The 72,089-nt window shown below is 41.2% G+C and overlaps 1 protein-coding gene across 1 annotated transcript; it reads left to right on the top strand.

The window, feature by feature from the left end:
* Positions 1-24,708: 24,708 nt before the first annotated feature.
* On the top strand, positions 24,709-32,930 carry LOC101434951 (immunity-related GTPase family M protein 1-like). Its single transcript, XM_004468577.3, has 2 exons — positions 24,709-25,030; positions 29,556-32,930. Exon 2 carries the CDS (start codon positions 29,577-29,579, stop codon positions 30,783-30,785), a length of 1,209 nt encoding a protein of 402 aa, XP_004468634.1. The 5' UTR covers positions 24,709-25,030; positions 29,556-29,576; the 3' UTR covers positions 30,786-32,930.
* The last annotated feature ends 39,159 nt before the right edge of the window (positions 32,931-72,089 follow it).

The following is a 72,089-nucleotide window of genomic DNA, read 5'->3' on the forward strand; positions in this document are numbered from 1 at the left end:
CCATCCTATCCCTTCACTGCACAACTACTTACCCCCATTTTATCATAGATTTTGCCAGTGTGGGCGTTGACTCACAACCTCCCTCTCCCCCTATTTCCTGTAAGCCTTACTTCTAGTCTCTAGCTATCTGAAACAGCTTGATTTGCTTAATTCATATCACAGAGGTCATGTAGTATTTGTCCTTCAATGTCTGACTTGCTTTACTTGACATAAGGTCCTCAAGATTCATCCATGCTATACCATGTGTTAGTACTGTATTCCTGTATTCCTTCTTACAGCTGAGTAGTATTCCATTGTATGTATATACCACATTTTCTTATCCATTCATCTGTTGATGGGTATCTGGGTTGATTCCAGCTTTTGGCAATAGTGAATAGTGCTGCTATGAACATTGGTGTGCATATATCTATTTGTGTCCTTGTTTTCAGTTCTTGGTATATACCCAGCAGTGGAATTGCTGGGTCATATGGCAAATGTTTAGCTAGTTTTTTGAGGAACCACCAAACTGTCCTCCACAATGGCTGGACAATTCTACATTCCCACCAGCAGGGGATGAGGGTTCCCATTCCTCCACATCATCTCCAATACTCCAACAACAGAGGTACTCCATTGTTGTGTTTTTTTGATAACTACCAGTCTAATGGGTGTAAGATGGTATCTCATTATAGTTTTGATTTGCATTTCCCTAATAGCTAGTGATGTTGAGCATCTTTTCTTGTGCTTTTGAGTCATTTGTATTTCTTCTTTGGATAGCATCTGTTCAAATCTCTTATCCATTTTTCAAAAAAGATTTATTTATTTTTATTTATTTATTCCCCGCCTTGCATCTTGTTTTTTTTTTTTTTTGCTGTCTGTTCTCTGTGCCCATTTGCTGCATGTTTTTTCTGTACCTGCTTGTTTCCTTTTGTTGTGTCATCTTGCTCTGTCAGCTCTCTGCAGTGTACAGGCCATCAGCTCTCCACGGTGCATGGGCCATCAGCAATCTGTGGTGCAGTTTGTGAAACTTGCCTTTACAAGGAGGCCCTGGGACATGAACCCAGGGCCTCCCATACAGTAGACAGGATCCCAGTTGATTGAGCCACAGCTGCTTCCCCTCTTTTCCGTTTTTTAAATGGATTGTTTCTCTTCTTATTTTTGAGGTGTAGGGTTTCTTTATATATGCTGGATATTAGGCTCCTATCAGATATATGGTTACCAAATATTTTCTTCCATTGGGTAGGCTGTCTTTTCACTTTCTCGATTAAACTCCTTTGTGGTGCAAAAGGCTTTAATTCTGAGGAGGTCCCATTTATCTATTCTTTCTTTCACTGGTCATGCTTTGGGTGTGGAAATCATGAATCCATTTCCTATTATTAGTTCCTGTAGATGTTTCCCTACATTGTCCTCCAAAGTCTTTTTGGTCTTGACTCTTATATTTAGATCTTTTATATTTAGATCAAATTGATGGCTTAAAAGGTGTGAGATGGTGCTCCTCTCTCATTCTTTTGCATATGGATATCCATTTCTCCAATCGCCATTTGTTGAAGAAGGCGTTCTCTTCCAGTTGAGTGAGTTGGGGTCTTGTTGGTTATCAGATGAGTGTATATGCGAGGATCTATATCAGAACTCTCAATTCGGTTCCATTGGTCAGTATGTCTACCTTGTGCCAATACCATGCTTTTTTGACCACTATAGCTTTGTAGTAGGTTTTTTAAAATTTATTTTTGATTTTTATTTTTTAAAGATACATAGATCACACAAAATGTTACATTAAAAAATATAAGTGGTTCCCATATACCCCACTCCCTCCCCCCACTCCACACACATCAATAAACTCTTTCATCAGTGTGGCACATTTATTGCATTTCATGAACACATTTGGAACACTGCTACACTGCATGGATTGTATTCAGGTAATGCGATTCATCAGATTTCATTTTTCTTTTTCAATATGTCTTTGGCTATTCACAGCCTCTTTTTCTTCCAATTTAATTTCATATTTATTTTTTCCCATTCAGTAAAAAATGATATGTTGATTTTTTTAGGGATTACAATAAAACTGTAGATCAGTTTGGGTAGGCTAGACATCTTGATGACATTCAGCCTTCCTATCCATGAACAGAGAATTTTCTTCCATTTATTTAACTCTTCTTTGATTTCCTTTTACAGTGTTGTGTAGTTTTCTGTGTATAAGTCTTTTACATCTTTAATTAAATTTATTCCTAAGTACTTGATGTTTTTTAGTTACTATTGTAAATAGTATTTTTTTCTTGATTTCCTCCTCAGATTACTCATTACTGTTGTACAGAAGTGCTACTTATTTTTGTGCATTGATCTTATAACCTGCAACTTTACTGACCTCAATTATAAGTTCTAAAAGCTTTGTCATAGATTTCTCAGGGCTTTCTATGTACAGGATCATGTCATTGGCAAATAGTGAACTTTGACTTATTCCTTTTTAATTTGGATGCCTTTTATAACTGTTTCTTGCCTCAGTGCTTGAGCAAGTACTTCTAACACAATGTTAAATAGGAGTGGTGATAGTGGGCATCCTTGCCTTGTTCCTGATCTTACAGGGAAAGATGTAAGGATTTCATCATTGTAAATGAGGGTAACTGTGGGATTTTCATATACACCCTTTTTCATGTTGAGAAAGTTTCCTTCTATTCCTATCTTTTGCAGTGTTTTTATCAGGAAAGGGTGCTGTATTTTGCCAAATACTTTTTCTGCATCTATAGATATGACAATGTGATTTTCTCCTTTGATCTGTTTATAGTGTGTATTTCATTGATTAATTTTCTTATGTTGAACCATCCTTGCATACTATTGATAAAACCCTCTTGGCCATGGTATATAATTCATTTGATGTGTTGTTGAATATGATTAGCAAATATTTTGTTGAAGATACAGCATCTAGGTTCATTAGAGAGATTGGTCTGTAATTTTCCTTTCTTGTGGTATCTTTGTTTGGTTTTGGTATTAGTTTATTGTTGGCATGATATTTCGATTTTTTGGAAGAGTTTTAGTCCTTTTCAGAACATTTGATAGAATTCATCTTGTAGCTCTCTGGCCCAGTGCTCTTCTTAGTTGGGAGGTTTTTAATGACTGATTCTATCTCTTTACTTGTGGTTGATTTGTTGAGATCATCAATTTATTATTTCATCAATGTAGTCTGCTTATGTGTTTCTAGGAATTTGTACATTTCCTCTAAGTTGTCCTTCTTTTTGGCATATTGTTTTTGAAAGTATCCTCTTATGATAGTCTTTATTTCTGTGGGGTCATTGGTGATATCCACTTCCTCAGTCTTATTTTGTGTATTTGCCTATTTTTCTCTTTTTCTTCGTTGTCTAGCTAAAGGTTTGTCAATTTTATTGATCTTCTCAAAGAACCAGCTCTTTCTTTTGTTTATTTTTTTAATGCTTTCTTATTTTCTATTTCATTTAATTCTGCTCTGATCTTTGTTATTTTTTTCTTTCTTCTTCCTTTGTGGTTAGTTTGTTGTGTTTTTGATAATTCCTCCAAGTGTGCATTTAGGTCTTCAATTTTTGCTCTTTCTTTCTTTTTGATGTTTGAATTTATGGTTATGAATTTCCCTCTCAGTACAGCTTTTGCTGCATCCCTTAAGTTTTGTTATATTGTGTTGTCATTTTCATTAGTTTCAAAGTAGTTACTGATTTATTTTGAGATTTCTTCCTTAACCCACTGTTTGTCTAATAGTGTGCTTGTTAGCTTCTATATCTTTTTGCCAATCTGGTTCTCTGTCCCTTGCAGATTTCCAGTGTCATTCCACTATGGATGGAGAAATTATTTTGTTTGATTTCAATCTTTCTGAATTCATTGAGACTTTCTCTATGGCCTAGCATGTGGTTTATCTTGGAGAATCATCCATGAGCACTTGAGAAGAATGTATATCCTGCTGTATTTGGGGGTATTGTTCTGTATGTTTCTATTAGGTCCAGATCCTCTAGTATATTATTCAAAGTCTTTGTTTCTTAATTGATTCTCTGCTGAGATGTTCTGTCTAATGGAGATAATGGTGTATTAAAACCCCCCACTATAATTGTTGGGGAATCTATTCCTCTGCTTAGTTTTTCCAGTGTTTGCCTCATGCTTTTTTAGGCACCCTGATTAGTTTCATAAATGTTTATGATTGTTCTTTGTTATTGAAACATTTCCCCTTTTACTAATATATAGTGGCCACTTTTGTCTCTCACAAAGGTTTTGTATTTAAAGTCTATTTTGTCTGGTATTAATACAGCTACTCCTGTTCTTTTTCAGTTATTGTTTGCTTGTATGATAGTTTTACAGCCATTTAACTTTCAACCTCCTTGAATGCCTGGGTCCAGGATGGATTTCTTACAGAGAGCACATAGATGAGTTATATTTTCTTATCCATTCTGCCAGTCTGTGTCTCTTGACAGGTGAGTTTAATCCATTAACTTTTTGTTTTATTACTCTCAAGGAATTACTTACATTGGACATATTTTCCTTGGATTTGTTTATGTAATTTTTTTCTATATTTGTCTTTTTAGTTGTTCTTACACTTTTCTCCAACTCTGTCTCTCCTGTTTTTTCTTTCCCCCTGTAGAATTCCCTTTAGTATTTCTTGAAGGGCATGTTTTTTATTGGCATACTCTCCTAGTTTCTGTTTATCTGTGAATATTTTGAACTCTGTATCATTTTTGAATTTCAGCTTTGCTGGATAGAGAATTCTTGGGTGGAATTTTTTCTTTTAGTACTTTGACTATGTCATGCCACTGCCTTCTTGCATCCATGGTTTCAGATGAGCACTTAATCTTCTTGAGCTTCCCTTGTATGTGATGGTTCTCTTTTCTCTGGCTGCCTTCAGTGTTTTCTCTTTGTCTTGAGCACTACATAATTTGACAAGTATATGTCTTGGGGTAGGCCTGTAGGGATTTGTACTCTTTGAGGTATGTTGCTCTTCTGGGACATGTACATCCATCTCTTTCAACAGGTTTGGGAAATTTTCAGGCATTATTTCCTCCAAAACCTCTTCTCTCCCCTTTCCCTTCTCTTCTCCTTCTGGGATACCTATAATGTGTATGTGTGCATGTTTTGTGTTGTCATTCAAATCCCTATGTCCCTGTGGCATTTTTTCTATCTCTTATCAATTCTACTATCTCTTTGATTTCAGATGTGCTGTCTTCCACATCACTATTTCTTTCCTCTGCTTCTTCAAATCTGCTGTAATTTGCTGAGGGTGTATTTTTGATTTCTTGGTTTGTGCCATTCACCACCATCATATCCATTTTTGTTTATGTTTACTATTTCTTCAGTATGCTCTCCAAGTGTTTTCTTAATATCCATAATGTTTTCCTTCACTTCATTAAGTTGGTCCATGATATTTGTTTGGAGAGCTTTGATCAATTGTTTGACGTTCTGCTCTTCTTCCTGGTTCATAGTTTGTTCATTGGATTGGGCCATGTCTTCCTGATTATTGATATTGATATTATATCATATCAATTTCTCTTTGTGAATATTTTGAACTTTCCTTCTTTTTTGAATGTCAGTTTTGCTGGATACAGAAGAATACTTGACTGGCAGTTTTTTCTTTTTCTTTTTCTTTTTCTGTTTAGCACTCTATGTCATACCACTTCCTTCTTGCTGCCATGGTTTCAGACAACAAATCAGTCCTTAATCTTCTTGAGCTTTCCTTATATGTGATGGATCTCTTTTCTCTTGCTACTTTTGGTATCTTCTGTCTTGAGGTTTTGACAGTCTGATAAGTATGCATCTCAGATAGATCTGCTAGGATTTATTTTCCTTGGAGTATGCTGCACTTCCCAGACCTGTATATCCATGTCCCTCATAAGAGCTAGGAACTTTTTGGCCATTATTTCCTCAAACACTCCTACTGCCCCCTTTTCCTTCTCTTTTCCTTCTGGGATGCCCATAATGTGTATGTTTGTGCATTTCATGTTTTCATTCAATTCCCTGGCTCCTGGTTGAAATTTTTCATTTTATCTTTTGTCTATCTGTTATACTATCTATGTGATTTCCATGTCTTCTTCGATGTCACTAATTCTTTCCTCTGCCTGTTCAAATCTGCTATTATGTGCTTCTATTGTATTTTTAATTTTTTCATTATGCCTTTCATCACTGTAAGATCTGTTATTCTTTTATGGATGTTTACAATTTCTTCTGTATGTTCCTCCAGTGTCTTCCTGATATCCTTTATCTCTTACTTCATTTCATTGAGTTGACTAAGTACTTTTTTTTCACTTCCTTGATTAGTTGTTCTATGGTGAGCATCTCCTCCTGTTTCTTAGTCTGTTCATTGCGGTCACTCCTCGGGCTGAAGTGTGGTTTGCTGGCCTGGCCGGGGAGCAGCCGCGGCAGGCCAAGCCGCTGCCCCCATAATAGGGTGGATGGTCGAACTCACCGCCACCCCTGAAGGAAGCTCGGCATGGGCGCAGAGTGCCCTCGGGTCTCCCCTTCTCGGCAGCCATGCTTCCGCGGCCGCCCCTCCTCCCGGATGGTGCCACCTGATGCCTGTGAGGTGGCACCCTTCTTCTTCTTTCTCCCTGCGCAGGCGCAGGGCGGAAAAATCCAGTCTGCCCTTTTCCCCTCCCCCGACAGCAGCAACAGCCAGGCGTGGGCGGAAAAATTCAGTCTGCCCTTTTCCCTCCCCCCGACAGCAGCAACAGCCAGGCGTGGGCGGGAAACTCAAGTCTGCCCTCCACCCCAGCAACAGCAGCCACCAATCCCTAAACCCTGCCCCTTCCCCCAGCAACAGCAACAGCCAATCCCTAACCACCACCCCTCCCCCATCCAGTACCGCCCACTGACCTTTCACTGGCAACCAATCAGAACAGGGCATGGCTTCGACCAATCAGCCTTCTCCAGCCCCTATAAAACTGTTGCCTCTCCCTCAATAAAGTTGGACTTGCATGTTTACCTTGTCTCCGCGGTAGTTCTTCTGCCGTGCGCCCTCCAGTCCTGAGAGCCCCCGACAAGGGCCTGGCCTCCCTTGTCCCCAGTTCGTCGCCTGCTTCTCCGGGCGACCCCTTCGTCGCCTGCTTCTCTGGGTGACCCCTTCGTCGCCTGCTTCGCCGGGCGACCCCTTCGTCGCCGGCTTCGCTGGGCGACCCCGTCAGCTGAACCGCGCAACCCCTTGTGAGACTGATCCCTTGTCTGCTGCCAGACCGACCCCTCGTCCCAGGTGGGAACGACCCCTCGTCCCAAGCGGGACCGACCCCTCGTCCAGAGCTGGACCGACCCCTCGTCCGCAGCCAGACCCCACCTCTACCGACCGAGCAAGCCACCGCAGTTGGCACCCAACGTGGGGCTAAGCAACCCCACCACAGCACAACGTGGGGCAAGGCAACCCCACCACAGCCTCACTCCATAACCTGGTGGCCCCCCCCTCTTCTCACCTTGGGACTTCTCTCATGCAACATTGCTGCTACCTGAGCCTTGGCTACCTCATATGATCCACGGCGGTCTGGGAGAATCGCTGGATGGCTTTCTCCTTCCATGTCGGGGGCTTATACCGACCCGCTATGATTAAGAGGAGCCTTGGATTTCTCCGGAGCATGCGCTTGCACGTCTGAAGTAATCCTACCACAGCCCTACGCCCTCCTCTCTTCTCACCTTGGGACTTCTCTCATGCAACATTGCTGCTACCTGAGCCTTGGCTACCTCATATGATCCACGGCGGTCTGGGAGAATTGCTGGATGGCTTTCTCCTTCCATGTCGGGGGCTTATACCGACCCGCTATGATTAAGAGGAGCCTTGGATTTCTCGGGAGCGTATGCTTGCACGTCTGAAGTAACCCTACCACAGCCCTACGCTCTCCTCTTTTCTCACCCCTATCTTTTCGCTCTGCATTGCTGCTCCTGAACCTTGGTGACCTCATATGATCCACGGCGGTCTGGGAGAATCGCTGGATGGCTTTCTCCTTCCATGTCGGGGGCTTATACTGACCCGCTATGATTAAGAGGCGCCAATAAAACTCTCAGGAGCGCGTGCCTGAGCACCTCCACCCCTGCCTTCACCTCTGCCTCCTCCCCTCCGTGCTTGCTCCCCTTTGCCTTGCTTCACTGCTCATCGTTCCGCCCTCCCCTCATTGGGGCCTTCTTTTGGCCCGCGACCACCGTCGGAGTCCCATCAGCTCCGACCCCTCGTCTCACCGCGCACCGCAGCTCCCATCCCCGCTCTCTCAAGGTAAGGGCCCCTTTTCTTATCGGCTCCAAAAGGCCATTAGCAATGGGTAACATCCTATCTGCTAAGCAAGCCCCACAAGTTCGGGCCCTCGCTGGTCTCCTAGACACTCACCGGTGTAAGATCTCTTTCAAACAGCTTCAAGTATATTGGGACCTTCTTCTCTCCTTTAATCTGTGGCTTACCACGTGTGAGCTTTGGGACCCGGACACCTATACTCGCCTTATAGATAGGGTCACTTTTGCTGTGGAGCAGGAAGGTAAAAGATTCCCTCCTGGCTTATTACAGGCAACATGAAGTCCAGAAGAAATCTTGAAGGGTATAATCTATGATATGCTATATAAAAAAGGATTTAAAAGCAGCTATACCAAGAAAGTAAGAATTATGAGTCAACTGTAAATAAATTATATATTTCTGTTAATGTGTTGTAATTGTTCTGTGTTTGTCTGTCTGTTTGTTCAATGTCAACATATATTGTGATACCTCCGGATGGTAAATATAAATTACTAGAAATCTTTAAAAGAGCTCTATTCAAATGGCCAAAAATTAAATAAGCGCTTATATTAATACTTAAGTTTATTATATTAATACATAAGTTTAAATGTTAATAAGATATCTACAATTAAAAAAAATTGTAAGTCTTAATTAACAAAATTAACTGTACGTCTTCATAAAAAGTTGTTCTTGCCTAGATTAAAATGAATAACTTATTTTTCTTCACAGGATAATATAAAGAATGTAAAACTTATATGAATATTAAAAAGGTTAAAAGTTTGTAAAAATGCTAACGGAAATGTAATAAGTTTTGCAAAAAGACGTATTTTGTCCTAAAGTAAGATGGCTAATTTTTCATAAACTCTTAAAATTTAATTTGCATGCGACAAGTGTAAAAGGTATTGTGATAACTTTACGTAAGGGAATGTGTTCTGTAAAGATAAAATTTATCTTCAATAGTTTACATTAAGGTATTAAATGGCTAATTCCAAAAGGTCATTCTTAAATATATATATATAAAACTAAATTGATGATAATAATAATAAAAGGTAATTTTATAACAGGAAAGATTAACAGCAACCAAGCTCCCCTGCCAACTTGCTTTTAGGAAACGGTTTCTAATATGCATGCTACTAAGTATTTAAAGAAAAGTTATTCTTAAGGAAACAGAAGATGATTTTGTCTTTGCAGCCATTGTCTATTTAGCAACACCCCTCACTATCGGCCTAGCCACTGTTGTGCCGGACGATTGGAACCTTAAACAAAGACTCCTCCTCACTGTCATCTTCCTATCTATCGTTACTATATTTACTGCTCTCATTCTCCTTTGTTTATAAAGCAGTCTCCTACAAACCACAAAGCTTCTGTTTTAAACATACCATTCTCAACCCTATCCTCTAAATGATCATCTCACTTCCCCCACAGCCTTTAATACTTTATTTCTTCCTCATAACCTTTGCTTTCTTGATAATATTTTCTGCCATCTGTCTAGCCGCTACCACCCCAGAAGATTGGAACCTCGGCCAACAAATTCTACTCTCCATCGCCTTTCTGTTTATTATCCTCTTTTATGCTTTACTCCTTATCTTCCTCCCATAATGACTTCACCAAGCCTCCTCTTGTCCAAAACCATCACCCTTCTTTTCCTCACACTCCCCATTGCACTCACCAACCCCAGCCATCAGCCTTTTAATTGGACAGTAAGTCTCTGGCAGGAAAAAGTAATCCTCTCCTACAATGTCTTCGCTGCCAAGGAGAGATCAACTCCCTGCAACGCGCTGTCATCCTGGACTTTTAACAACAGATGGATCTTATAGCCGCCGAGATTAACAAAAATTGGACACTGGCCACCCTTGCTTGCAACGGCAAGATACCACCCCCTAAATTGTACATTTATATCCCCGTCATACTCACCTCCCTCTTCAGCCCTGCTTCCCTCATTGCTTACTGCCTCTTGGGCCTCAGCTACTTGTTGCTGCTGCCATCATGGTCCTTATTTGAAAAGAAGGGGGAAATGCGGTCACCAGTCGGGCTGAAGTGTGGTTTGCTGGCCTGGCGGGGGAGCAGCCGTGGCAGGCCAAGCCGCTGCCCCCATAATAGGGTGGCTGGTCGGACTCACCGCCACCCCTGAAGGAAGCTCGGCATGGGCGCAGAGTGCCCTCGGGTCTCCCCTTCTCGGCAGCCATGCTTCCGCGGCCGCCCCTCCTCCCGGATGGCGCCACCCGATGCCTGTGGGGCGGCACCCTTCTTCTTCTTTCTCCCTGCGCAGGCGCAGGGCGGAAAATTCCAGTCTGCCCTTTTCCCCTCCCCCGACAGCAGCAACAGCCAGGCGTGGGCGGAAAAATCCAGTCTGCCCTTTTCCCCTCCCCCGACAGCGGCAACAGCCAGGCATGGGCGGAAAAATCCAGTCTGCCCTTTTCCCTCCCCCCCAACAGCAGCAACAGCCAGGCGTGGGCGGGAAACTCAAGTCTGCCCTCCACCCCAGCAACAGCAGCCACCAATCCCTAAACCCTGCCCCTTCCCCCAGCAACAGCAACAGCCAATCCCTAACCACCACCCCTCCCCCATCCAGTACCACCCACTGACCTTTCACTGGCAACCAATCAGAACAGGGCATGGCTTCGACCAATCAGCCTTCCCCAGCCCCTATAAAACTGTTGCCTCTCCCTCAATAAAGTTGGACTTGCGTGTTTACCTTGTCTCCGCGGTAGTTCTTCTGCCGTGCGCCCTCCAGTCCTGAGAGCCCCCGACAAGGGCCTGGCCTCCCTTGTCCCCAGTTCATCGCCTGCTTCTCCGGGCGACCCCTTCGTCGCCTGCTTCTCCGGGCGACCCCGTCAGCTGAACCGCGCAACCCCTTGTGAGACCGATCCCTCGTCTGCTGCCGGACCAACCCCTCGTCCCAGGTGGGACCGACCCCTCGTCCCAAGCGGGACCGACCCCTCGTCCAGAGCTGGACCGACCCCTCGTCCGCAGCCAGACCCCACCTCTACTGACCGAGCAAGCCGCCGCAGTTCATTGTACTTGGCCATGACTTCCTGTTTCTTAGTGTGGCTTGTAATTTTTTGAAAAAATTGGGGGGATCAAAGAAGGAGGAGTAGGGAAGAGCAGGCTGCACTCTTCTTCTAGAAACTGGGAAAGGAATTCATGGAACTACGCTATACAAACAGTGAACCCTAAAAATATCATGGACTTTAGTTAATAGTACAATTATAAAAGCATGCTATCTTCAATTGTAACAAATGTTCCAATGCATTGCAAAGTGTTGGTGATTGAGTGGTATTTAAGAGTCCTGTGTTTTATGTATTTGTTTATTCTGTAAACCTACAACTTCTCTAATAAAGAAAAAAGAAACAAACATACAAAGCAGAGAAGAAACACTTTGTGAAGAAAGAATCATGATCAAATTCACATACATTAAATTGGATTCAGTACTCAAAGAAGAAAACTGATAAATTACCAAATAGAAGCAAATAGAAAAGCCAATATCTTCAGCTATGAGGGAGAAATTTAAGAATATCAAAGAGAAAGAAAACTCCAAGAGCTTCCAGAAGGAAGTGGCACAACACTTAAAAATAACACGGATCACATTGATATCAGATTCTCCACAGTAACACTAAATACAAGAAGAGAATGGAGTAATATTTTTAAAGTGTCAAAAGAAATGCAACTCACATCTATATTGTTATATTCAATGATACTGTACAACACAGTGAATCCTTTTGTAAATGATGGATTATAGTTAATAGTACAATTGTAAAAACATTTTTCATGAAATGTAACAAATGTACCACACTAATGCAAAGTGTTAACAGTAAGATGGTATATAAGGACTGTATATTCTATGCAAGACTTTTGTGCAAACCTACCATTTCTCTAATAAAATAAATAAATAAAAAAGAAAATTCTTACATTTGGCTAAATTATTATTTAAGTCTGAGGGCTAAGCAATAATATTTTCATGCATACTTTAGAAGCTTTTTTGAAAAATTATTTTATTTTTTAATATTTTAAAAAAGATACTTTAGATTACATAAATATTAAATAAAAAATATAGGGGGCTCCCATATGCCTTGTTCCCTAACCCTCCCACACTTTCCCACATTAACAACATCCTTCATTAATGTACATTTGTTACAGTTGGTGAACACGTTTTGAAGCATTTCCACTAACTGTGGGTTATAGTTTACATCCTGTCCCACACAGTTTTGTTAGTTATGACAAAATATATAATGGCCTGTATCTGTCATTGCAAAGTCAGGACAATTCCAATGCCCCCAAAATGCCCCCGTATTATGTCCAGTCTTCCTTCTCCCTCCCCTCAGAACCTCTGGTGGTCACTCTCTTTATATCAAGGATACAAGCTCTCCATTGCTAGAGTAATATGTCTACAATATAATAATAATATTATTATTTTAGCCCACTGTTCATTCCTCAGTCTTGAGGATTTTGGTTTGGTGATGCCCACTCTATTTCTTTTTTCTTTTTTTTTTTCTTTTTTTTTATTTTATTGACTTTGTAATAATATTACATCAAAAATATATATGTGAGGTCCCATTCAACCCCGCTCCCCCACCCCCCCTCTCCCCCCCCAACAACACTCGTTCCCATCATCATGACACATCCATTGGATTTGGTAAGTACATCTTTGGGCACCTCTGCACCTCATAGTCAATGGTCCACATCATGGCCCATACTCTCCCCCATTCCATCCAGTGGGCCCTGTGAGGATTTACAATGTCCGGTGATTGCCTCTGAAGCACCATCCAGGGCAGCTCCATGTCCCAAAGACACCTCCATCTCTCATCTCTTCCTGCCTTTCCCCATACCCATCGTCCACCATGTCCACTTTTCTCAATCCAATACCACCTCTTCTATGTGGACATTGGATTGGTTGTGTCCATTGCACCTCTATGTCAAGAGGAGGCTCAAATTCCACATGGATGCTGGATGCAATCCTCCCATTTTCAGTTGTAATCACTCTAGGCTCCATGGTGTGGTGATTGTCCTTCTTCAACTCCATCTTAGCTGAGTGCGGTAAGTCCAATAAATCAGATTGTAGGTGCTGGAGTCTGTTGAGGTTCAGGACCTGGCTATCACATTGTCAGTCCAGAGATTCAAATCCCCTAAATATATCTTAAATCCCAACGTTAACTGCACCTCCAGCACATTAGCATGAAAGTCTTATGAAGGGAGATCCCATCTGAGTCCAGATTCATCACACATAAACACCATTTCCAAAGAGGGGCCATCTGCCCTGGTAGTCAACCCCATCGGCCATGACCATAACTCCCATGGGTCTCTTTAGCCCTCAAAGGAACCAATATCTGGGGGTTGTATCTGCTTTATCTGTCTCTCTGACTCTGCTCAGTTGTGCATGAGGGCAATCCTTCTGCCAGCCTCCAGACTCTTTTTTAGAAACTCGTAGCCATATAAACTCATTTCTCCTTTCCATTTCCCCCTTACTTTAGGTCAAACAGCATTTTAAAGTCATGGTATTTTATGTAGACATGGATATTCTGCTGATCCGCATTGAACCTTCCGTATAAGGTCCTTTTCCAGTTGCATCATCAGTTGGTATTTGATAGTGGTCCCTCGTTGCTAGGGAGGCTCGTCCCCGGGTGTCATGTCCCACGCTGGAGGGAAGGCATTGCATTTACATGCTGAGTTTGGCTTCGAGACTGGCCACATTTGAGTAACATGAAGGCTGACAGGAGGAAATTCCCAGGCACAATGTTGCTCTAGGCCTTGTTCTTATTTTAGGTTTATCAGCTCACAAGCATAGTCATTAGCATCAGGGGCTCACTGTTCAACCCTCACTCCCTCCAGGTCCCCGCCGCTGTACCTGGGAGACTGTCGCTGCTCCCCTAGGGACCGCGGCAGAGCACCACTGGCCAGGAACCCAGTACCCCCCCTGCTGTGGTTTTTAATTGTTGCCATTATGAGTATATCCAATCATTACCATGCCCCCTGGACATATGTTCTGTACAGCTCCCTGTCAGCCATATATCACCTGTCATTGGTATCCCATACCAGTATCCCTCCATTGCCATTGTTGAAACACTCTGTGGTCCAGAACTCCCCGAAATTTGAAGCCCAATATAATGTCATGGTCCCTTACTAGGGAATGGTATATAGCGATGGGTTTGAAGGATGGATAAAGAACTTGGATAAAGTTAGATAAAGAACTTAGATAAAGAATGTTGACTTGAAAAAATTCCACATCCTATCCTTTCCCCCCCCCCCCTAATTATTCAGCATTTCTTCACAGGAGTCCTAGACCACAGCAATGCATATATATAATATACAGCACTCCCAATCATCCACCACAAAACCTTTTTCCTTCCACAGCTATACTCTTACACCCTTTTCACATCATTTTTACTTAAGGTGATGTACAGAGTCTGAGATATTAGCTTTCTAACAAGGTAATATCTGTGCTTACATTATGGTGCATACTTTAGGATACACAGTTCTTTACATTTTTAGTTATCCTATGTTTTACATTATGGTTTACATTATCAGTCTGTCATCTCCTATATGTTATGGTGTAATATTACATGTTTTATATCCATCCTTGTGTACTCTCAAAAAACTCCTCTCTTGCCCCCCTTTTACTTTGGTTCCACACATTTAACGTCCATTTCCCCTTCCACCTTGGTGCCCACAGTGACAGCCAACCTTCGTTTCCTGAGGAGCCACTTCCAGAAATAGATGGAATAGTGTTCAGGGCCTAACTTGCTCAACTGCCCCAATGCCCTGGGAGCCACCCTTTCTCTCGAGGGATACAGTTCCCTCTATTTGGTGGCATTAGTCCTCCCCAGGATGTGGGTCCACCCCCACTCTCACTACTTGGGATTTTACCCCATGGTGTCACCCACTCTGGCAGAATGAGCATTTAGGCATTCCCCAGGAGCCCGTCCTGCATCAGACCCTCCCCTCTGAGCATTCTAAACAGGTAACCCTCTTTATTATATTTTGATATGATTTTCTCGGCATTTTACTCTCCACCACCTCCTGACCCTCTCCTGTGTTCGTATGCTCCGCCTCTCTCCCCCCACTTTTGGGCAACGTTACCCAACCATCCCTCCCCAGCCACCCTCAAACCCGTAAAGCCCCAACCAAAGGCAACCCCTTGCCCCCATTTTATCTCTTCTTTGTGTTCATACTTACCACCATCTCGTCTTAAATTCCCCCCCTGCAGACATCGGCTCATATCCTTCCTCCACCCTCCGATTTCCTGTAAGCCTATCGTTCAGTCTCTTGCTATCTAGGGCAGCTTGTTTATTTCATATCATTGAGGTCATGTAGTATTTGTCCTTCAATGTCTGGGTTGCTTCACTCAACATAAGGTTCTCAAGATTCATCCATGTTATCACATGTGTTTGTAGTGTGTTTGTTCTTACAGCCGAGTAGTATTCCATTGTGTGTATATACCACATTTTATTGATCCACTCATCTGTTGATGGGCATTTGGGTTGATTCCAACTTTTGGCAATAGTGAACAATGCTGCTATGAACATTGGTGTACATATATCGGTTTGTGTCCTTGTTTTCAGTTCTGCTGGGTATATACCCAGCAGTGGTATTGCTGGGTCATATGGCAAATCTATGGCTAGTTTTTTGAGAAACCGCCATACTGTCCTCCAGAATGGTTGGATCCTTCCGCATTCCCACCAGCAGTGGATGAGTGTTCCCCTTCCTTCACATCCTCTCCAGCACTTGTATTCTTCTGTTTTTTTCATAGCTGCCAATCTTATGGGTGTAAGATGGTATCTCATTGTAGTTTTGATTTGCGTTTCCCTGATAGCTAGAGATTTGGAACATTTTTTCATGTGCTTTTTTGCCATTTGTATTTCTTCTTCGGAGAAGTGTCTGTTTAAGTCTTTTTCCCATTTTTTAAATGGGTTGTTTATCTTTTTATTTTCAAGATATAGGAGTTCTTTATATATGCAAGTTATAAGTTTCTTATCAGATATATGATTGCCAAATATTTTCTCCCACTGTGTGGGCTCCCTTTTTACTTTCTTGACAAACTCCTTTGAGGTGCAGAAGGCTTTAATTTTGAGGAAGCCCCATTTATCTATTAGTTCTTTTGCTGCTCGTGCTTTTGGTGAGATATTCATAAATCCATTTCCTATTACAAGGTCCTGTAGATGTTTCCCTACACTGCTTTCTAAGGTTTTAATGGTCTTGGCTCTTATATTTAGGTCTTTGATCCATCTTGAGTTGATCTTTGTATAAGGTGTGAGATGGTAATCTTCTTTCATTCTTCTACATATGGCTATCCAGTTCTCCAGACACCATTTGTTGAATAGGCCACTCTCTCCCAATTGAGAGGGTTTGGTGGCTTTATCGAATATTATGTGGCTGTATATGTGAGGTTCTATATCAGAGCTTTCAATTCGATTCCATTGGTCTATGTGTCTCTCCTTATGCCAATACCATGCTGTTTTCACCACCGTAGCTTTATAGTATGTTTTGAAGTCAGGTAGTGTGATTCCTCCAATTTCATTTTCCTTTTTCAGTATGTCTTTGGCTATTCGGGGTCTCTTTCCTTTCCAAATAAATTTCATAGTTAGTTTTTCTAGTTCCTTAAAGAAGGCTGCATTGATTTTTATTGGGATTGCATTGAATGTGTAGATCAGTTTTGGTAGGATAGACATCTTAATAATGTTCACTCTTCCTATCCATGAACAAGGAATAGTCTTCCATTTATTTAGGTCTTCTTTGATTTCCTTGAACAATCTTGTATAATTCTCGTTGTATAAGTTCTTTACCTCTTTAGTTAAATTTATTCCTAAGTATTTGATTTTTTTATTTACTATTGTGAATGGTATTTGTTTCTTGATTTCCTCCTGATCTTGCTCATTATTGGTGTACAGAAATGCTACTGATTTTTGCGCATTGATCTTATATCCTGCGACTTTACTAAACTCATTTATGAGTTCTAGAATCTTTGTTGTAGATCTCTCAGGGTTTTCTATGTATAGGATCATGTCATCTGCAAATAATGAAATTTTGACTTCTTCCTTTCCAATTTGAATGCCTTTTATTTCTGGTTCTTGCCTCAGTGCTCGTGCAAGTACTTCTAAGACAATATTAAATAGAAGCGGAGACAGTCGGCATCCTTGTCTTGTTCCTGAGTTTAGAGGGAAGGAGTCTAGGATTTCTCCATTGTAAACAATATTGGCTTTAGGTTTTTCATATATACTCTTTATCATGTTCAAAAAATTCCCTTGTATTCCAATCTTTTGGAGTGTTTTTATCAAGAAAGGGTGCTGTATTTTGTCAAATGCTTTTTCTGCATCAATAGATATAATCATGTGATTTTTTTCCTTCAATCTGTTTATATGGTGTATTACGTTGATTGATTTTCTTATGTTGAACCATCCTTGCATACCTGGGATGAATCCCACTTGGTCGTGGTGTATAATACGTTTAATGTGTTGTTGAATACGATTAGCAAGTATTTTGTTAAGTATTTTTGCGTCTAGGTTCATTAGAGAAATTGGTCTGTAATTTTCCTTTCTTGTGATGTCTTTGTTTGGCTTTGGTACTAGGGTAATGTTGGCATCATAGAAGGAATTGGGTAATGTTCTTTCCGTTTCAATGTTTTGGAATAGTTTCAGCAGGATTGGTGTCAGTTCTTTCCGGAATGTTTTGTAGAATTCACCTGTGAAGCCATCTGGCCCTGGGCTCTTCTTAGTTGGGAGATTTTTGATAACCTATTCTATCTCTCTGCTTGTGATTGGTTTGTTAAGATCATCAATTTCTTCTTTTGTCAATATGGGCTGCTTATGTGTTTCTAGGAATTTGTCCATTTCCTCTAGATTGTCATTTTTGTTGGAATATAGTTTTTCAAAATATCCTCTTATGATAGTCTTTATTTCTGTGGGGTCAGTGGTGATATCGCCTTTCTCATTTCTTATTTTGTGTATTTGCATCTTCTCTCTTTTTTTCTTTGTTAGTGTTGCTAAAGGTTTGTCAATTTTGTTGATCTTCTCAAAAAACCAGCTCTTGGTCTTGTTTATCTGTTCAAGTGCTTTCTTATTTTCTATTTCATTTAGTTCTGCTCTTATCTTTGTTATTTCCTTCCTTCTTCTTCCTGTTGGGCTACTTTGTTGTTGTTTTCCTAATTCCTTCAAATGTGCAGTTAGTTCTTCAATTTTTGCTCTTTCTTCTTTTTTGATATATGAATTTATGGCTATAAAGTTCCCTCTCAGTACTGCTTTTGCTGCATCCCATAAATTTTGGTATGTTGTGTTATCATTATCATTTGTTTCAAGGTAGTCATTGATTTCTTTTGAGATTTCCTCTTTGACCCACTGTTTTTCTAAGAGTGTGCTGTTTAATTTCCAAATCGTGGTGTGAAATCTGGGCTTCTGTCCCTTGCAAATCTCCAGCTTGACTCCACTGTGGTCAGAGATAATGTTTTGTATGATTTCAATCTTTCTGAATTCGTTCAGCCTTTCTTTTTGGCCTAGCATATGATCTATCTTGGAGAATGATCCATGTGCGCTTGAGAAAAATGTATATCCTGCTGTGTTTGGGTGTAGCAATCTATATATGTCTATTAGATCGAGCTCCTCTAATATACTATTCAGATGTTTTGTTTCTTTGGTGATTCTCTTTTGAGATGTTCTGTCCAGAGTTGATAGTGGTGTATTAAAATCCCCCACTATAAGTGTAGATGTATCTATTCTTTCACTTAGTTTTTCCAGCGTTTGCCTGACATATTTAGAGGCACCCTTGTTAGGGGCATAGATATTTATGATTGTTCGATCTTCTTGACAGATTTTCCCTTTCACTAAAATGTAGTATCCTTCTTTGTCTCTCACAATTGTTTCACATTTAAAGTCTATTTTGTCTGATATTAATATAGCTACTCCTGCCTTTTTTTGGTTATTGTTAGCTTGTATGATTGTTTTCCAGCCATTCACTTTCAATCTCCATGCGTCTCTGGGTCTAAGATGTGTCTCTTGTAGACAGCATATGGATGGGTCATATTTCCTTATCCAATGTCCCAGTCTGAATCTTTTGATAGGCGAGTTTAATCCGTTGACATTCAGTGTTATTACTATCAAGGAATTATTTGTGTTAGCCATATTTTGATTGGATTTGTGTTTGTCATATTTTGTTTGTATATATTTTTTTGTCTTTTTTTTTGTTGTTGTTGGTCTTATACTCTCCTCCAACTTTGCCTTTCCTGTTTTTTCCTTTCTTCCTGCAGAACTCCCTTTAGAATTTCTTGAAGGGGAGGTTTCTTGTTGGTATACTCTTTCAGTTTCTGTTTGTCTGTGAATATTTTGAACTCTCCTTCATGTTTGAATGCTAGTTTAGCTGGATAGAGTATTTTTGGTTGGAAGTTTTTTTCCTTTAGTACCTTGACTATATCATACCACTGTCTTCTTGCCTCCATGGTTTCAGAAGAGAAATCAGCACTTAATCTAATTGAGCTTCCCTTGTATGTGATGGTTTTCTTTTCTCTTGCTGCTTTTAGGATTTTCTCTTTGTCTTGAGCTTTGGATAATTTGATAAGTATATGTCTTGGGGTGGGCCTGTTGGGGTTTATGACTTGTGGAGTGCGCTGTGCTTCTTGGATATGTACATCTGTCTCTTTCAGTAGATTTGGGAAGTTTTCAGCCATTATTTCCTGCAACACTCCTTCTGACCCCTTTCCCTTCTCTTCACCTTCTGGAATGCCTATAATACGTATGTTTGAGTGTTTTGCATTGTCATTCAGGTCCCTAAATCCTAATTGGATTTTTTCTATCTTCTTATTGATCTCTTCTACTATCTGTTTGATTTCTGATGTACTGTCTTCCACATCACTAATTCTCTGCTCTGTCTCTTCTAGTCTGCTGATATTTGCTGCAAGTGTATTTTTGATTTCTTGAACTGTGGTGTTCATTCCCATCATATCTGTTATGTTTTTGCGTATGTCTGCAATTTCCCCTCCAAGTGATGTCTTCATGTTGTTACCCTCTTTCATTACTGCATCAAATTTGTCGGTGATAAATGTTCTGAGTTCTTTCATTGCTTGTGCCAAGTTTTGCTCCCCTTCGTGTTTATTGGTTTGTTGACTGGATTCAGTCATGTTTTCCTGATTATTGGTTTGGTTTGTAGATTTTTGTTGCTTTCTGGTCATCTCTTTATTTTGACGAATTTAATCAGTTCCTTAGCTTCTTTGTCTGCTTTTGGAGGTTAATTAGTTGTTATTTTTGCATAGGTGTTATATCTTCTGTTTGTCACTTTTTTCTTCTTATTCAAGTTACTTGTTGTTGGTTAAGTTCACTTTAGAAGAAAGTATTAGTGTTGGGGAAAGGCAATTGTGTCAGCAAGGGAAAAGTGTAAAGTAGTATTAGTAATGTATGTTAACAAAGCAAGAATATGAGATCTGGGAGGATGGACGTTAGATTCATGTAGATTGTACAGAGTTATAGCTGTAGGTAGAGTACCTTTTATGAAGTAGATGACTGAATATGGCCGAATATGGTATGAACTACAAAGCTATTGTTTTCATGAAGAAAAGAAAGGTAATAGTTTCAAGAGTGGATAACAGACAGAAAACAGAGCAAAGGTATTAGAAATTAAGAGTTAGACACTTTGTGGATCAAAGAATGGGAGGTGGGGGTTGGAATATAGTAGAGACAGTAGATGATAGTGGATATCAAGATGCAGGGGAAGGGGGATAGTGTAGGTAACCTAAATCAGTTCACACAGAAATGAGGCAGTGGAGGATGGGAAAACCCAGCAAATGTGAGGTGTTCCCTGTAGCACCTATTGTGTACTTGAATTAAAATAAAATAAGTGGAAAATGAGGGACAAGAGGGAAAGAGAAAACCGAAAAAAAAAACTAATTATAATAAAGAAAAAAAGAAAGACAAGAAGAAAGGAAGAAAGAAAAAGAGGATAAGCAAATGGTGGGGAACAGATAGGGGGAAGAGTGATACAGGTATACACGTGTCACATTTGCAACACTATCTAAAACAACAACCAAAAAAACCCCTAAATAACTGTATATAAAAAAAAAAAAGGACTTTGGGGGACATGCTAGGAGAAAAGACTAGGGGATAATGCAATATTAACAATCAGGGCGTCAGAAAGAGTAAAAAATAAGATAAAGTGAAAATAAAAACAAAACAATATGAACCAATATAGATAAAACACAAACGTTAAGGTCCAAAGCACTCAAGGATCCCAGGTAGACCCCAGAGCGTGATGGATTCAGGGGTGGAAAGTCTGAGACACTGAAGACTCAAGAGGTGTGAGTCTGGGGTGTGGACCGCCAGAGTCCAGGGGACCCAGACCTGGGAACCTCAAATCTGGTCCATGGAAAGCTTAGGAGCCCCGCAGTGCAACACAGCCCTCAGGGATCCCCGTAGCTGGGTGCCAGCCCCGTGGGGGAAGCCAGATCCGCGAATTCTAAATTGAATGTCTAATCCCTGAAATTCACCTACTCCTCAGGGTATCAGCCTTTGGACAGCTCGCTCCCTGTGCTCCCACGCAACGGCCACTTGAGGGCGCCTCTACACCACGGCCCGTTCAATGACCCAGATCCCAAGCCCCACCGGGTGGGGTGGGCTTCAGCTGGAAACGCGGAAAACAGACTCTAAGATCCGAAATCCCAAACTTCGCAAAATATTCCCCAATCAGCTTCCAGACGTGTCCTCCTCCCTCACTGCACCCTACAACAGTCTCCCAATTGTGTCCCCTTATTGCTCAAAATCCAATTCCGTTGCAGATCGGCAGCCGGACCTGTGGGGATGGGGCTCCAGACGGAAGCGCTTTCCCCCCTGTCCGGCGACTAAAACGTCCCCCGCTTCACAAGAAAACACCGTCTGTCTCCCCAAATCAATCCGCCAAGGAGTCTTGTCCCAACAATCCCCCACCAGCCAGCACAGTATCCGCGAATTTCTCAGCACCGCAAAGCCTCCAGATAAAGGAAAAAAAACCAAAAACCCTGGCCGCCGCGGCTCCGGAGCTGCAAGAGCGCCCGCTACCGCGGCTCCGCCCACCCAAGGAGGGAACTTCCCGCGCCCAGCTGGGATCTCCGTTTATATATTATAGACGTATCCTCTCTGTTACCTTCCCACTGAATTGACGTCCAGACACCTTCCAACCAGCAAAAATCCCCAAAACAGCGCGGTCCTAAAGAGCTTTCAACGCTGCCCAGCCGCCCCCTGCAGAGACACTACCAGGCAAGCTCACGCAGCTACCATCTTGCCAGCCTCCCCCACTCTATTTCTAACTGAGAGGAAACTTAGATCTCATGGGGCAGATGAATGGAATTGTCTTGCTTGCAGTTGCAGACACTCTCTGTTACTTGGGAAGGTCATTGTCCATCATCATCTCCTTGTTAGTTGTCCTGGGTGAGTCCAATAAACTGGAGAGAAAGTGTTGCAACTCTGCTGAGATTTAGGATCCAAGTGGCACATGGACAGACCAAAGGTTTAAGTCTCTTGGACATACACCTATCAAGTACAGTAGTAACTATAGGTTCAAACAGAAGGGACAGGAGAGTCATGTGTAGGGAAACCACAAATGAATCCAACTCTATCACACTGTGGAGCATAAATTCTAAAGTAAGGCCCACTTGCAGGGCACCAAACTTCTGAGCTGTGTGCTTTGCCTAGAATGTCTGGATGTCTCTAGAGTCCTCAGGAGTTCAGCTATTTGAGGCATTATTTACTGTGGCCATCAATGAGATCCTGGTGAGACATGCATAAGTGTAACCTCTAAAAAGACCTCCCAACTCACTTTGAAATCTCTTAGGCATAAAAACTCATTTGCATTTACCATTTCCCCCTTTTGGTCAAGGTCTTTTTCCAGATGCATTGCTATTTGGTCCCTTGGTGCCAGGGAGGCTCATTCCTGGGAGTCATGTCCCATGCCAGGAGGAAGGTAGTGCATTTATATTCTGAGTGTGGCTTAGAGAGAGGCCACATTTGAGCAGTAACATTTTACATGCAGAAGGTACATTTGTTACAATTGTTTGGTAGCTTTTAAAATATGGCTTACAGCAATTTATTCTTTTCTCTCAGTTGCTATGAGGCAACTGGGCTATTTTTTGTGATTCACACTTGAAGCATCTCATGTCTTTACAGTCAGATGGAGGCTGGGCTGAGTCTTCTGAAATCTCAACTGTACTGTTCATCAGGGATGGCTTCTTTACTCACAGGCCTCAAGGAGACCTCATTTGTTTGGGTGCAGTGAAACCCCTCTTGGTGAAAGTCCGCAATAGAAACAGTACATTCCAGAAATCCTGCAAGAGACCGTAGAAGTAAGAATAAAGCCAATAGTTACTAAAAACAAGAAAGAAAAAAAAGACCATTGCCATTTGTCCCTGTGAAGCCAAGTGTTGGGCAACACTTGGCATAATGTAGACAATCTGCTGCCACATGAAATGTGAAGACTGTCCACTTAGGAGGGGGGCAGAGGCACTATCCATTCTCAAATTGGGTGTGCAGGGGAATCAAGTTACACAAGTACCCCAAAGAAAGCAAAATGAAATGCCAAATGGTGGAACCTACCTACAGTCAAGTCCCCACTTTCAGACAGCTTTCTATTTAACATGGCAATATGAGACCCCTGGGCACTAGGAAAAGACCCTGGTGTTATGGCTTGGCTGCAGACAATACCGGATTAGTGTATAGTTTTCAGTTGCTGCCACATCAAATTACCAAGGCTGTGGCCATGGAATGGAGGGTGAGGATGCATGAAGGGCTCTTCCCAGGCAGAGAATAGAACTAGGCATCAAGACGCTGGGAGAAGCCACTGTGGATGCAACAGGGAGTCCGGGAAGAGTTGGGAGGCAGCAGCTGCTGAGTGCAGTGCTTAGTGACCCACTGTGTGGTTAAAGGTCAAGCTCTGGATGTTTAACTTTATCCTGCCTTCTCTTGGTACCCACGACATTGCTCGGGCCACAGGGTGAAAACCTGACATGGCCAGGTTTCATTCACTCCTACATCCATTGAACCTCTGTGGTCCAAGAATGGGGACATAACCTAGGTCACTTTCAAGTGTTTATTTGGAGAGAAAAAGGGTGAGGGGGATACTGGGAAAATCTCATGAAAATCAGAGGAAGCCTGAGGTCAGAAGAAGAAAGTGATTAGAGGCAATGGGTCCTGGAAGGAGAAACCAGAGGGACAGAGTTCCAGGCACGGCAGAGTAGCTAGATGGCACAGTTCACGCTCTGGAGCCCACTGGGGTGGGCACAAGTGCTGGGCAGAGGCCAGGTGAACTGAACATGCAACAGGCTTGTGTGGTTCAGACCTCCTGGAGGTTTAGTGTTAGCACCTGCTTGGGGTCAGCACCACCATCCCAAGAGGCAGGGGCCACTCACGGGACGCCCTGAGACCGAGCTCAGGAGATTGGCCCCAAGTCTGTGTCTGCGCTGGGGTAAGGGATCCGCAGATGCCTTCCGAAACCCTCTCCTCTAGGAAGAGTTGGAGACCCTGCTGCGCCCCCTTTTGGAGAACTAGAAAGATTTCCAGGAATAGAAACCGAAAGCTGTTTTGCCCGGAGTCCCTTCCCCTGGAGACCTCTCTAGAGAGAGCAGAGAGCGCGGATTAGCAAGCGGGAGCAGCGCTGCAGGTTCCGCGGCGGGGGAAGGAAATCCCGAAGGGTCAGACTCTCCTTCTCCAGCGACTCTTCTCTCCGTCTCTCTCTGCTCTTCCTACGACAACCCGAACCCCTTCACAGCTCTTGTCCGACTTTCCTGAGCAAATAGTGCCTCTATTCTAACTGTGGACGGTCCCGAAGAAAACTGCTTCTGCCTGGGAGTACAGAAAACCCTTCCCAAGGAAGGGGGTGACGGCCCAGGGGTGCCTCTGTTGTCTGATTAGGGTCAACATCTGCTTCCAGTAAATCGTAAGTGAGAGGGCTCTTAAAATGGCAACTTGCTGTATAACCTTGCAAATGTGAAGACATTAAAAGGCAGAAAGACCCCTCTCCAAGGACAGGGTAGCTTGGGGCGGGGGGTGGGGGGTGGGGATGGTGGTCTGCAATATTTCATTTCAGTGAAGAATTCGGAGGACCTTTGTCTGACATTCCTCAGGGACTCAAGACAGCACCCGGTAACTTTTGCAGCTCCAAACCCTGGTTACCCAGCTCCCCCAGTGTGGGAAGTATTGTGCCTCTCACCTATATGCTCCTGGCATTAGTGGATTTCTGGTGGGATTGTCAAAGAAAAAATTCACCAGGCAATATTAAACAAGGAAGGATGACTTTATTCAGGAACTGCTTTAGCAGGAGAGAGAGAAGGACTCAACCCTGTGGAAACAAAGGACTGCCACATTTTTAAAAACTGGGAGCAGGTAGAATAGAAGCTCTGGAAGATAATAAAGAGGGTTCATCATAGGGCTAGGCAAGTGATTTTCTGAGGTGGCAGTTAGGACAGTTTGGTTCTGAATTTTTTTGTGTGTAATTAGGCCACTTGGTGTCTCTAAGGGCTGGGAGAGAGGAGGAGGGAGTTAGGGACCACTGATTTAGGAGCCTTTCAGGTTCCTTAGTAGTGTAAATTTGGGGTGAGAGAGGAGAGGAAGGCTGGGTGCAAGACTGATATTTAGACTTGGATTTTAGAAAAAGATGTAAAGTTATCTCTTTTCCTTCTTTCCCTGCAGTCTTAGTTGTTCTCTGCAGTCCCACAGCTACATGAGTAGTTTCAAGACAGCCAGGACGTGGGAGGAAGCTAGAGGAGGTGTATGAAGACTATGGTTGGCAGCTTGGTTAAGGGAAAGAAAAACAGTCTTGGTCAGGGATCAAATGTAGAGAAAGCATTGGGATGAAAGAATCTTATTTTCTGTTAGATTCTAAGCCAGAATCTCTTGCTTGTCAGCATGGAGATGGTCTCTCAAGATCAGAACCATCCACAGGCAATGTTTGAGATACCCTGGAATTCTGAGTCCTTCAGTTCTCCAGCTAGACCATCCTGGGAATAAAGGTGTAGGGATGCATTTTCAGGGATAAGAAGTCCACCTGACCATTTGTCCTTCTCAAAACAAATGCTTGTATGCATTGGAGAAACCGTTTCTATTGCATGGCTCCAAATCATATCTTTTTAGATGATGTTAATGAGGTGGAGAGGCTATTCCAGTATCTTCCCATAACTTTCTCTGTCCCATACTATCTCCACTGATCATGTTGAAAAAATTTCTTGCTTTCCTGGGATAAATCAACCTTTCCTGCTGCTGATCAAACAGGGGCAAACCTGGGACTTTGAGCCATATTGGTCCCTGGACTCAAGAATGTCTCAGATGGCCCAGACTCTATATGTAGTCCAAGACTAGGTCTTACTTCTCCTTGAGTCCTGTGTTTGGGCCTTGGGATAGTTAGGCATGGCATGAACTATATACAACTCTGTATAGGGAACCTATTAAATCACATTCTTCATTCTCCATGTCTTAAGTCATGAAGTCTATTTAGTGGTTTATGACCACCATTTTTTAAAAAGTTAAGGGATGGATAGAATGAAATGAAATTATCATAACAATATAATGTAGCATAGCATAGAATAGAATAGAATAGAAGGTATCAGAGTGTAGAGTGGTTGAAAGCAAATAGTTTTAGGTGTGTTCATGTGTTTCAGTGTGCGTGAGTGTGTGCACACAAGCATGTGTGAGGGTATGTGGGTGTATGAACATGTGTCAGCATGTGTGAGTATGTGTGTGCACTGGACATGAGTGTGTGTGAGAATGAATGAACTTGTATCAGTCATGGGTGCACATAGTGTTTTAAACAGGACTGCCAGCCTGCCCTTGGAGCAGAGAATTATCTTTGAAACAGTCCCTAACACTTGGCTCCTTTGGGCCTCTGGAATAGCTGGATTTTTGTGATGAAATAATGACCAATTGTTCAATCACCACCTTGAAGGAGAGCAGAAACTTTGAGAAGCTATCTCCACTCTTCCTCCAAGATAGAACCATTATCACAAGCCTATTGGAAACCCAGCAAAAGTCAATGCAATCAATTTCAGTATTAATTTGCCCTTGTGGTCTCAAGCCTGATAAGCTTAGTTCAGTTTTGAACAGAGACAGACCAACATCAGGTAAATGTATAGGTTGATATTACTAGCCTGGTCTCTTCCTGGTCATCATATATTTACTTAAAACTATGGAGGACCAGAAGTATATTAACAATGGCTAATTATCTTCCCATTATCTTTCCTCGCTCTGAACTCCTGGCATCGCTCTGATCATTTCATTAGGCATATCCATCTGTTAATGTGTAAAGTTTCTACAACTGATTCCAAAGATGTATCCCCTTTAGGTCTTTTCCCTCACAATTCTAAATTAGGGAATTTTCTTTAATATGGGGTGGGAGGTGACAAAAGGTGATGGTTTTCATTTTTTCCCCAAATTAGGGAAGGGGCGTACAGGGTTGGGGAAATGGCAGGTGATGCCCATAGCTGGCCTGAGATGTCCCCAGAGGAAACACCCGAGCATCCAGCAACAGTCAGCACATGGGAGTGGAGATTCTGTCTTAAGCAAGATTATCCTCCTTTCCCACCCAGATAAACATGGACTCATACTCCTGGGTTCAAATCACTCATCAACTGTGTAATTTGGGGCTTGTTTCTTATCCGTAAAACTCTTTTTCTTCACGAATAAACAAAAACTTTGAGAATTGTGGACACATTGTGGCAAATTGTTTTTGCAGATCAGTGAATTTTCTTGAACATGGGGTGATTGTGTATAGTGGAGGGCAAGAGGACTACCATGAGACTGTGACACTTGTCCCATACATAGGATATTAGGTCTTTTAGGATAGAAATCTTGGCAATTCCATGTATGGAGTGGATCTTTACAAGCTTCATAAGAAGGCACAGATGTGTCTGGCAGGTCACTCCTCTCAGAACAGAGAGGGCTGTGTGAGGGCTCCCTGGGAACTCCATAACCAAAGAGATTGTCCTGAATTAAAAAGCTTTTAAATATTTTTATTCAAGAAAATGGAATAGAATAGAGGGTTTTAAAGAGAACATATCACAGCAGCCACTGGTAAGTTTTGTGATTGTGAAAGCCATCAACCAGGCTACAACTTGAAGAAGAATTCACTAGATAGTCTTAGCCAATTCTCTTTCCCAACCCTGCCTCATCAAGTACTTTAAATCTCATTAGAGGGATTCAGCCAACAAGATGAAACAATATTTCAAAGAGCTTTAGTACTTATATTACTGTTACAATACACAATAATGTACAAATACACAATAATGTACAAATATGAGCACTAACTTAAAAATCAATGGGAGAATTATTTGGAAAGTTTGTGTGACTTAAATGTTGAAGGAAATAAAGGTTAGGCATTTATTGGGTATGGCAGTCACTGGTGAAATTTATCTAAAGTTTTCATTAAAATATATAGAGAAAAAAAAAACTTTTTTTTACAATATTGATAAAATATTAAAAAATTATTCTCAACTCAGAAAGTAAAAGCCAAGGTGGAATTTCAGGTACTCAGAAAAAACACAAGCACACTCCTGGCATGCAGTGCATTTCAAATGGGCATCCTGTTTATCCAGTTGGGTTGGATTAGGGACAGGTGCTCAGCTAGCTCATGGTTGAGAGATGGACCTCATATTCTTCTCCACCCCACTTGCATCTCCTGTCCTGATTTGGGTGCTGATTGATGGAACAGCAGCTGTAGAGCATTCCTCAAGGACTCTGCTCCTAACCTGCAAGATTGTGCATGTCCCTGAATGCGCACTTTTGCTACTTTTTTCTCTTACCACTTCACTAAGCTATAATTCACAACACTGTTTAAAGTATAAAATTCAGTGGCTTTCAGAATTTTCATACAGTTATGTCACCATCACCGTAATCAAATCTAGAACTTTTCATTAGCTTGAAAACACACATTTGCCATTCCCATTGCCAGCCCCAGGCAGCCACTAATCCACTTTCTGTCTCTGGATTTGCCTGTTCTGAACCTTTCACATAAATGAAATCACACAATATGTAGTCCTTTGTGGTTGGCTTCTTTCACTTATCATAATTTTTCAAAGTACATCCATTATTGTAGGATATAATGGCAAGTGATATTCTGTTGTATGGATATACAGCATTTTATTTATCTGTTGATCAGTTGATGGACATTTGGGTTGTTTCCACCATGGTCTATTATGATAATGATGCTATGAACATTTACATACATGTTTTTGTGGACTTACATTTGCATTCTTCTTGGGTATTTACCAAGAGTGGAATTTCTGGGTCATATGGCAACTATTGAGAAACTGTCAAGCTGGTTCCCAAATCTTTGCATTGTTTCAAATTCAGAAGTCTTTGCTGTCGGCATGGTTGTGGATCTAAAACCCTGGGCTTGGGATACTAATTCAGATGCCTCCCATGACTCCCTGTGTGCTTGGCTGCCCTAACCCCTGTTCTTCCTACTTCTGCAGGTCACCCCACTGCTCACAGACATGGAAAAGTCCCCATGCTCACAGAAATGGAAGAGTCCTCATACTCCATTATCTGCATCTTTCACCTCTGTTGTGTCATACCATTCGAACTGGAACATTTCTGCTGATGCAGAGACCTTGAGCATTGAGAAGGCCTGGATAGAAGGGAAGTGGCCAGAGGTGGTCTCTGTTGCCAAGAATATTTTGCAGACAGCATCCTGCACACCTGTGAACATTGCTGTGACAGGGGACTCTGGCAATGGCATGTCCACCTTCATCAATGCACTGCGGGGCATTGGGCATGAGGAGGAGGCCTCAGCTCCCACTGGAGTGGTCAGAACCACCCACATCCCCACCTCCTACTCATCTTCCAGTTTTCCAAATGTGGTATTGTGGGACCTGCCTGGCATGGGTGCTACCAACCAAAGCCTGGAGAACTACCTACAGGAAATTCAGTTCCACCAGTATGACCTCTTCATCATTATTGCATCAGAACAGTTCAGTTTGAATCATGTGCGCCTCACCAAGACCATCGAGGGCAAGGGAAAGAAGTTCTACATTGTCTGGACCAAACTGGACAGGGACCTTAGCATGAGTTCTCTCCAGGAAGTTCAGCTCCAGCAGACTATCCGAAAAAATATCCTGGAAAATCTCCAGAAGGAGCAGTTGTGTGAACCCCCCATATTCCTGGTCTCCAACCTTGACCCTTCATGGTATGACTTCCCAAAGCTTAGGGACACATTGCAAAAGGATCTCTCCCACATCAGGTGCCATGGTACTCTTCAAAATCTGTCCCGTACATGTGAGAAGATCATTAATGACAAAGTAAACTTTCTGTTGGAGAAAATAGACACGCAGACTTTCCAGGATGCCCTTGGCATCAGTAATGCAGATGATTGGGAGGAGTGTCTGCAAGTTTATCTATTGCACTTCGGTGTGGATGATGAATCTCTCCAGCAGGTGGCACTGAGAATGGAGAGAGCCTTTTTGGAGTACAAGTCCATCATGAAGTCCCAGGATCTGCAGGCTTTCAGCAAAGGGGATTGGAAACTGACTTGGATGAATTGTGCAGTATTCCAGGCATTCGTCAGCTTTCTTAGCTACATCCCACTGTTGGGTCACCATGTCATCCACTATTTCAGAAGATTTAAACACAAACGTTTCATTGCTATGGTTGCTGAGGACACTAGGGTCATCCTGAGTCAAGTGTGGAAAGATTCCATCATCTGAAGAGGCAACATTTTAACAGGTGGCTTCTTGGGTGGAAGTCAGGGCATCTGGGGTCTTGTCAGCATTGTACCTTTTCTGCACTCTTGATCAGAGAGATCAACACTTCTACTTCTGTGTGTTCTAAATTCTTTGAGATCAGGCACCATCACATCTCTTTTTAGCATTTATTTGACTTTAGTAACTAAATTAACTGGGATCCAAATATGGGAGAAAAGAATTTTTTTTTTTAACAGGGTGACATATATCCTGGTACGTAGGCAGTACCAGGATACTAAATAATAGGCACTTACTATTTACAGTTGCCATCATTCCTCTTCATTTGAGGACCCTTGGTTTCTCTTTCTCCTTTGTCTCTCATATATCATGTCTCATTGCCATTCCCTGGGTCTGCAGAACTCATGTCATGGGGAGAACACAGTTTGGGGAAGGTTGGGCAGGGATATATTCATAGCTGTTCTCTGAAAGGCATTGTGTGATGTGTCAGGATGCCAAGTCCAGTCTGGCTGCATGTAAAGCCCTACCCCAAACTTCTCAGTAGTTGCCAAAAACCATCTATATTCAAACAAGGACATGGTAGATGGATTCAGGTGCCATTCTTATAGGAAGTAGCAAATTATTAAATAGAAAGCAAACTTGACTATTCCTGCCCTAAGTACCAAACAATTCCTCCAACCAGAATCAATTCCAGCCATGTTTTCTTGCATACACATCCTCATGGGAGACCTGGATTTCTAGCAGTAACCCCTAACTCAGGTGGTCCCAAGTTGCCCTAGGCACCCCATTCCATGCTCCCCTCCACATCCCCCAGACTCCTCTTTGAAAGAGTCTTCCTCTTCTTTTTTCTCTCTTAGTTCATTTGTCTACCTAGTTATCCAAGGTGAAAAGTTGGGTGTTCTCTTAGGGTAGTCCTTCTTCCTCATTCCCACATCTAGTAGATCACCAAGTCCTATCAATTCAACCTCTTGAACACATTGCAGATCCAGCACTTCCCTCTCCCTCACTCACTACTTCATAGCTTAACTCTGGATTTACTCCTTGCTTTGAAGCTCATATTTCTTCTACTCTACCTGTTGTCCTTCTTAAATCATACATCATCTTCTGCCTATCCAGGTTTCATGTTGTTATGCCCAGCAATAGAAAATCATTTGCAGTTTACTCATAAAAGCCATACTATTTTATGCTTCTGAATCCTTGCTCAGAATCGTCTTCCTTACTCCTCCTCAGTGTATCTCCAGACCAGACACAACGCCCAGCACAACATAAGCTCTGGTTAAAACATGTTTCTCAGATGCTCCATCCTTCCTGCCTACAATGGAGGAGATTGAATAAAAGCTAGAGGGCAACACCTCCACCTCTATATTTTGTGAGAAATTAAAAATGAGAACTTTCTGAGGAGTACTGCAGTTTGGAGGATTGCTTATAAGAGTTATATTGTGGACTTTATTGGTTAATTATGAGAGAGCTAGATCACAAGTCAAGTGGTATTTGTTGAGAAATACATGAAAGACTGAATTATCCTTGTGGCACACATACTTAAAAACTGAAATCACAGGCCTAGAGTAGATGTCATTTTAATGAAGTAATTAAGATTAAGTTGGGATGTACTTACATGTGCTGGCCACAAGAAAAGACTGACCAAGGATTTTTAGCCATTGTGGAATTATGGTGAGGGGTGAGCAAGTTCTGCTTTAAGTATAGCCTTATACTGGCTCCTTCTTTTGTAAACATAATTACTGCTCCTGATAAAGACTTCCAAGGAAAGGACAAGGAAGCATTTGTCATCTGCATGCTATTTTACCAAGGTGTTTCCAAGCAGTCACTCAAATATATAGCCTATAATCTGAAGGCTTGTTTAATGATACTTGTAAGAAGTAATACTTGCTTGATTATGTTTGCTATAGAAAAGCATGTTTGTTCACTTAAAGTTTTCTGCCATGTGTATCATAGGAAGTTTAATTTGATCACCTGCATTAATGAAATGAACTTACTGTATATAAACAATGCCATATAATCAAGCCAACCTGTAGAGATTCAGTGTAAATTCTCCTGCTTACTGGAAGCTATCTCAGACTTTATGTCTAGATAGTCTCCTTACTGGATACACACATAAGAAATAAAAAGTTTTTATGATTTTAAAAAATAAAATTTGAAATCTCATTCTCCCACAAACAGAACAATCATAACCTGGCTTTCACCATTGCAGAAATCCTTCAGTCATCAGCCTTCCCACTCCTGAATCAGATCCATGGGCCCTATCACCTTTACTTTACTGCCTGGGCAGAATTTACCTAGGTGGACAGTGCAATATAAACCAGGTAGCTGTATCTCCACTAGACCAGTGTATAAAGCTTTTGGCCCATCTTCAGGCTTTTGCTCACAGAGGGGCAAGATAACATCAGAGGTTATCATAAGTATTCACTGGGATAGATAATGAAATTAATATTGAATAGAGATGAACTGAATGAGGTTTAGTGAGGGAGTTAAGAATCTTATTATTAAATCTTGGGTTCAAAATGCCCTCGCTGTGTGACCTTGGGCACATCAGTTAACCTCTCCCATGTCTCACTTTCCCAGTCTATAAATGGGGATAATATTACTTGCTCCATAGGATATACATCCAGGTCCAAGTAATGTGCAGACTAAATGATTTATTTTTTTTTTATTTTTATTTTTTTTATTTTTTATTTTTTATTTTTAATTTTTTTTATTTTTTATTGACTTTGTAATAATATTACATTAAAAATATATATGTGAGGTCCCATTCAACCCCACCCCCCCACCCCCCCTCTCCCCCCCCCCCCAACAACACTCGTTCCCATCATCATGACACATCCATTGGATTTGGTAAGTACATCTTTGGGCACCTCTGCACCTCATATACATTGGTTCACATCATGGCCCATACTCTCCTCTATTCCATCATGTAGGCCCTGTGAGGATTTACAATGTCCGGTGATTACCTCTGAAGCACCATCCAGGGCAGCTCCATGTCCCGAAGACGCCTCCACCTCTCATCTCTTCCTGCCTTTCCCCATACCCTTTGTCCATTATGTCCACTTTTCCCAATCCAATGCCACCTCTTCTATGTGGACACTGGATTGGTTGTGTCCATTGCACCTTTATGTCAAGAGGAGGCTCAGATTCCACCTGGATGCTGGATGCAATCCTCCCATTTTCAGTTGTAATCACTCTAGGCTCCATGGTGTGGTGGTTGTCCTTCTTCACCTCCATCTTAGCTGAGTGTGGTAAGTCCAATAAATCAGATTGTAGGTGCTGGAGTCTGTTGAGGCTCAGGATCTGGCTATCACATTGTCAGTCCAGAGATTCAAATCCCCTAAATATATCTTAAACCCCAACATTAACTGCACCTCCAGCACATTAGCATGAAAGTCTTATGAAGGGAGATCCCATCTGAGTCCAGATTCATCACACATAAACACCATTTCCAAAGAGGGGCCATCTGCCCTGGTAGTTAACCCCATCGGCCATGACCATAACTCCCATGGGTCTCTTTAGCCCTCAAAGGAACCAATATCTGGGGGTTGTATCTACTTTATCTGTCTCTCTGACTCTGCTCAGTTGTGCATGAGGGCAAACCCTCTGCCAGCCTCCAGACTCTTTTTTAGAAACTCGTAGCCATATAAACTCATTTCTCCTTTCCATTTCCCCCTTACTTTAGGTCAAACAGCATTTTAAAGTCATGGTATTTTATGTAGACATGGATATTCTGCTGATCCGCATTGAACCTTCCGTATAAGGTCATTTTCCAGTTGCATCATCAGTTGGTAGTTGATAGTGGTCCCTCGTTGCCAGGGAGGCTCATCCCCGGGTGTCATGTCCCACGCTGGGGGGAAGGCATTGCATTTACATGCTGAGTTTGGCTTCGAGACTGGCCACATTTGAGTAACATGAAGGCTGACAGAAGGAAATTCCCAGGCACAAAGTTGCTCTAGGCCTTGTTCTTATTTTGGGTTTATCAGCTCACAAGCATACAGACTAAATGATTTAAATCACATAAAGCACTTCGAATAGGGTCTGGGCACTTAATTCCATATATGTTAGGAATTCTCATCACTGCTATTCATGGCCCAGAGGAGACAAGATGATGCTGCCTCAAGAGACACCGATGGAAAAATCCAAAAATTTCCGCGTCGACGCTCCGCTAGCGGTCGACTCCCCGAAAGCGGCCTCATTACAGACTTCGCTGGCCCATCGGTTCGTTTGGGGGCTCGCTCTCCGGTGATGGGTGACGGTGGTCGCTGTGGGTGACGGTGCAAGCTCCAGGGTTGGTTATTATTCTTTGCTAATAGACGCGCTGTCCGGAATTCAGCTCTTCCCACCTGAAGGCACAGCTCGGCCGCCGACTGGCGCTCACTGTGGAGCGGGTGCCCGCACCCGGCCCGCGGACCCTCCCACGGCCCTCCCCGGGCTGCGCCAGCCCCAGCCCCAGCCCCAGCACCGCGGGGTCCTAAAACAGCCCCCAGGCCCGAGCCGCGATCGCCGGAGTAGACCGGGCGACAGGGACAGAAAACTAGGAAGTTCAGCCTTAGGGTTCCGGCTCTCTCGGCCCTGGAGATTAGCGGAGCTGCAAGGCTGGCGCTCCCAGCTTCCCGCCGGAGAAGCGCGCGCAGCCGGAGTCCCGCCCCGCAGGCAAGAGGCTGGAGCGACTGCCGCCGGCGGCGGGGACCGTGAGGGGACGCTCAGCTCCAGCTGTGGGCACGCACCTCCTAGAGCCAACCACGCACGTCTTCTCTCACTTCCTCACCAGCGCATGGGCTTGCCCACCTGTGCATCTGGAGCTCAGGGGTTCCACGCTCCCGAGTGTCCGCGCCCGGGGTCCAAATCTGGCTATTCCCTACGTGAGGGCAGCAGAGAAGACCATATAGTCCCCAAGTCCTGCTCACAGGTTTCCAGGGCGCGAGCAGAAATGGTTTCTCTTCCCTGTTGCCAACCCCCTGCAGGTTGAACCAATCTTATCTCCTCTGGCATCCCGTGGGTGGAAGTGGAAAACGTGCATGTGAGTGTGTGGAGTTTGGCTTCCAGGGCCCGCGCTGCGAGTCCTCGCCAAGTCAAGGCGGAGAGAGCACGTTCTTTCGCTAGGCTTGCAGGACCCGCGTAGGCTTGGCTGGGAAACTACCCTGCCCGGGAGAGGCCGGCGCACGGGCCCCTGAACAGGTGCTCAGTGAGGAGGGGAGCGGAATGGAGACCCTCCGGAAACGAAGCTCTTCCTCTCTGCTGAGGGATTCTACGCGGCACGCGGGGGGCGGCGACCACCTCGGGCGCTGGGAAGTGCGTCCCAGAACCTGTCATCCGAAGGCCCGCTCGGACCTTGGGCTTACCTTCCAAGGCCTGAGGCGAGGGCAAGTTCAACCTCGCTCCTTCTCCTCCTGCAAGCAGCATCTTGGAAAGTCAAGACGAGATGACTTACCAGAACTGAGCAAGGTAGAGGAGAGTCCAGATTTCAGCACCATCGCCCCGCCCCCCCCCCCCGCCGCCGCTCACCCACCTTCAAATATTTACAGTGACAGCATTTCCAAGTGCTTTTTGACAGGCCGAAAGAATCAGCCCGTAGGTCGGGGACTCAAGCCCGCCACCAATACTGAGGCATTGTCAACAGCACCATTAGACCCATTTATCTTTCCCAAACGGAATGAGAGAAAGAGTTTCAGGCGTCACAAAAGTCACGGTTTCCTAAGTAGGTGAAAGTTGAATAAAAGGACACGAAGAGGGCTATGAGAGGGGAGAGGATTGAAGAGAAAATTCGGCTCCAGGTAAACTTTGAAAGTAATAGGTCAGGTTACTACCAGAGGGAATTTTTAAAAAAGTAAGTGTAGGGACCGTGTAGTTTTCCTTTAAAAACTGGGGGGGGAGAGGTGCTTTACACCTCGGGGAGAGTTTATCGCTATGATTCTGTTGCTCTGAGGGGTATTTCTTTATCATCATAATAGAAGAGTTCTGAGATACACAGTGCTACTTGGAAGGTTAGGAGAACAGCAGTGGGTAAGTGACAGCAATTCAGAATAAATATTATATAGCTTTGCAAAAAATGACTAGTAAATAGAAGTTACAGTGTTTAGATGCTGTTTGTCTTGTCTTTAGCTGGTATCTCCTTGGCTTGACAAAAATGCAGTCCTGCTGTCTAAGTGGGAGGGTGTGCACACATTTCTTCCACACCTACTATGCACCATGAGCTTTATGTAATTATCTTCCCTTAATCTTCACTATGAAAACTGTAGGAGGATTTTATTATCTCACTTTATAGATTACAGGTTCAAAGTAGTTGTCCACAGCAGACAGTTAAGCTTCACTGCTGCCTTTTATGCTCTGGGTGTGTTTTAGTCAGCCGAAGGGGTGCTGATAGAAAACTCCAGAAATCTATTGGTTTTTATAAAGGGTATTTATTTGGGGTGGAAGCTTGCAGTTATGAGGCCATAAAGCATACGTTATTCTCTCACCAAAGTCTTTTTTTTTCTTAAGCTTTTATTTGTCTTTTTTTTTAAAAAGATACATAGATCACAAAAATTGTTACACTAAAAAACATAAGAAAAGACCTTGAGTAAAAGGGTCAACTCAGACCAGCAGAATACCTCAGCCTACATGTAATATCAGGTATTAAAAACTACTTTTTGACCTTGAATAAAAGGGTGAAATGGAAAGGGCAAACGAGTTTATATGGCCATGGGTCTCCAAAAAAGTCGGGAGGTCATCAGAGGGGTTGCACTTACACATGCCTCAGCAGGGTCCTAGAGAAGCCAAAGTAGTCCAGGTATTGGTTCTCCTGAGGGCTACAGAGACCCACAGGTTCTATCATCATGGCAGATGACTCTGGAGTTCAGTGCCATGTAAGTTGACCCTCTTTGGAGTTTGTGCTCCTGAGTGTGATGGAGTTGGACTCAGATGTGATCTTTCTACACATGCCTCATCTGTTACTTCTACTGGATCTGTGGTTGGTGCTGGGGTTGGTGTATACTCGGAGGACCTGAATCTCTGGACTGTCCATGTGATACCCAGGCCCTGAGCTTCAAAAGACTTGCAACTCCTATCCTAAGGTTTATTGGACTTACCCTGGACAGCTAACAGGCAGGTGAAGAAGGTCAACCACCACATCAGGGAGCCAAGAGTGCCTACAATTGCAAGCTGGAGAATTTTATCCATCATTCATGTGGAATCTAAGCCCCCTCTCGATATAGAGGTGAAGTGGACATCACCATCCCAGGGTCCACAGGATGGAGGAATAGAGTATGGATTAAAGTAGATTTACTGATATTCTACTATGGAATATTAGTAATGGAAGGAAATGTGGCATTGATGTGAAGAAGATGGCCATGGTGGCTGCTGAGGGTAGGGAAAGGGAAGAAGAGATATGTGGGGGTTTTTCAAGACTTGGAGTCATCCTGGGTGGTACTGCAGGGACAGTTGCTGGACATTGTATGTCCTGCCATGGCCCACTGGGTGGACTGGGGGAAAGTGTAAACTATAATGTAAACCATTATCTATGTGGTGCAGCAGTGCTCCAAAATGTATTTACCAAGTGCAATGAGTGTCCCATGATGATGAAGGAGGTTGTTGGTGTGGGAGGAGTGGGGTAAGGGGGGGTGGGGTTATATGGGGAACTCATACTTTTTGAATGTAACATTTAAAAAAAAATAAAGTGAAAAAAATATAAGAGGTTCTCATATACCCCCTCCCGCCCACTATTCCCACATCAACAGCCTCATTCATCATTGTGGCACATTCATTGCATTTGGTGAAGACATTTTGGAGCACTGATGCACTGCATGGATTATAGTTTACATTGTAGTTTAAACTCTCCCCCAGTCCATTCAGTGGGTTATGGCAGGATATCTAATGTCCTGCATCTGTCCCTGCAATATTATTCGGGGCAACTCCAAGTCCCCAAAATGCCCCCACGTCACACCTCTTCTGCCCTCTCCCTGCCCTCAGCAACTCCTGTGGCCACTGTCTACACATCAATGATACGATTTCTTCCATTGCTAGAGTCACAATAGTTTTATAGTAGAATACCAGTAAGTTCACTCTAATCCATATTTTATTCCTCCACCCTGTGGACCCTGGGATGTCTCACCAAAGTCTTTTGCCATGTGTTGGAGCAAGATGGTGGCTGACATCTGCCAGGGTTCAGGGTTCCTGGGGTTCATTTCTCAATGGGCTCAGCTCCACTGTTTTCTCCATAGTTGTAGACTATGAGGCTTTCTACACTTTGACTCTTGCCACATGGCCAGCTGTAGGCTATTAGGTGAATGGCTTGTTTCTCTTCCCAGGGCCTACTCTCTTTCCTTACAACAAATTTCTTCTGTGTGCTTACTTTCCAGGGCTCCAGCTCAAGACTCCAGCATCAGAAACAAACTCCAGCATTGTCCTTTGCCATGTCTTTTATCTGCGAGTCCCCACCCATCAAGGGGCAGGGACTGAACACTCCACTAATGTGGCCCAATCAAAGCCCTAATCATAACTTAATTAAGTAAATGTGAAACTTCAGACAGACCAGTTTACAAACATAATTAATATATATTTTTGGAATTCATAACTATATCAAATTGCTACAGGATGTATCTGTCCCCATTTCTCCACCCTGTCCTTTCCATTTGAGGATAGAGAATTTATAAAGGGAAACTAAGTGTCTTGGCCAAGTGTTCTGGATGAGAAACTGTGTGAGGGGCAGTGATGATAGATACCTCAACTGTCAATGTCCCAGGGTAGGGATAGAAATATTGGTGCCTACCTTATACAAGGGTTTAGCTCTAAGGCTGACATGCTTTCCCCATGTCCTATCACTGCTCCCCACCCCTCTCCCCCCATCTGCTGGGGAGGCAGATTCTTTGGTCCTGATGACAATGATTTAGGGGGCTGGAGAAGGAGAATGGCTGTGAAAAAAAAAAAACTTTCTTAAGAGTCATCTTGGAGAAACTGCTTGCTGCCCCTCTCTCCTACCTAAAATAACCAGTGTCACTGTTATTTTAGGTAGCGTGATGGTGGTGGTGCAGTCCAGACTCAGTAAAGTCACCACAACTTCCTCTGTAAAATCCTCTTTTTTTTTTTTAACAACTCTCAGAGGAATTATCTCACCCTCTTTTGTTCTTCAGTAATCATGCTCTAGGACCCCTCAAAATCACCCTCACCTCCCATGCTTCTGTTCTACCTGGGTCTAGCTGAAAGCACCTTCTTGAAAACACAGATGAGGAGAGCAATGCATGAGAGAATCTGGGCAGGAGTAGGTAGATCTGATTTAACCCACCCCAGTTCCTACCACCCATTGGGCTGCATTAGGCAATCCAAAGACTGAACCAAAGCTTGCTGGGCTAGTCCTAGTCACCCTTCTAACTGGCAGTGCAAACTTGGATGTTGAAGGATTTTGTTTTGATGGATTTTAATTTTTTTATCTAGAAAAGTAGGGAGGTAACTTAAATGGACTCTCTGGTCCTAAAAGGCTTTGAAAATTATCATATATTCTGTTTAGGCTTAAGACTAAGTTAAAAAAAAGACTAAGTTAATACATATTAGAGACTGTGAAGTTGTATGAAGAGGGAAAGGAAGAAGGAGAGAAAGTGAGAGATTTAGGAAGTTTGGGATCTTTGTGTGGTTTACAACGTGTGAAGCTGAGCATGCTGGGGTCTCCTGTTCTCAGCATCTGTGTTGATCCAGCCATGCTGGCTTTGAAGAAGGTTTTGAGCAGACAGGAGCTGGGGTTGACTTGGAAAGAGCTGGAATGAGGGATCAAAGCTCTGGTCTGAGCCATTATCCCAACCAGAGGTCTCTAGGTAACTGTTTTTTCTAGAGGCCCCAGAGACAGAGCCCATTACTGGGAGGGACTTCACTTGGTTTCCTAGGAAAGCAAATGTGACCTGGTGCACTTTTAATTGGCACTTCGCTTGCTCCCAGCTCCATCTGTACCCATTCTTAGCACTGGATCCCTTTGTCTTTTCATCCTGTCTTGCTTTAAGATACTGACTATTGCCTGCAATTGTCATTCTTCCCACTTATTAGAAAGGAAAGGTGATGATTTATATAAATAATATCAAAAGAAAAGGCTGTTTTAATCTACTTTTATTCATGTCTGGAACTATATATGAAGTTAGGAATCTGTGAAGATTTTGAATAAAATCTATGTATTCACATAGTCAAAAAAAAAGAATACAATAGATGAAATAAAAAAGAAACAGGAAAAGAAAAATAATTGAATAAAATAAAAGACTGGAAAGTTGAGAAGAAATAAAATGAGACCAAACAAGAGAAGGTAGAATGTAAGAAAAGCAACAGAAGAGGGAAGAGTGAAATAAAGAAAAGAAATAAAGAAACTAAGGGAAAAAAAGAGAAAAAAGAAGGAGAAGGAAAAGAAAAAAAAAAAAGAAAAAACAGGTTTCCCTCTCAGGCCACTAGCAACCATTTCAGGCTGCTAGTGCTCAAAAATCAATCACCCTGCAGCCCACCCTCCACAGGTAAGGTACCAGATAGAGTGAAAAAAAGAAGAATAAAAAGATATATAAAAATAACAATTAAACCTAAAAATATCTCTGCTGCTTGCCCCTCAATTCCCCTCCCCCAGGGATTCAACTGGGTTCCTGGCAACTGGCCGGATTGTTCTCTGGCCCTTTTCTTCAGGGATGGTTGGATACCTGAGGAAATCCTGGGCTGCCTCTTGCTTCCTCCTATCATTAAAAAAAATCCTTTTTCTTTTCTTCCTTCTTTCCTTTTCTATGGTCTTAATTTTTTTTTCAGGGGGAACATAAACAACTACAAGAACATAGAATAAGTGAAAACAAGTGTCAAAGAGGTCCCTTAACACAAAACAATATTAAATAAAACGCTAGAGTAGAAAGAGAACCTAACCAAGATAAAGAGATGTCTAGACACCAGCAAAAGTGAAGTCATATTAAGAAGTTGTCCAAAATGATATTGCAGGGACAGATGCTGGACATTATAAACCTGCCATAGCCCACTGAATGTACTTGGGGAGAGTGTAAACTACAATGTAAACTATTATCCATGTGGTGCAGGAGTGCTCCAGAATGTATTTGCCAAAGGCAATAAATGTGCCACGATGAAAAAAATTTTTTTTCTTAAGGAAAAAAAAAAAGGCAACAGGAAGGCATGACCTAGTTCAATGAACAAACTAAAAAGCAGGAGGAGACACTGACTGGGGAAAACCTAATCAAGGAATCCCAAACAAATACCATGAATAAACTTAATGACGTGAAGTAGGTGAAAAACCGGACATCGTGGATCCTCACAGGGCCCACTGGATAGAATGGAGGAGAGTATGGGCCATGATGTGGACCATTGTCTATGAGGTGCAGAGGTGCCCAAAGATGTACTTACCAAATCCAATGGATGTGTCATGATGATGGGAACGAGTGTTGTTGGGGGGGGAGAAGGGGGGTGGGGGGGTGGGGTTGAATGGGACCTCACATATATATTTTTAATGTAATATTATTACAAAGTCAATAAAAAAAATAAAAAAAAAAAGAATACACTGGAGAGACATACAGAAAAGTTGTAAACACTCATAAAAAGAAAAGAGATCTATTGGTGAAGAAAGGCACAATGCAAGATATAAAAAATATGCTGGAAGAACATAACAGTATATTTGAACAGGCAGAGGAAAGAATTAGTGATGACAAAGATAATACATCTGAAATCACAGATAGTAGAACAGATATATGAAAATATAGAAAAATTCAGCGGGACTCAGAAATTGAATGACAACATGAAATGCACAAGCATACACATTATAGGCATTTGAGAGGGAGAAGAGAAAGGAAAGGGAGCAGAAGGAGGGTTGGAGGAAACAATGGCTGAAAATTGTCCAACTCTTTTGAAAAACATGGATGTACATGCCCAGGAAGTACAGTACACTCCAAACAGTATAAATCCTAACAGGGCAACCCCGAGACACATATTTATCAAATTGTCAAACATTCAAGACAAAGAGAGAATTCTAAATCCAACAAGAGAAAAGAGATAAATCACATATAAAGGAAGCTTGATTAGATTAAGTGCTGATTTCTCATCTGAAACCATGGAGGACAGTAGGCAGTGGTATGACATAATTAAGATGCTAAAGGAAAAAAAAAACCCTGCCAATCAGGAACTATGTATTCAAAAACACTGGCATTAAAAAATGAGGGAGAGTTCAAAATGTTCACAAATGAACAGAAATTGAGACAGTTTGTTAAGAAGAGACCTGCCCTTCAGGAAATACTAAAGGAAGTGCTGCAGTTTGAAGGGAAAAAAGCATGAGAGAGAGGGTTGAAGGAGAGTGTAGAGAAGATTATCAGTAGAATAACTAAAAGGATAAAAGAGAAATAAAAACAAAATATGGCATATATAACAAAATAAAATGGCTAATGTAAGCACTGCCTTGAGAGTAATAACATTGAATGTTAAAGAATTAAACTCTCCAATCAAAAGACACAGACTGGCAGAATGAATACGGAAATATAACCCATCTCTATGCTGTCTACAAGAAACTCACCTTAGACCCAGAGACACGAGGAGATTGCAAGTGAAAGGTTGGAAAATTATTTTATATGCAAACAATAACATAAAAGAGTAGAAGTAGCTATACTAATATTAGACAAAATAGACTTTAAATGCAGAACTGTTGCCAGAGATGAAGAAGGACACCATATATAAATAAAAGGGGATAATCTATCAAGAGGAAAGGACAATCATAAACATTTTTGCACTTAACCATGGTGCCCCAAAATACATGAGGCAAACATTGGAAAAACTAAGTGGAGAAATAATGCTTCTCTAATTATACTGGGGGATTTTAATACACCATTATCACCATTAGACCAAACATCTTGACAGAGAGTTAATAAAGAAAGAGAGAGCTTGAATAATACATTAGAGGATCTAGACTTAATAGACATGCAGAGAACATTACACCCAAATACAGTAGGATATATGTTCATCTTGAGAGCACATGGATGATTCTCCAGGATAGACCATATATAGGTCACCAAACTAGTCTCAACAAATCCAGAAAGATTGAAGTTATACAAAGTAATATCTCTGACCAAAACAGAATGAAGCTGGAAATTAATAAGGAGTAAAGAACCAGAATAGGAACAAAGACATTGTCTTAGACAATCAGTGGGTCAAGAAGAAATTTCAGAAAGAAATCAGTAACTACCTTATAATGAATTAAAATGAGAACACAACATATCAAAACCTATGGGAAGCAGCTAAAGCAATACTGAAAGAGAAATTTATAGTCTTAAATGTTTATATTCAAAAAGAAAAAAAGAGCTAAAATCAAAGACCTTACTGCACACGTGGAGGAACTAGAAAAAGAACAAAAACCAATCCTAAAGAAAACAGAAAGAAGGAAATAACAAAGATCAGAGCAGAACTAAAGGAAATTGAGAATTAAAAAAACACCACTAGAAAAAATTAACAAAACCAAAAGCTGATTCTGTGAGAAGATTAATAAAATTGACAAACCCTTAGCCAGACTAACAAAGAAAAAAGGAGAGAAGGTGCAAATAAATAAAATAAAAACTGAGAGTGAGTATATCACCACTGACCCCACAGAAATAGAGTCTCATAAGAAGATACTTTGAAAAATTGTATGCCGACAAGATGGATAACTTAGATGAAATGGACAAATTACTAGAAACACACAAGCAGCCTACATAGGCAAAAGAAGAAATCAATGAACTCCACTGATTAGTCACAAGTAGTGAGATTGAAATAGTCTTCAAAAACATCCCCAAACCAAGAAAAGCCCAGGACCCAGATGGCTTCATGGGGTGAAATCTACTAATCATTCCAGAAAGAACTAATATCAATCACTTAAACTCTTCCAAAAAATGTAGGTGCATGGAACAATATCTAACTCATTCTATTATGCCAACATTACCCTAATACCAAAGCCACATAAAGATGCCTCAAGCAAAGATCACTACAGATCAATCTCTCTAATAACCTTAGATGCTAAAATTCTCAACAAAATACTTGCTAATCATATTCAACAACACATCAAATGAATTATATATCATGATCAAATGGGTTTTATCTCTAGTATGCAAGGATGTTCTAACCTAAGAAAATCCATTAGTGTATCACACCACAGTAACAGATGAAAAGAAAAAAATCACGTGATCATCTCTATTGATGCAGAAAAAGCATTTGACAAAATACAGCATCATTTCTTGATAAAAACACTTTGAAAGTTAAGAATAGAAGCCAACTTCCTTAACATGTAAAAGGGTATATATGAAAACCCACAGCTAACATCATACTCAATGGGGAAAGTCTAAAGGCTTTCCCTCCAAGATCTGGAACAAGACAAGGAGCCCACTGTCACCACTCTTATTTAACATTGTGTTAGAAATACTTGCTGTATTTGTGTGTGTCTGACTTACCACCATTTATTTGATGGAATGACTATAAATGTGTGTGTGTGTGTGTATATATATATAATCAGTCCAGGATAACAACATTTTGGTTAAAACCCTGACTTTATGGCAGCAACACAAACTGAAACATTGCAACTCACAGATAACAGAAGCAAATCAGGAAGTAGAAAAAAGATCCTTGTTATTAGTATTTCAGAGACATAAGAAAATAATACTATATTCCCACACCTATATCAATACCTGGTGCATATTAAGCATGCAATAAATTTTGGTTTATTGACTATTGCATGCTTGAAAAAGAACAGAAGTTCAAAAATAAAGGAACAGCCTGAGGACAAGAAAAAGCTCTTGGAAATATAAAATGTGATAATTAAAAGAAAACTGTAAAAGAGTTAGAAAGTCATGGAATTTCCAGAAGTTAGAACTAAAGTAGAAACATGGCATTTCCAAGGCCTGCAAGGTTCAAGTTGGATCTTCAATAACAGAATGTTTCCTATAAATAGGGTAGCAGTGATAAGGAATATGAAAAGGAGATGATTTTATCCTATGCCTTAGATTCCATGAGGTGGACTTTCTCATGCATACTCCTGGGAACTCAATACACTCCTTTGTTCTTCCAGGGGAGGTGTTTGGTAGATGATAGCCATCAACTTGCATTTTTCTATTGGGAGGAGCTCATCAGACAAAGGTTTTACTTCGGGGTACATAGTCTTTTTCTTCTTCCTTCTTCAACCAGACCATTAGGAGGTAGCAAACTGTGTGAACATACTTGCCTTTCAGGTTTTACCTTCACTTCAAGTGAACTCTTCTAATTAGATACTGAAAGGCAGCTGGTTAGCAAGCTTTTTGTTCTCACATAAACTTACTTTCTACAACTTAGTGTCAGCAGTTAATTCAATTATTATTTCTTCAGACCAAACTGCCTCAAAGCTTGGTGGCTTAAGACAACCATTTCCCTGCACAAAGTGCTGTGCTGATTGCTGATTGCAATTTTGGATAGTGGTGAGGCAAGGGCAGAGGTATATCAGGGCAAAAACTGGAAAAACTAAGGTTAGTACTACATTGCGGCGGTGGGCGCCAGCTGCGGTGGCTTGCTCGGTCGGTAGAGGTGGGGTCTGGCTGCGGACGAGGGGTCGGTCCAGCTCTGGACGAGGGGTCGGTCCCGCTTGGGACGAGGGGTCGGTCCCACTTGGGACGAGGGGTTGGTCCGGCAGCAGACGAGGGATCGGTCTCACAAGGGGTTGCGCGGTTCGGCTGACGGGGTTGCCCGGCGAAGCCGGCGATGAAGGAGTTGCCCGGCGAAGCCGGCGACGAAGGGGTCGCCCGGCGAAGCAGGCGACGAACTGGGGACAAGGGAGGCCAGGCCCTTGTCGGGGGCTCTCAGGACTGGAGGGCGCACGGCAGAAGAACTACCGCGGAGACAAGGTAAACACGCAAGTCCACTTTACTGAGGGAGAGGCAACAGTTTTATAGGGGCTGGGGAAGGCTGATTGGTCGAAGCCATGCCCTGTTCTGATTGGTTGCCGGCGAAAGGTCAGTGGGCGGTACTGGATGGGGGAGGGGTGGTGGTTAGGGATTGGCTGTCGCTGTTGCTGGGGGAAGGGGCAGGGTTTAGGGATTGGTGGCTGCTGTTGCTGGGGTGGAGGGCAGACTTGAGTTTCCCGCCCACGCCTGGCTGTTGCTGCTGTCGGGGGAAGGGAAAAGGGCGGGCTGGATTTTTCCGCCCACACCTGGCTGTTGCTGCTGTCGGGGGAGGGGAAAAGGGCAGACTGGAATTTTCTGCCCTGCACCTGCGCAGGGAGAAGGAAGAAGGGTGCCGCCCCACAAGGCATCGGGTGGCGCCATCTGGGAGGAGGGGCGGCCGCGGAAGCATGGCTGCCGAGAAGGGGAGACCCGAGGGCACTCTGCGCCCATGCCGAGCTTCCTTCAGGGGTGGCGGTGGGCCCGACCAACCACCCTATTATGGGGACAGCGGAATTAGGCCTACCGCGGCCACTCCCCTGCCAGGCCAGCAAACCACACTTCAGCCCGAGGGGTGACCGCACTACATGCCTCTATAATTACAGTGTAGGACTTTAATACACCATTATAACCATTAGACAGAACAACTTGATGGATGGTTGATGTGGTGTATTATATTAATTATTACATTAACTCGTTTTCATAGTCTCATTCTTTTGGATATAGATATCAAGTTCTCCAGGCACGATTTGTTAAAGAGGCCATTCTGTCCCAATTGAGTGGGCTTGATGGCCATGTCAAATATCAGTTGGCCGTGAATGCAAGGATCTATATCAGAACTCTCAATTCTCATCCATTTGTCAGTATGTCTGTCCTTGCGCCAATACCATGCAGTTTTGACCACTGTAGCTTTGTAGTATGTTTTAAAGTCAGGTAGCATGATTCCTCCAATTTTGTTTTTCATTTTCAATATATTTTTGGTTTCCCTTGCCCTTCCACATAAGTTTCATAATTGACTTTTCCAATTCAGTAAAAATATTGTCATTTTTTTTGGGACTGCATTAAATCTGTAAATCAATTTGGTTAGGACAGACATCTTCATGATATTTAGTCCTCCAATCCATGAACATGGAATGTTCTTCCATTTCTTTAACTTTTCTTTGATTTATTTGAACAATGTTATGAAGTTTTCTGTACATGAGTCCTTTACATCTTTAGTTAATTCCTAGATATTTGATTCTTTTAATTGCTCTTGAAAATGAAATTTTATCTTGATTTCCCCCTCAGATTGATCATTATTGGTGTACAGAAATGCTACTGATTTTTGAGTGTACATTTTATATTCGGCAACTTTACTGAACTTGTTAATCAGCTCCAGAAGCTTTCTTGTAGATTTTTCAGGGCTTTCTATGTATAGGATCATGTCACCTGCAATATCCTTTTTTTTGTGGTAGAGGCACTAGGGCCAGTGATTGAACCCAGAACCTCATAAGTGGGATTCTGGCACTCAACTATTTAACCACCAAGCCACAACAGCTCTCCTCATCTGCAAGTAGTGAAAGCTTTGCTTCTTCTTTTCCAATTTGGATGACTTTTATTTCTTTTTCTTGCCTAATTGCTCAAGCAAGTACTTTTTTTTTAAACAAATTGATTTTATTGATACATATTTATAAAGGAGGAAATTCATCCAAAGTGTACAATCAATAGTATTTTGTATAGTCACATAGTTGTGCATTCATCATCTCAATCATCATTAGAGCATTTATCATTAATTCAGTACTATTATGACTAAATAACAAAAAACTAACTAAAAAGAAAATTCTTCACCCCTCAATATCTTTATGCTTCTTCTGCTTTACATAACTTAAACAACTACTTTTAACACAATGTTAAAAGAGAGTGGTGGGGTGGGCATCCTTGTTTTGTTCCAGATCTTAGAAGGAAAACCTTTAGTATTTCACCATTGAATATGATGTTAGATATGGGTTTTTCATATATACCCTAAATCATGTTGAGGAATTTTCCTTCTATTCCTATCTTCTGAAGTGTTTTAATAAAGAAAGGATGATGTATTTTGTCAAATGCTTTTTCAGCATTGATAGAGATGATCATGTGATTTTTTTAATCTGTTAATATGGTGTATTACATTGATTGGTTTTCTTATGTTGAACTATCTTTGCATACCAGGGATGAAATCCACTTGATCATGGTCTTTTGATGTGCTGTTGAATGCAATTAGCAAGAATTCTTTTGAGGATTTTAGCATCCAGTTTCATTAGAAAGATTGGTCTGTAGATTTCTTTTCTTTGAGTGTCTTTATGTGGCTTTGGTATTAGGGTAGTGTTGGCATCATAGAATGAGTTAGGCAATGTTCCCTCCACTTCTCTTTTCTGGAAGAGTTTGAGCAGGTTTGGTATTAGTTCTTTCCAGAATAATAAGTAGAATTCATCTGTGGAGCCAGCTGCTTCTGGGCTTTTCTTCGTTGGGAGGTTTTCAAAATTTTAAATTTTTTATTTTCAAAGAAGCTTTTGATTCCATAAATGATACATTGAAAATATAAAGGACTCCAAAATACCTCATACAGTCCCCCTCTCCAACTTTTTCCCATTAACATCTTTCATTAGTGCGGCACAGCTGTGACAGCTGATGAACCCATTTTGAAGCATTGCTATAAACATGGTCAATAGTTTACCTTATATTTTACACTTTGAGCCACACATTTTTTTTAATCCCCCCTATGGCTTTTTTTGCTTGCTGTCTGCTCTCAGTGTACATTAACTGTGCATTCTTTTGTGTCTGTATTTATTTTTTCTTTATACTTCCCCCCCCCACCCCCGCCACTTGTGGCTTGCTTGTTGTCTGATCTCTGTGTCCATTCACTGAGCACTGGTCTGTGTTTTTCTTGTCTCCCTTTTTGTTGTGTCACCTTGCTGAGGTGGCTCTCCACAGAGTTTGTGGGCTGGTGGCACTCTATGGTGTTTGTGGGCTGGCAGCACCCTGTGGTGGTTTTGTAAGCTGTGCTTTGCAGGCTGGGCAGCACTCCTCAGCACCCAGGCCAGTGACTCTTTGCAGGGTGCGGGCGAGCCTACCTTTATAAGGAGGGCCTGGGATGTGAATCCAGGACCTTCCATATGGTAGACTGGAGTCCAACTGATTGAGCCATAGCTGCTTCCCTGAACCACACACTTTTATAGGTTTTGACAAAATGTATTATGGCTTGTATCCCTCATTGCAAAGTCATGCAGGACAATTCCGGTGTCCTCCAAAAATTACCACATATTATACCTATTCTTCCCTCTCCCTCCCCTTAGAACCTCTGGTGACCATTGCCTTTCAATCAATGCTACAAGTTCTTCCATCACTAGAATAAATAATAAATCTACTTTAGTCCATATTTGCATTTCTTCCCTACATTTGTTCATTCCTCATATTTGAGGATTTTAGGATAGTGATGTCCATTCTGTTTCTGATAGAGAGGGAGTTTAGATCCCATGGTGTAGATGGATGAAACTGTCTTGTTTGCAATTGCAGATACTCTTTGGGGATTAGCATTGTTCATAATTATCCTTTTGTTAATTGTCTTAGGGGAACCTGATGAACTGGAGAGTAGGTTTTGGAACACTGCTGAGATTCAGGACTCAAATGGCATATGAACAGAACAAAGATTCAAGTTTTTGGCACATATATTTAATGAGTATAATGCTAGCTATAGGTTCAAATAAAAGGGGCAGAAGAGCCATATATAGGGAAATTATAAATGAATCTTACTCTGATACATTGGGGAACATATATTCCAAGTTAAGAATTTGGGGGGTATTTGATGACTAATTCAATTTTGTCACTTGTGATTGGTCTGTTGAGTGCATCAATTTTTTCTTTTGTCAGTGTAGGCTGTTTGTGTGTTACTAGAAATGTGTCCATTTCATTAAATTTATCCATCTTATTTGCATGCAAGTTTTCAAAGAATCCTCTTTGATACTCTTTATTTCTGTGGAATCAGTGTTAGTATCCTCTTCCTCATTTTTTACTTTACGTATTTGCATCTTCTCTCCTTTTTCTTTGTTAGTCTGGCTAAGGGTATAACAATTTTGTTAATCTTTTCAAAGAACCAGTTTTTCATTTTGTTCATTTTTTTCTAGTGTTTTATTATTTTCAATTTCATTTAGCTCCCTTCTAATCTTTGTTCTTTCCTTCTTTCTGCTTGCTTTGGGATTTGTTTGTTGTTCTTTTTCTAATTCCTCTAGGTTTGTGGTTAAGTCTTTGATTGTAGCTTCTTTCTTAACATAGGTGCTTATGCCTACACATTTCTCTCTCAGCACTTCTTTTGCTGCATCTCAAAGGTTTTGACATGTTGTGTTCTCATTTTCATTCATTTCATGGTAGTTCCTGATTTCTTTTGCAATTTCTCCCTTGACGTACGGATTGTATAAGAGTGTGTTGTTTTACTTTTGATATTTTTGTGTCTAATCTTGTTCTCTGTCCCTTACAGATTTTCAGCTTCATTTCATTGTATTCAGAGAAATTGCTTTGTATAATTTCAATCTGTGGCCTGGCATGTGGTCTCTTTTGGATAATTATTCATATGAACTTGAGAAAAATTTATAACCTGCTGTATTTGTGTGTAATGGTCTATTAGGTCTAGATTCCCTAATGTATTATTCAAGGTGTCTGTTTTTTTATTAACCCTCTGTTGAGCTGTTCTGTCTTATGATAGTAATGGTGTATTAAAATCTCCACTATAATTTTAAATGCATCTATTTTCTCACTTAAGTTTTTTCAATGTTTGCCTCGTGTATAATGAGATGCCCTGGTTAGGTGCATAAATGTTTATGAGTGTTCTTTCTTCTTGATAGATTACCCCTTTTATTAATATATAGTGGTCTTCTTTGTCTCTTACAATAGTTTTGCATTTAAAGTCCATTTTGTCATATTAGTATAGCTAATACTAATATTAGCTATATATTAACCACATATATGGGTATATGTGGTAAATATATATATATAATAACCACATATGTTTGGTTATTGTTTGCATGTGAAATTGTTTTCTAACCTTTCACTTGCAACCTCTTTGCATTCCTGGGTCTAAGGTGAATTTCTTGTAGACAGCATATAGATGGGTGATATTTCCTTATCCATTCCGCCAGGCTGTGTCTCTTGATTGCAGACTTTAATCTATTAATAATCTATGTTATTACTTTCAAGGCATTACTTACATTACCATATTTTCTTTAAGTTTACATATGTCATATATTTTTATTTCTTTTTTTATCTTTTTAGTTATTCTTACCAATACTCTTCCTTCCTACTTCTCCTCCAATCCTCCCTCTCTCCAATTTTTTACTTTCAACCTGCATAACTCTCTTTAGTATTTTTTGAAGGCAGGTTTCTTGTTGACAAGAAACTTAATTTCTGTTTATCTGTGAATATTTTGCACTCTCCCTCATTTTTAAATGCCAGTTTTTCTGGGTATAGAATTCTTATCTGACATTTTTTCTTTTAGCACCTTAACTATGTCATAACACTGCCTTCTTGCCTTCATGATTTCAGATGAGAAATCAGTGCATACTTGTAATCTTAAGCAGAAGTTTTCCCCAATTGACTCTGTTGGAACCTCCTTATCAAGGTAAGAACAGGTACATTGAGGACACTTCCTACTCTGGATTAAAACAGAACATTTTTCCATTCCTAGAACCCACTCCTACCCCAGTGATGACAGATACAATTTGTTTGGAGCAACCTCAGCAGTGACGACCTTATGTCTATGCTCACTCTTGTGAACCTTAGCTGGTATCTTTCCATGGGGGCAAATGGAACACAGGAGGCAGTTCATTTCTCTGGCTTAGTCTCTTGCTTTTACTATGGCAATAAACAATTAAAGACCTCAATAGTATTTTGATTTGACTTGTTGTGTTAGTTGACTGCTCTCTATAATTGGCAGGTTGGATCAGCTCAGTTCTTGATAGATTCCAAACTTGTCCATATCAGATACATGTGGCATTCATCAAGTTCTGTAGCATTAGGTTTTCTACCTGCTGTCATTCCTGAGTATTAATATACTCAGAAGATTTGTGGTGTAATCTCATCATTAAAAAGTGAGTCTCAATTAATTTTCATTTTCATCTGCCTCAAATTAAGTGCTGAACATTCTTGTATCATATCCAAAACCCATGTCCAACACTCTCCCATTGTGCAGCAGTGAGAGCCTCATGTCCTACTCACAATAAAGCCCCCAAAGTGTTTTCTTTTTTTTTTCGGTTTAAGTCTTTTTTTTTTTTATTAAAATTATTTATTTTTAAAAATTACATTAAAAAAATACGAGGTCCCAATCAACCCCACCGCCCCCACCACCCACTCCCCCCACAGCAACACTCTCTCCCATCATCGTGAGACATCCATTGCACCCAGTAAGTACATCTCTGAACATCACTGCACCCCGTAGTCAATGGTCCACATCATAGCCCACACTCTCCCACGTTCCATCCAGTGGGCCCTGGGGGGATCTACAATGTCCTATAATTGTCCGTGAAGCACCACCCAGGACAACTCCACGTCCCGAAAACGCCTCCACATCTCATCTCTTCCTCCCATTCCCCAAACCCAGCAGCCACCATGGTTACCCTTCCCACACCCATTCCACATTTTCTCTGTGGACATTGGATTGGTTGGGTCCATTGCACATCTATGTCAAGTGGGGGCTTAGATTCCACATGGATACTGGATGCAATCCTCCTGCTTTCAGTTGTAGACACTCTAGGCTCCATGGTGTGGTGGTTGACCTTCTTCAACTCCATGTTAGCTGAGTGGGGTCAGTCCAATAAATCAAAGTGTAGGAGCTGAAGTCTGTTGAGGCTCTGGGCCTGGGTGTCTTATTATCAGTCCAGAGATTCAAATCCCCTAAATATATCTTAAACGCCAGCACCAACTACAATTCCAATAAAGTAGCATGCAAGTCTTGTGAGAAGAGATCCCCTCCGAGTCCAATTCCATCATGTAGAAACACCAGCTCCAAAGAAGGGCCATCTGCCATGGCAGTGAACCCCATCTGCCATGACCATAGAACCCGTGGGTCTCTTTATCCCTCAAAAGAACCAATACCCGGGGTTGTATCTACTTTATCTGTCTCTTAGACTCTGCTCAGTTGTGCATAAGGGCATTCCTTCTGACAACCCCCAGACTCTTTTTTAGAGACTCATAGCCTTATAATCTCATTTCTCCTTTCCATTTCCCCCTTACATTAGGTCAAACAGCATTTTGAAGTCATGTTATTATATGTAGACAGGGATATTCTGCTGATCCGTACTGAACCTTTAATTCAAGGTCATTTTCTAGTTGCATCTTCAGCTGGTATGTGGTAGTGATCCCTCGGTGCCAGGGAGGCTCATCCCCAGGTGTCATGTCCCACGTTGGGGGGAATGCACTGCATCTACATGCTGAGTTTGGCTGTGAGAGTGGCCACATTTGAGTAACATGAAGGCTGTCAGGAGGAAACTCCCAGGCACAGTGCTACTCTAGGCCTTGTTCTTATTGCAGGTGTATAGGCTCAAAAGCATAGCCATTAGTATCAGGAGCCCACTGTTGGGCCCTCCTTCCTTCCTGGTTCTTGCCATTGCCCCTGGGGGACTGCCGCTGCTCCCCCAGGGTCCATGACAGTGACCCCCCGGCCAGGGGCCCAGTACCCCCCCAGCTGTTGTTTTTAATTGTTTCCACTATGAGTATATCTAGACATTACTATATACCCTGGGCATATGCCCTGTATAACTCCCTGTCAGCCATATATATCCTGTCAATAACATCCTATATCAGTATTCCTCCACTGCCATTGTTGAACCACTCTGTGATCCAAAACTTCCTGTAAAGTGAATCCCAACATAATGTCAGCTTCACAAGAGTCTTAGATCACCGAAATTCATATATACAATATACAGTACTTCCCCAGATCCACCATAAAACCTTTTCCCTTCCACAGTGATAATCTTTTAACTTATTCATATCATATTTCCTGAAACTGATGTACAGATTCCGAGACAATAGCTTTCAAACAAGGTGACATCTGTGCTTACTATGTGGTCCATATTTTAGATTGTACAGTTTTCTAAATTTTTTAGTTATCCTATGCTTTGCCTTATGGTTTACATTATTAGTCTGTCGTCCCCTATATGTTTCTGGTGTAATATTACATGTTTTATATTCATCCTCGTGTACTCTCACAGAACTCCTCTCTTGCCCCCATATTTACCTTGGTTCCATCCATTCCACATCCATTTTCCCCTCCCCTTGGGACCCACAACACCAGCCAATCTCCATTTCCCAAGAAGCCATGTCCAGAGATACTTGCAGCAGTATTCAGGACCTGACTTTCTCAACTGCCCTAATGCCCTGGGAGCCATCCTTTCTCACGAGAGATATAGTTCTCTCTATTTGACGGCATTAGTCCTCCCCAGGATGTGGGTCCACCCCAACTCTCACTTCTTGGGTCTCTTCCCAATGGTATAACCCACCTTGGCAAAATGAGCCTTCAGCTATTCCCCCGGAGTCCGTCCCGCATCAGACCATACCCCCTGAGCATCCTAACCAGGTGTCCCTCCTACTTATACTTTGATACGATTTTCTCAACATTTTGTTCTCAACGGACACCTGACACTCTCCCATGTTCGTATGTTGCCCCTCCCTCCCCCCAATTTTTGGACAATACTACCCCTCTTCACATCCCCAGCCCCCCTCAAACCCACAAAACCCCACCCGAAGGCAACCCCTTGATGCCATTTTGTCCCTTCTTTGTGCTCATACTTACCGCCAGCTCATCACAGATTCCACCCCTGCAGACGTTAACTCACATCCTTCCTCCACCCCCCGCTTTCCTGTAAGCCTCTTTTCCAGACTCTAGCTCTCTGAGGCAGTTTGCTTATTTCATATCATTGAGGTCATGTAGTATTTGTCCTTAATTGCCTGAGTTGCTTCACTCAACATAAGATTCTCAAGGTTCATCCATGTTATCACGTGTGATTGTAGTGTATTTGTTCTTACAGCCGAGTAGTATTCCATTGTGTGTATATACCACATTTTATTGATCCACTCGTCTGTTGATGGGCATTTGGATTGATTCCAACTTTTGGCGATAGTGAACAATGCTGCTATGAACATTGGTGTACATATATCGGTTTGTGTCCTTGTTTTCAGTTCTGATGGGTATATACCCAGCAGCGGTATTGCTGGGTTATATGGCAAATCTATAGTTATTTTTTGAGAAACCACCAAACTGTCCTCCAGAATGGTTGGATCCTTCTGCATTCCCACCAGCAGTGGATGAGTGTTCCCCTTTCTTCACATCCTCTCCAGCATTTGTATTCTTCTGTTTTTTTCATAGCTGCCAATCTTATGGGAGTAAGATGGTATCTCATTGTAGTTTTGATTTGCATTTCCCTGATAGCTAGAGATTTGGAACATTTTTTCATGTGCTTTTTAGCCATTTGTATTTCTTCTTTGGAGAAGTGTCTGTTTAAATCTTTTTCCCATTTTTAAAATGGGTTGTTTATCTTTTTGTTTTCAAGATATATGAGTTCTTTATATATGCAAGTTATAAGTCTCTTATCAGATATATGGTTGCCAAATATTTTCTCCCATTGTGTGGGTTCCCTTTTTACTTTCTTGACAAACTCCTTTGAGGTGCAGAAGGCTTTAATTTTGAGGAAGTCCCATTTATCTATTTGTTCTTTTGCTGCTTGTGCTTTTGGTGTGATATTCATGACGCCGTTTCCTATTACAAGGTCCTGTAGATGTTTCCCTACACTGCTTTCCAAGACCTTTATGGTCTTGGCTCTTATATTTAGGTCTTTGATCCATCTTGAGTTGATCTTTGTATAAGGTGTGAGATGGTAACCCTCTTTCATTCTTCTACATATGGCTATCCAGTTCTACAGGCACCATTTGTTGAATAGGCCATTCTCTCCCAGTTGAGAGGGTTTGATGGCTTTATCGAATATTATATGGCTATATACATGAGGTTCTATATCTGAACTTTCAATTCGATTCCATTGGTCTGTGTGTCTCTCCTTATGCCAATACCATGCTGTTTTCACTACTCTAGCTTTGTAGTATGTTTTGAAGTCAGGAAGTGTGATTCCTCCTATTCTGTTTTTCTTTTTCAATATGTCTTTGGCTATTCGGGGCCTCTTTCCTTTCCAAATAATTTTCATAGTTAGGTTTTCTAGTTCCTTAAAGAAGGCTGTGTTGATTTTTATTGGGATTGCATTAAATGTGTAGATCAGTTTTGGTAGGATAGACATCTTAATAATATTCAGTCTTCCTATCCATGAACAAGGACTATTCTTCCATTTATTTAGGTCTTCTTTGATTTCCTTGAACAGTCTTGTATAGTTCTCAGTGTATAAGTTTTTTTACCTCTTTAGTTAAATTTATTCCTAAGTATTTGATTTTTTTATTTACTATTGTGAATGGTATTTGTTTCTTGATTTCCTCCTGATCTTGCTCATTATTGGTGTACAGAAATGCTACTGATTTTTGCGCATTGATCTTATAACCTGCGACTTTGCTGAACTCATTTATGAGTTCTAGAAGCTTTGTTGTAGATCTCTCAGGGTTTTCTATGTATAGGATCATGTCATCTGCAAATAATGAAATTTTGACTTCTTCCTTTCCAATTTGAATGCCTTTTATATCTGGTTCTTGCCTCAGTGCCCGAGCAAGTACTTCCAAGACAATGTTAAATAGGTGCAGAGACAATGGGCATCCTTGTCTTGTTCCTGAGTTTAGAGGGAAGGATTTCAAGATTTCGCCATTGTAAACAATGTTGGCCGTAGGTTTTTCATATACACTCTTTATCATGTTCAAAAAGTTTCCTTGTATTCCAATCTTTTGGAGTGTTTTTATCAAGAAGGGGTGCTGTATTTTGTCAAATGCCTTTTCTGCATCTATAGATATAATCATGTGGTTTTTTTTCCTTCAATCTGTTTATATGGTGTATCACATTGATTGATTTTCTTATGTTGAACCATCCTTGCATACCTGGAATAAATCCCACTTGGTCATGGTGTATAATTCGTTTAATGTGTTGTTGAATACGATTAGCAAGTATTTTGTTAAGTATTTTTGCGTCTAGGTTTATTAGAGAAATTGGTCTGTAATTTTCCTTTCTTGTGGTGTCTTTGTTTGGCTTTGGTACTAGGATAATGTTGGCATCATAGAAGGAGTTCGGCAATGTTCCTTCTGTTTTGATTTTTTGGAATAGTTTCAACAGGATTGGTGTCAGTTCTTTCTGGAATGTTTTGTAGAATTCACTTGTGAAGCTGTCTGGCCCTGGGCTCTTCTTAGTTGGGAGATTTTTAATGACTGATTCTATCTCTTTGCTTGTGATTGGTTTGTTAAGATCATCAATTTCTTCTTTCATCAGTATGGGCTGCTTATGTGTTTCTAGGAATTTGTCCATTTCCTCTAAATTGTCATTTTTGTTGGAATATAGTTTTTCAAAGTATCCTCTTATGATAGTCTTTATTTCTGTGGGGTCAGTGGTGATATCTCCTTTCTCATTTCTTATTTTGTGTATTTGCATCTTTTCTCTTTTTTTCTTTGTTAGTCTCACTAAAGGTTTGTCAATTTTGTTGATCTTCTCAAAAAACCAGCTCTTGGTCTTGTTTATTTTTCCAAGTGCTTTCTTATTTTCTATTTCATTTAGTTCTGCTCTTATCATTGTTATTTCCTTCCTTCTTCTTCCTGTTGGGTTACTTTGTTGTTGTTTTTCTAATTCCATCAAAAGTGCAGTTAGTTCTTCAATTTTTGCTCTTTCTTCTTTTTTGATATGTGAATTTATGGCTATAAATTTCCCTCTCAGTACTGCTTTTGCTGCATCCCATAAATTTTGGTATGTTGTGTTATCATTATCGTTTGTTTCAAGGTAGTCATTGATTTCTTTTGAGATTTCCTCTTTGACCCACTGTTTTTCTAAGAGTGTGCTGTTTAATTTCCAAATTGTCGTGTGAAGTCTGGGCCTCCATCCCTTGCGAATTTCCAGCTTCACTCCACTGTGGTCAGAGATATTGTTTTGTATGATTTTGATCTTTCTGAATTCATTAAGCCTTTCTTTGTGGCCTAGCATATGGTCTAATTTGGAGGATGTTCCATGTGCGCTTGAGAAAAATGTATATTCTGCTGTGTTTGGGTGTAATGATCTATATATGCCTATTAGATCCAGCTCTTCTAATATGCTGTTCAAATGTTTTGTTTCTTTAGTGATTCTCTTTTGAGATGGTCTGTCCAGAGTTGATAGTGGTGTATTAAAATCCCCCACTATAATTGTAGATGCATCTATTTTTTCACTTAGTTTTTCCAGCATTTGTCTCACATATTTAGAGGCACCCTTGTTAGGAGCATAAATATTTATGATCGTTCGATCTTCTTGACAGATTGTCCCTTTCACTAAAATGTAGTATCCTTCTTTGTGTCTCACAATTGTTTCACATTTAAAGTCTATTTTGTCTGATATTAATATAGCTACTCCTGCCTTTTTTGGTTGTTGTTTGCTTGTATGATTGTTTTCCAGCCATTCACTTTCAATCTCCATGTGTCTCTGGGTCTAAGATGTGTCTCTTGTAGACAGCATATAGATGGGTCATATTTCCTTATCCAGTGTCCCAGTCTGAATCTTTTGATAGGTGAGTTTAATCCATTGACATTCAGTGTTATTATGTTCAGAGAATTATTTGTGGTAGCCATATTTTGGTTGGATTTGTGTTTGTTTTATTTTGTTTGTATTACTATATTTTCCCCTTCTATTTTTGTCTTTTTTGTTGCTCTTACACTCTCCTCCATCTCTGACTGTCCTGTTTTTTCCTTTCTTCCTGCAGAACTCCCTTTAGAATTTCTTGAAGGGGAGGTTTCTTGTTGATATACTCTTTCAGTTTCTGTTTATCTGTGAATATTTTGAATTCTCCATCATTTTTGAATGCTAGTTTAGCTGGATAGAGTATTCTTGGTTGGAAATTTTTTTCCTTTAGTACCTTGACTATATCATACCACTTCCTTCTTGCCTCCATCGTTTCAGATGAGAAATCAGCACTTAATCTTATGGAGCTTCCCTTGTATGTGATGGCTTTCTTTTCTCTTGCTGCTTTTATGATTTTCTCTTTGTCTTGAGCATTGGATAATTTGACAAGTGTATGTCTTGGGGTGGGCCTGTTGGGGTTTATGATCAGTGGAGTGCGCTGTGCTTCTTGGATATGTACATCTGTCTCTTTCAGTAGATTTCGGAAGCTTTCAGTCATTATTTCCTGCAACACTCCTTCTGATCCCTTTCCCTTCTCTTCTCCTTCTGGAATGCCTATAATACGTATGTTTGAGCATTTTGCATTATCATTCAGGTCCCTAAGTCCTATCTGGATTTTTTCTACCTTTTTATTGTCTACTTCTACTATCTGTTTGATTTCCAATGCACTGTCTTCCAAATCACTAATTCTCTGCTCTGCCTCTTCTAGTCTGCTGATATTTGCTGCAAGTGTATTTTTGATTTCTTGAATTGTGGTGTTCATTTCCATCATATCTGTTATTTTTTTGCGCATGTCTGCAATTTCCCCTCCAAGTGTTGTCTTCATGTTGTTAACGTCTTTCATTACTTCATCAAATTTGTCGGTGATAAATGTTCTGAGATCTTTCATTGCTTGTGCGAAGTTCTGCTCCCCTTCCTGATTTTTACTTTGTTGATTGGATTCAGCCATGTTTTCCTGATTAGTGGTTTGGTTTGTAGATTTTTGTTGCTGTCTTGTCATCATTTTTCCTTGACGGGTTTAATCAGATCCGTAGCTTCTTTGTCTAGTCTTGGAGATTAATTAGCTGTTGTTTTTTTGCGTAAGTGTTATATCTTCTCTTTGTCACTTTGTTCTTCCTATTTCAATTTCTTATTGCTGGTTAAGTTCACTTTAAAGGAAAGTATTAGTGCTGGGGAAAGGCAATCGTGTAAGGAAGGAAAAAGTGTAAAGTAGTATTTGTGATATATGTTAACAAAGCATCAATATGAGTTCTGGGAGGATGGAGGTTAGATCATGTAAATTGTGTAGAGTTATAGTAGTAGGAAAGTACCTATAATGAGGTAGACGACTGAATATGGGAGGAATATGGTACGTACTAAGAAGCTATTGTTTTCGTGAGAGAGGGAAAGAGAAAAGAAAGGTAATAGTTTCAAGGGCCGATACCAGATGGAAAACTAAACAAAGGTATTAGAAATTAAAAGTTAGAAGCTTAGTGGATCAAAGAAAGGGAGGTGGAATGTAGGAGAGATAGCAGATGGTGGAGGATATCAAGTTGTAGGGGAAAGGGGATAGTGTAGATAGCCTAAATCTATTCACAGAGAAATGAGGCAGTGGATGATGAGGAAACCCAGCAAATGTGAGGTGTTTCCTGCAGGACCTATTGTATTGTTAAGATAAAATAGAATAAGAAGAAGATCGGGGACAAGAAAGAGAGGATTAAAAGAAAAAAGAAGCAAGAAAAAGAGACTTTGGGGGTTACGCTGGGAGAAAAGACTAGGGGATAATGCAATGCCAGGAATCAGAACATTAAAAAACTGGAATAAAAAAAATAGAAATAGATAAAAATAAAAGCAAAACAAAATAAAATAAAGAAGAAAAAACGCAAACATTGAGGGCTAGGATATTCAAGGTCCTCAGATGAACTTCAGGGCGTGGTAGATTCAGGGATGGACAGTCTGAGGTATTGAGGCCTCAAGAGGTGTGAGTCTCTGGCGTGTGGGCCGCCAGAGTCCAGGGAACTCAGACCTGGCAACCTCGAGTCCAGTTAACAGGAATCCTGGGAGCACCACAGTGCATCACAGCCTTCAGGGATCCCCGCAGCTGGGTGCCAGCCCTATGGGTGAGGTCTCATCCACAAGCTCTATCCTGTGTTCTGTGTCCTACAATTCACTCACTTACTAGGGTCTATTGTGTGGATATATCACCAATTGACTTCAGGAACCCTCCCACCCTGTGGTCCCCGGGAACATCCACCTGGGGGCTCCTCTAGGCTGCAGCCAATTTAATGACTCAGATCAAATATCCAGGTCGGGGGGGGGGGCTCCAGCCAGAAATGCTAATAACAGAGTCCAAACCCGAAATTCCCATGCTTCGCAAAATATTCCCCTAATCAGCTTCCAAACGTCTGCCACCCCGTGAGACCCTGGTAGCGTCTCTTTGTTGCTATCACTTTGAGACTGCTGTAGGTCAGCAGCCGGGCTTGGAGGGGGGGCGTGGCTCTAGGCGGAAATGCTATTGTTTGTGTCCACAATCACAAATTCCCCCCGCTTTGCCCTAAAACCCCCGTCTTTCTGCCCAAATTCGTCTGCAAGCACCTCCCTTTTCCCACCAACCCCCCAATAGGCCGCTCAGGGCCCACGAACTCCCTAGTACTGCAGAGGCTCCAAAAAAAAAAAAACAAAGAACAGAAACCCCGCCGCCGGGCTCGGCCTGGCTCGGCCCGGCTCCGCCCGCTGCCGCTGCCCGGCCTGGCTCTGCACGGCTCCGCTCGCAGCCGCGGCCCGGCCCGGCTCACCCCCGCCGCCGTGGCGCTAGATGCCTCGGCTCCGCCTACCCAAGGAGGGAATCCTCCGCATGTAGCTGGGATCTCCGTGTATATTTCACAGACGGATCCTCTCTGTTACCTTCCCTCCAAATCGATGTCCAGACACCTCCGAACCAGCAAAAATCCTGAAACAACCCAGTCCCAAAGAGTCTCCAACGCCGCCCAGCCGATTCCCTGCAGGAGACCCTAACAGGGAAGTTCACTCAGCCGCCATCTTGCCCCTCTCTCAAAATCTCAACAAAAGGTATGCATGCCACCTCTTTTATGTTTAGGACACTGCATAGATATAAGATCTCAGTTATATTGATTTTCCAAAATTGCTCCTGTTTCATTCCTGCCACACTCAGGGATCAATTGGTCATCACAGAATGGGAATATGTGCCAAGGCACAGCAGACAGGTTTTCCCAATCAATCCTGTTTAAACTGATGTGCACCAGGGAGCACATCAGGAGAAATTTTCAAACAACTTTAGGAATATGAGAAGGGCTTATACAATAAAGCAGGGAGATCAGGAGATGGCAATTCATGCAAAACACATGATTTTGCTATCTGTGGCAATTTGAAATTATTTTATGAATCCCAAAGAGAGAAAGATTATGTTTGTGAACCTGTGGGTGTGAGACATTTTCAATTGGACTATGACAGTGAGGTGTGAGCTAGCTTGGGTTTTTGCCCTTTTGCTGGGTAGACAAAAATGGAGACACAGAAAAAAAGGGAGCTGCCATATTTGATCCTGCCATGTGAGAGAAAGGAGAGGCTCAAGAAGCTGAGGTCCTGGGGAGAGATGAGCAGTATGCCTGACAGCTTGCAGCTGAGCTTAGGAAGAAAGCGGAGAGGCTAAGCCTGAGAAAAGAGGCCTGGTAAGAGACAAGCCTTATGCCAGGTTGCCAACAGTTGAGCTCTAGGAGACAGTACAGCCCAGAGGGGAGGACAGAAGCTAGGCAAAACTGCCATCTTGTTTTGCCATGTGTCAGCTGAATTTGGTGAGAAAGCACCTCTTATGGTGACTTAAGTTGGACTTTTCATAGCCTTGGAACTGTAAGCTTTTACTCCAAATAAATCTCCTTTTTCAAAGCCATCCCATTTCTGGTACTGATGTAGCCCTCTGACAAACTAAAACTACATCCATATCTATCTTGCATTCCAGGGTAAGTGGAAAGACATTCTCTGATTCTGGGGACATCTAATTTGACTCTCCCTATAATTTAGGGAACTTGTTCCAAATAATAGTCTGCCTTTGTTGAATTAACACTTCAAAAAGTAAAAGAATCTACAGATTGTAAATCTAACAGGACGGAATTCCTTCCTTATGCTCCCAGATCTACAGCTCTGTTGAGGCTTATTCTGCTCTACTTCACTTGCAATGTCTCGTAAATCCTTCTTGACACTTCCACCCTGTCACATTGAGCAAGTCAAGTACCATGGCCAAGCCCAAAGTCAACAGTAGGAAAATAGCAGCACACACAAACAGAACAGAACTACTGGAGCTGAAGGCCAAAAAAGTGAAGAGAAAAATTCAACAGCATATTGCAGCTGACAGAAGAGAGAATCAGTTACCTCAAACACAAGAAAATTGAAATGAGTCAGGCTGAAGTGCAGAAAGAAAATAGATTTAGAGTAAACAAAAATAACCCAACCATTATCAGTACCAAAATATGTATTATTGGAATCCCAGAAAGAGAAGAAAGAGAGAGGGTAGAGAAATAATAGTTAAAGAAACAGTGGCAGAAAACGCGCCAAGCTTAGCAAAAGTTGTGACTATGCACATCCAAGAAATCAAATGAGCCTCAAATAGGATAAACATGAAGAGAAGTATGCCCCACCATATACTGGTCAAATTGTCTAATACAAAGTTCAAGGAGAATGTTCTGATGGATGAAAGGGAAGAGCAATGTATTATGTACCAAGGAGTACCAATGAGTTAAGTGCCGATTTCACAACAGAAACCATGGAGACATGAAGGCAGTAGGTTCAAATATTTAAAATATTGAGAACAAACAACTGCCAATCCATAATATCTGGCAAGACATTCTTTCAAAAATGAGGAAGGATTAAGACATTTCCAGATAAACAAAAATGGAGTGAGTTCATGACCCCTTGACCTGCCCTACAAACAATGCTAAAGGTAGTTATTCAGACTGAAAGGAAAAGACATTAGACAGTGGTCCAAGCAGGATAAGGATATAAAGATCTCTAGTAGAGGTAATCATTTGGCTAATTATAAGTTCCAGTGCTGTTGTATTGTATTTTTTTAAATGTAACTCCACTTTTTACTTCCTACAGGTGGTAAAATGAAAGTGCATAAAAAGTAATGATATTTTGTATGATCTATGTGTCTTTTAAAAAATATACAAAATAAAATCTTTTAAAATAAAAAAAATGTGCTTTCAAAAAAAAGTAATGATAAATCTATGATTTGGACATATACTGTAGGAAGATATAATTTGTAATAAATACAAAAAGGTGATGAGGGGTATAGGAACACTGTATGTGAATGTAATTGAAATCAAGTTTATATTAAATCAAATAGTACATATATTTAGGATGTCAAATTTTAACCCCCTGGTAATCGTAAAGAAAATAAATGAAAAAATATATACGGAAGAAATAAGAAGGAACTCAATATGTTACAACACCAAAAATCAAGTAAACATGAAAGTAAGCATTAAGGGAAGAATCGAGGGAAAAAAAAAGTTGTAAGACTTAGAGAGACTGTGTAACAAAATGGTAGAAGAAAGTTCTTCATTTTCAGTACTGAGTTGAAATTTAAATGAAATAGATTCTCCAGTCAAAAGTCAGAAACTGGCATAATGGATAAAAAAGCATGACCCACTTATATGCTGTCTGCAAGAGATCCACCTTAAATTTCAAGACAGACATAGGTTGGAAATGATAGTTTGCAAAAAATATACAAGTAGTAACCAAAAGAGAACTTGGGTAGCTATACTAATAAAATAAGATAATTTTTAAGTAAAAAATAGTTCCAAGGGGCAAAGAAGATCTTTATATACTGATATTGGATGAATTCAACAAAAAGACGTAACAATTACAAATACAGAGGGAACTACTGGCAGAGATCCAAAATATATGAAGCAAATTTTGACAGATTTGAAAGGAGAAATAGTACTATATTAATAAAGGGAGACTTCAATACATATTTTCCAATAATAGGTAGTATACCTAGACAGAAGATTAATAAGAAAATTGAAGACTTGAATGACACTATTAAACTAATTAGACCTAACAAACATATAAGAACACTTAACCCAGCAGCAGCAGAATTCACACTCTTCTCTAGTGCACACGGATCATTCTCCAAGATGGAGCACAGGTTAGATCACAAAACATGTCTCTACATTTAAAAATATTAAAATCATCTTCTCTGCCCACAAGATAATGAAGACGGTATTTAACAACAGAGGGAGAATTGGAAAATTCACAAATATATGGAAATTAAAGAACACATTCATAACCAAAAGTTTAAAGTGGAAACAAGGGTAATTAAGAAATATCAAGAAGCAAATGAATATCTATTGATGTTGAACATGTTTCCATGTTCCTTTTAGCCATTTATATTTCCTCTTTGGAAAACTGCCTATTCAAATCTCTTGTACAATTTTAAATGGGTTTGTCTTTTTGTTTTCAATATGTTTGATTTCTTTATATATGCTGAATATTACATCCTTATCAGATAAGTGGTTCCCGATTTTAATTTTGGGCCCTCTTCAAAATTAAACCTTTTGTGCTTCAAAGGAATTTGTCAAGAAAGTGAAAAGGGAGCCTACTTAATAGGAGAAAATATTTGGAAACCACATATCTGATAAGGGTTTAATATCCAGAATATATAAAGTAATCTTACAGCTCAAAGGGAACAGACAAACAACCCAACTAAAAATGGGCAAAAGACTTGAATGTACATTTTTCAAAAAAGGAAATACAGATGCCTATAAAGATTATAAAAACGTGTTCAACATCACTAGCTATTAGGGAACTACAAGTCAAAATCGCAACCAGCAATCATTTCACTACCTACGAGAATGGCTAATATTAACCATAAACAGAAAACTACAAGTATTGGAAAAGATGTGGTGAAATAGGAACACTGATTCACTGCTGGTGGGAATGTAAATGATGCAATCTCTGTGGAAGACAGTTTGATGGTTCCTCAGGAAACTAAGAGTAGAATTGTTATATGATCCTGCAATACTGCTCTAGGCATATACCCTTGAAGAACTGAAAGCAAAGACAGGAACAGACATTAGCATAATGATGTTTTATGGCAGTAGTATTCACGATTGTCAAAAGATGAAAGCATCCCAGTTGTCCATCAACTGATGATTAGATAAATAAAATGTGGTATATTCATACTGTGGAATATTATTCAGCTGTCAGAAGGAATGAAATACTGATGCATATGACAACATGAATGACTCTTTTATTCTAGGAAGTACCACAGATTGATCCCAGGACCTTGTACCCTTATACTTGGGAAGCAGGCACTAAACAACTGAGCTACATATGTTCCCCAATGAAAGTTGTTTTTTCATTTGTTTTTAGGGGGTACCAGAGATTGAACCTGGGACTTGCACATGGGAAGCAGGTGCTCAACCACTTGAGCTACATTTGCTTCCCGTGGATGAATCTTAAGGACATTATGTTGAGTGAAATTAGCCAGAAACAAAATGATTAATATTATGTGATTTCACAAATATGGACTAATTATAATAATCAACTCAGAGAGTTAAAATCTAGAATATAGGTTACCCAGAGAGAGAATGGGTAGAGAAAGGTGAGGTGATGCTTAATGTGTGCAAAATTTTAATTAGACTGATTGTAAATGTTTGGAAATGGATACAGGCGATGGTATCACATCATTGTGAGTTTCATCAACAACACTCAATTATGCATGGATTGTGATTGAAAGGGGAAGTTTAGAGTTAGACAGGTTACTAGAAGGAAAGCTACAGGATAAAACATGGGATTGTATCACATAGTGAATCCTGTTGTAGATGGTGACTGTGATGAATAGTACAAATACAAGAGTTTCTTTCATGAAATAATACAAATGCATGTCACTTTTGCAAGATGTTAGTAATAGGGTGGTATATAGGAAAAATATACCTATGGACTATAGTTAACAGTAATATTTTAATATTTTTCATCAGTTGTAGCAAAGTTACCTCTCCGATGCTAAGTGTTAATTATAGGGGGTATTAGGGGTATGGAGATTTTACATTTGTGGTAATGATTGTGTTGATAAATGCACAACTCTGTGATTATACTGAGAACCATTTGGATGGATTGATGGTTGGTCAACATATCTCAATAGAACTGCTTTTAAAACTTAAAAAATACTACTAGAGCTAATAAATGAATTCACCAAAGATCAACATGCAAAAATTAGTAGTGTTTCCATACACTAGCAGTGAACTATCTGAATAGGAAATTAAGAAATAAATCCATTTAGAATAACAGCTAAAAGAATAAAATATCTAGTATTAAATTTAAACTAGGCCTCTCTTCCAGTCTCTAGCTCTCCGAGACAGCTTGATTTGCTTAATTCATATTAGAGAGGTTATGTAGTATTGGTCCTGTAGTATTCATATCAGAGAGGTCATGCCTGGCTTGCTTCACTCAACATAAGGTCCTCAAGAGTCAACCATATTATCCCATATGTTAGCACTGTATTTCTTCTTATAGCTGAGTAGTATTCCATTGTATGTATATACCATATTCTGTTTATCCATTCATCTGTTGTTGGGCATTTGGGTTGATTTTAACTTTTGGCAATAGTGAATAATGCTGCTATGAACATAGATGTACATATATTGGTCCGTGTCATTGTTTTCAGTTCTTCTGGGTATATACCCAGCAGTGGAATTGCTGGGTCATATGGCAAATCTATAGCTAGGTTTTTGAGGAACTACCAAACTGTCCTCCACAATGGCTGGATCCTTCTATTCCCAACAGTAGTGGATGAGGGTTCCCATTCCTCCACATCCTTTCCAATACTGCTATGTAGCAATGCTCCAAAATGTACTCAACAAATGAAATGAATGTACCACACTAATGAAAGAAGTTGCCAATGTGGGAGGAATGGGGGTGTGTGGGGAGTGGGGTATATGGGAACCTCTTATATTTTTTAATGTAACATTTTGTGTGATCTATGTATCTTTAAAAAAAGATAAAAAATGGAAAAAAAATTAAACTAGGATGTTAAGGACTTGTACATGGAAAATTACAAAATGCTCTTGGAAGTGACTGAATAAATCCTAGAAAAATGGAAGGTCCTCCCATGTCATCAATTGGAATACTATTTTTAAGATAGTCCCATATACCCAAAGCTGTTTACGGATTCAGGGAAATCTCAATAAAAATTTCAATGGCCTCCTTGCAGAAATGGAAAATCCAATCATCCAATTCATATGGAAGGATAAGGGGACTTGAATAACCAAATTTATCTTGTAAAAGATTAATGAAATTAGAGAATTCACACTTATGAATTTAAAATTTTTTCACAAAGCTACAATTAGCAAAACAGCATGGTACTGGAACAAGGAAAGACTTAGAGACCAATGGAATCAAGTTGATAGTTCTGGAAAAAACCTTCACACCTGTGGTCAACTGATTTTTAATAGGGTTTCAAGTCCATTCAATGGAGAAATGAGTGCTCTCTTCAACAAAGGTTCTAGGAAAACTGGGCATCCATTTGCAAAAAAATAAAGGCATGCTTCAGATCTAAGCTTTGGACCATAATTAAGAGTAATACTTTGATGATGTTCTTTCACAATGTGTAACAAATATACTGCAACAAAACAAGGTGTTTGTGATATATGGGAATTCTGCACATTATGCATGATTATTTTTAAGCTCACAACTTCTCTAGTAAAAAGAAATAAAGAAAAAAGAAAAAAGAATAAAGGTGGGCCCTTACCCCACAACATATACAAAAATTAATGCAAATTGGATTAAAAAATCTAAATATAAAAACCAAAACTATAAAACTCCTGTAACAAACATAGGGAACATCTTTTTTTTTTAAATTGATTTTGTAAAAATATTACATTAAAAAAATATGAGGTCCCATTCGACCCCACCACCCCTACCGCACCCCTCCCCCCCCCCAGCAACACTCACTCCCATCATCATGACATATCCATTGCATTTGGTAAGTACATCTCTGGGTATCTCTGCACCTCATGGTCATTGATCCACATCATAGGGAACATCTTTAGGAGCTTTTGTTAAGAAATTGTTTCTTAGATTTTATACCAAATGCACAAGCAACAAAAAAAAAAAATGATTAATGGAATATCATTGTTTTGGTTTGCCAAAGGGCTGCTGAGGCAAAGTACCATAAATGTATCAGTTTTTATAAAGGCAATTTGTTTGCAATAAATACCTTACAGATCCAAGGCTGTGAAATATCCAAATCAAAGCACCATTAGAGATGCTTTCTCACCAAAATCGGCTGGCATGTGACAAAGCAAGATGGCAGGTGATCTCTGCCTAGGGCTCAGCCTTCCCCTCCAGACTCACCAGCTCCTAGGTTCAGCTGTGAGCAACTAAGCATAAGGCTTATCTCTTTCTCAGCCTCCTCTATCATTTTTAGCTGCTTGGCTTTCTTCCTGTGTTCAGCTTCAAGCTATCAGGCACATGGCTTTACTCTTACTGGGCCAAAGTTCTTTGAGCCTTTTGGGGGCTTATGTCTTTCCAGCTCAGCTGTGGACAAAATTGGAGTCTTTTCTCTCAAATTGCGGGATCAAATATGGTGGCTTCTTTATCCTGTGTTTGTCTATCTGTGTGTCTCTGTTTTTATCCGACCCATCAAGAGGGTGGAGACTCAACCTCACTCTCTACCTCACTAACATACTCTAGTCAAAAGGGTCTCACACCCACAGGAATGGATTAATTTTCTTTTATGGGATTCATAAAAGAACTTTGAAATGTAACAATGTACCCTATGAATCCCAAAAAGACATGGCTTTCCACATGCAAGATACATTAATTACATCACAATATCCTGAAAGCCTGAAATCATTGTAATAGTAGTGCTAAATAAAAAATCATATAAAACTCAGTTATGGGCATGTAGTTCATCTTGGACAAATTTTCCCTCGGCTGTAGACCGGTGAAACTTAAAAAAGTTTTATCTGCTTCCAATATACAAAGGAGGGCTAGATATAGGATAAATATTTGCATTACCATAAGGAAAAATTGGAAGGAAAAGATGTCATGGGTCCCAGTCAGTTCTGAAAACCTGCATTAGATTTTAGTCTGAGAGTCATCTAAAGAATGATGGAAATAAATCTTAAAAAAAAAATTTTTTGCACAGTGCTGATGCGTGCAAGGAGTGCTGTGCCACGCAGGGGTGTGCCCCGCGTAGGGGAGCCCCACGCGCAAGGAGTGCACCCATAAGGAGAGCCGCCCAGCGCAAAAGAAAGTGCAGCCTGCCCAGGAATGGCTCTGCAATGGCGCCGCCCACACTTTCCGTGCCGCTGGTGACAACAGAAGCGGACAAAGAAACAAGACGCAGCAAATAGACACAGAGAACAGACAACCGGGGGAGGGGGGAAGGAATTAAATAAATAAATCTTAAAAAAAAAAAAAAGAATGATGGCTTCTTCTTCTTGGGCCCTCATAAGGGCATGCTTCCACATGCTTCCCCAATGGCCTTTTTCTCAATTCCACCCTCATCAAGCATCTGGGTGGCAGCCGAACACTAGACCTCACCATCCAAAAATATTGGTGTGACAGCCACACTTTCTCAATCTCTGAGGTACAATCTCAATCTTGTTATTACAGTGGGATGGAGACAACATTCTCCCTTATCTCTGGCATACAAGTCCAAATGCCTCAGGACAGGTGTGCAGCAATTTAACTCTCCCCAACCACCTGGGAATATGTTCCACCTTCTTCGTAGCTTGGGGCAGGCAAACTTTGCTTGTACAATGGTCTGGGAGATTCACCTCTTCAAATGCTGGGGCAAACTCACCTTTACCACACAAATGGGTGTCGTCCTTCTCATGGCCAAAGGAGATGTCCCAAGACTGGATGTCAGCTTCCAAAGTTTTCCTCAGGACATAGTTCCTCCTACAGTTTTCCCCTTAGTCCTGTCCCTTTTAGTCCAGATTGACAGTGGTATCATTCATACAGGTCTCACAAAAATCTTGTTGGCTGGGAAACGGACTTGGCCCAGTGGTTAGGGCTTCCGTCTACCACATGGGAGGTCCGCGGTTCAAACCCCGGGCCTCCTTTTTTTTTTTTTTTTTTTTTTTTAATTTTTTTATTTTTTATTGACTTTGTAATAATATTACATTAAAAATATATATGTGAGGTCCCATTCAACCCCACCCCCCCACCCCCCCCTCTCCCCCCCCCCAACAACACTCGTTCCCATCATCATGACACATCCATTGGATTTGGTAAGTACATCTTTGGGCACCTCTGCACCTCATATACATTGGTTCACATCATGGCCCATACTCTCCTCTATTCCATCATGTAGGCCCTGTGAGGATTTACAATGTCCGGTGATTACCTCTGAAGCACCATCCAGGGCAGCTCCATGTCCCAAAGACGCCTCCACCTCTCATCTCTTCCTGCCTTTCCCCATACCCATCGTCCACCATGTCCACTTTTCCCAATCCAATGCCACCTCTTCTATGTGGACACTGGATTGGTTGTGTCCATTGCACCTTTATGTCAAGAGGAGGCTCAGATTCCACCTGGATGCTGGATGCAATCCTCCCATTTTCAGTTGTAATCACTCTAGGCTCCATGGTGTGGTGGTTGTCCTTCTTCACCTCCATCTTAGCTGAGTGTGGTAAGTCCAATAAATCAGATTGTAGGTGCTGGAGTCTGTTGAGGCTC

This window comes from Dasypus novemcinctus, chromosome 2 (assembly GCF_030445035.2).
Source record: "Dasypus novemcinctus isolate mDasNov1 chromosome 2, mDasNov1.1.hap2, whole genome shotgun sequence".
Lineage (NCBI taxonomy): Eukaryota > Metazoa > Chordata > Mammalia > Cingulata > Dasypodidae > Dasypus > Dasypus novemcinctus.

What these genes read in the sequence shown, in the direction of transcription:
- LOC101434951 (XM_004468577.3), top strand. Translation starts at nt 29,577, where the DNA reads ATGGAAAAGTCCCCATGCTCACAGAAATGGAAGAGTCCTCATACTCCA.